Source organism: Perissodus microlepis, chromosome 1 (assembly GCF_051167445.1).
Source record: "Perissodus microlepis isolate ML-2025 ecotype Zambia chromosome 1, ASM5116744v1, whole genome shotgun sequence".
Lineage (NCBI taxonomy): Eukaryota > Metazoa > Chordata > Actinopteri > Cichliformes > Cichlidae > Perissodus > Perissodus microlepis.
Genome location: NC_140461.1, coordinates 31,390,911 through 31,453,453, shown reverse-complemented (window position 1 = coordinate 31,453,453; position 62,543 = coordinate 31,390,911). Strand labels below are relative to the sequence as shown.

The 62,543-nt window shown below is 39.8% G+C and overlaps 1 protein-coding gene across 2 annotated transcripts; it reads left to right on the top strand.

Annotated features, from left to right (window-relative positions):
- Positions 1 to 15,401: 15,401 nt before the first annotated feature.
- Positions 15,402 to 60,827, top strand: lrrc4cb (leucine rich repeat containing 4C, genome duplicate b). Of its 2 annotated transcripts, XM_084950585.1 has the most exons (3): positions 15,402 to 15,946; positions 16,155 to 16,583; positions 55,938 to 60,827. In XM_084950585.1, exon 3 carries the CDS (start codon positions 55,965 to 55,967, stop codon positions 57,849 to 57,851), a length of 1,887 nt encoding a protein of 628 aa, XP_084806711.1. In that variant the 5' UTR covers positions 15,402 to 15,946; positions 16,155 to 16,583; positions 55,938 to 55,964; the 3' UTR covers positions 57,852 to 60,827. The 2 variants fall into 2 exon arrangements, with proteins under 2 accessions (XP_084806711.1, XP_084806629.1); XM_084950503.1 differs by having other exon boundaries at positions 15,402 to 16,583.
- The last annotated feature ends 1,716 nt before the right edge of the window (positions 60,828 to 62,543 follow it).

Here is a 62,543-nt window from a genome sequence, read left to right as displayed (position 1 = left end):
AAAATAAAAACTTATTTATTGCCAGTTTCGAATGACTAATGCAATTTAATGAATAATGGATATCAATGGTTTTTTAAAATCAGTGTTGTCAAATGAATAAAACACAGGTTTGACTAAGACTGAGTGAAAAGAGACGTCTCCCTTCCAAGACAACATGTAAATACTGAACTGAGACCTCCAACGTGGCCGTGAAGAGACTTCTGAAGCTTTAAGTACTCAACTGTTTCCCCAGGTTTATGTGCTGCTGATTTTAAAATATCTGTGCTGATTATATCTGCTAGAAACGGGAACAGCGGGAGTAATGTGCTGTGACATGAATGAGGACTGTCAGGTGGTGCAGTTATGTAATGTTGACTCTTGGTTAATTCTTCAGGTATTCCAGTAAAGCTCCATGTGCCTATAAAAAAAACACCTTATTTACCAATGAGAGTCATTTCAGTCACATAATAACAACCGAGGCTTGAAAGGCTTCTATAAAAGCTCTGAAAATGTAAAGCGCTCTGCTCTGGCTAAAATATACTTTTATATACTCAAAATCTGTCAGTACACAGCAGTAACCGGACTGATTATTAAGTCCTCCCAATTCATGTGTGTACCCATTTTACCTCCTACCCTTAATGTGATGTCATAATTCCTTCCCATGCTTTCTAATAATCCATTGTGCATATTTTTGTTACCTCCTGAGTGAGTTAAGCTAATCCCCCAATTTTGCTTTATTAATTTGAAGCTGGAGGGTCGTGGTTATTTAATTTGAAGATCTGCCTTTCCCTTTCTCTCGTGTCAGGAATACACAGAGGTTAGCTCTAAAGACATCTGTGGTTCTAGTCTCTTTGTCTTGCACAACACAGACTCCCCTGGTTACATAATAATGCATAAAAAATGCAAAATCAGTCTTACAGGGATCAATTAAAATTCACCTGACCTCATTAATAACAATTTTTTTATGTTTATTTATTTGGCTTAGAAGGAATATAAAAAACATAAGATTTTAGCATTTTACTGTCATAGATTCGAGTAATTTCTGATACAATTTCTTGTTTTCTTAACTGCTGCCCCCCTGTTTATTCACATATTTACTTCTTTAATATTATTTATTTATTTGTTTTTGCTGATCCTGCTTCTATCGATTGGCTGCACTCTGTTGCGGCTGAAAAGGGATGGGTAGGTGTGCGTGGGCGTTTTATGATCCGTCCTCATCCTCTTTCCATCCTGCAAAGTGCTTAACAACAATCAATCTCAACTCCCCTCCTTAGGAGATAACGTCAACCATGAGGTTGGTATCGATTGGTGAAGAGGCCTCCAGGTGGTCTTTAGTCATTCCGTAAACCTCGCGTATCTGAGGACAGAGAAAAATACTGATTTAGAAGGAATCATTATTAGTGATGAATTGGGCACAGCAGTAACACAAGATCTGCAAAAAAACCCAAAACAGGAATGTATATCTGATAACCAAGGAGACGTAACTTTTATTAATTAAATGAGTTGGCTGCTGGAAAGAGCAGCTAGATTAGTTTGTTACATAATGAATTGTGTCGCCTGTCTAATTGTCACATAGATTTATGCCTCAGTCACCATTTGAAGGTGAGTATAGCCTTCTGCTTTGACATCTGAATAGGGCTGCTGTGTGGGTGCTCAGTCTGGATTATGCCACAAAAGACTGTAACACAAGATCCTGTGTAGTGATTAATACAACCACCTGATCATATCTGTCATCCGGCAGCGGTTTGATAGGATTTCAGGATAGAAAAAGTAACAAAAAAGGCCTTTTAAGGTGAAATTTTTATTGTTAAAACAGTTAAAGAATGCTCACGAGTTCCATATATCCATGCCCTCTAGGCATTGATTGTTCAATACAATTTTTTTTTATTCAGAGACATTTTTGCTAAGATATAAAATTCAGTACAGAGAGATCAATGATGCAGAAGACTTGCAAGGGCTTGCAAGAAGCAATCGCACAAATGGAAGGTCACTGCTTCAGTCCTTCACAGCACCCACTGTCCGTTCTGATTAAGAGAAGCATTGAACTGCTACAGCAGTAAGACAACCAGTATATCAACCTGCAGTTCCATCTACACTGATAACTAAAAACATCTGTGATTTCCTGATCATCAGAGGGTGAACAATTTTCCTATACTTTGGTGAATAGAATTTTCTAAATCTTGAATCTAAAGCAAACCCATCACATTAAAATATTATAACTTCCATCTGAAGGTTATCAAATCATAAAATCCATTATTCATCCGCGATTCTATTTCACTCCTAATGATTTTAACTCTTGAGAGCATTTCTCAGTATAGAGATGTTTTATGCATAGGACTGCAAACCTGCACATCACATATGACAACATGCGTATAATGAGCCGGTATTTTGATTTCTCATTGCTTCATGGGCTGCATATGCAGGAGAGCGTCATTATTCAAGGCACTGGTTTGCTTTATTGTGACACGGTATGATGTTTATGGCAAAAAAGAAGAGCACACTAAATTTCCCTTAACCACCATCTTTATGCGTTCCTGTGCAACGCGTAAAGCATTTGCATTAATCACCCTCCTCATGTGTTCAGCATTTTTCTTCTTTTGGATGATTTTGTTGTCTTTTTTTCCGAGCTGTAGCTCCGTGTGAGGTGGTAAAACTGTTGAAAGTTGCCAGATAAAAGATATAACACCTTGGCCAGTTTTAGAAGCCTTTCTCTGTCTTCACATTTATGCTAATAAGGCTCCTTATCATTCTTTATAGAAATCTGGGCACCGTACAGGAAGTCACATGACCAGGACTTTGTGCACTCTTTTGGAGGTCATTCAAATTCAATGGGGACCTGGTGTAATTAATCACAATAATGTATTCTGGAGAAACAAGGACTGTTGGACAGCGCTGTTCAGCAATGATGTGGGCACGTACCATTCGTGACTATATGCCAACACATTGCATTACTTTTTTTCCCCTCTCAGTTCTTAATATAAACTTGCTTGCAACCTATGAGAAGAGCTAATATATATATATATATTTATCCTTACCTTTTTCTTCTCTTATGCTCTCTTGCAACATGTGTCACAAAACTCCCTTTTATGATTGGCCTGTTGCTTCTTATAACACACTTTGAAAGACCTGTGGCTTCAGATATTTATGCATTTAAGTGCTAAGGTGTCTTAGAAAGAAATGACAAACTCAAATCTGATGGGACCGTATTTTTATTTTAAACTCTGGTTTTGATTCAGCTTTTCTTTAAATTTTTTAAATTTACAATTAAATTTTTAAAAATCGAATTAAAAACACTCAACACCAAAGGATCTAATTTAAAAAATTGGGTTTTTTGTGGCCCAGCATCCAAAGGTCAAAATGACCATTATACACACCATGTCCCATTTTCATGGGAAAAAAATTATAAATAAAATGTGAACAGGCTATTCTGTCTGACCTACATACTGATAATATTTTTTTTAAAACTTTTTCACTTGCATACTAGATACAATAACCATTGTCTTTATTGACTGGGCACTAACTTGAATCAACCTAATTTTGACATTGGTTTCCTCAAGATTGCTTGACCTTATATTAAAACTGGATGTACCTTTGTTGCCCCCAGGAGCTGCTGACGCTGGCAGCTTTCTATTCACTTTAGAGTACATTTACATTTACAGTCTGCACACTCATTTCACCAGCTGATTTTTTTTTTATTCTCCTTCCACAAAGGGGCTTTAGTGTAATATGCATACACAGAAATGCCACTTTAATTATCTGGAACTGCTGTAATGGTCCATTAAGGTTCATCCTCCTACACTGCTCACTGTGATCACTGAATACTAACAAAATAAAATGAAATAAATAAAGCAGAATGCCATGGAGGTTTTATTTCTGGGGAGTTTTTACTGAGTCGCATGACAAAAAAAGTCAAAGAAGAAAGGCAAGGCTCACCGCTGGACACCAGTCTTAACAACCTTAACCACTGCATTTATAATACAGGTAATATTATACTAAAACCAGAGAGTAAAACAAAAGTAAGTCTGCGTGTTCCTCAGGATCACACTGGCTGTTTCTGTTCATCCAAAGGACACATTTTTGTTGTGTTACAATTTCCTCAAAAGTAATTATGACATACATATAAAGTTGACCCCTGAAATTCGCAGCAAAAATTAAACAGCAAAAGATAACAAAATGAAAAACAAAGAAGGCTAGGTGAGATAGCTACACAGTTTGTAAACAGCAAAGAATGCTGGACTGCATCTGCTGGAGATCCAAGAAGGAAAGATGAATAATGTTCTCGGATTGGCTACTTTGAAACTTCCCGCCTTGAGTACAGGAGTATCACGTTTTCCTCCATGTTTGCTTTGTGTTCTCTCTACAGTGCTAAAAAATGTATACATATTATATTTTATATGGAATATTTCGCTGAATTTACATTAATATTTATTAAGTACATTTCAATTTGTAATTTATTTATGAATAATATTGTTCTTAATAATTTAGTGTTAAAATTCATGGAAATGTATATATTGCCACAAAAAAGCTATAAAATAATTACAGAGGATATTTGCAGTTTCCGCAAAGTTCCTGGGGCTACTCAGGAACAATTATTAGAACAATTATTAGTCTAGGTTCTAAAGAAAAATTCAAACTTTCAACTGCGACTTTGCGGGAGTGGAAAAAGTTTAATTAAACCATTAACCCCACCACAAAGAAGTAATGGTACTTAAATCGTTTTTAAACTACTGTTTGGTCAAATATTTGTAATTGACCTTGTTTGTGTTTTTGACATTTTTTTACCACTTTTGCAGGTTTGCAGCTTTTAAGACGACGAGGTGCTTACTTAGCATTTGTATGCCTTGTTCCTCCCTCACACAGTGTTGTGCATCTTGATTGGTGCTAGTATCCAAAAAAGCAACACTGCAGGTGACACACTTTTAACATCTGGCCTCCAGGAGGCTGCCACCATGGGTCATGTTTGCTGTGCCAAGAGATTTTGAGGCACTACAAAGTCACAAACTATGCAGATTTCTGAAAATATGATGGAAACAACAATGTAAAGGATTTATTAGGAAACAACTTAAAACTGGTTGATGTCATGAGACAGCAAGTCTCAGAGTTTTTCCTTTTTTCCCTTACTTTCAGGCTTATTGTAATACCTTCCTTAGTTTATTTGCTTTTAAATAAAATACCTGACATTTGTTCTTGGTAAACACTAAAATTACAGACTAGCCTAGTAACGTGTATCCCCAAATTGTTCTACAGGAAATTACTCTTTTTGACTTTTTGACAGAAAAAAACAAAAATTGCTCACCGCACTGAGAAAATGCTCATCACATCGATAAGGGCCATAATATTAGTATAATGAATACTTGTGCATTTTTTAAAATAATACATTTTGTTGTAATTTCCTTAAGAATTAGTATGCAAGACTTGAGTCATTGACTTTCTTTTCTTTTTAAAAGATGTGAGCTAGCATCGCTGCCATTCCTAAGGTGATTGGCTATTAACTGAGTGCCACAGTAGGTGCGTGGGTTTTCACCAGCTGCTCCTGTTTCCTCCCACAGTCTAAAGATGTGTTAGTTGAAATAGTGATTCTAAATTGCCCCCAGGTGTAGATGTGAATATGAATGGTTGCCTATAGCTCACAACCAGAGATTTGGACACCACAATATAACCCTGGATGGATGGATGGATGGATGGTCAGATGGTCACTTCATTCTTTCTCATGTGATGGTGTTTTTCACAACATATTCAGATGTGTGGTGTAATCAGAAAGCTCTACGACACCCCAAAAGGCAGATACCTCACTAAAACATGGCTGATTCTTTGTGTCAGTCTCCTTGTGCGCCTCGGGACCACTACAAAGGTTCTTACTACTCCCTGTTCAGATCATTTGCAAGTGTGCACAGCACCACCTCCATTGTGTCAAAACAGCCTTGCGATCCTTTAATGTGAACCTGTAGTTGTTGGGCACCAGGCCTGGCAGTTATGGAGAGCAGCAAGCTGTCTTTTTCAGGTTGGGGCTTTTTATCTGACATAACTTGATCTTATATTTGTTAGCAACCTTGGCTAAAATTAAAGTGAAATAAAGTTATTGTGCTGTCAACACTGAGTGTGAGGAGAATCTTTAGACTTTCCTGTTCATGTCACAAAGTCCCACCAGACTATTCTGACCGGGTCAACCCCTCAAAGAAAATACCAGGGACTTCAGTTAGCACGAATGAGCAGAGAGGGCTTTTCCTGTCTGTTGGGATACAGGTAGCATGCTCTACTTGATGCTAATAAGGCAGTCCCTGAGCCTGTCTTTAATAGAATTTAGGCTATACGTGACAAGAATTTGTTACTCTTCAAAGTCATGCATTTAGTTGCAAAGATAGTCTCCTGTTCATCAACTGCTATGGCAGAGATGCAAAAAAGTCAAGCACACTCAGCCTTTGCTCTCTGCGTGGGCTTCATCTTGTGGATATCTGTCTCTTTGGGGGCGGCCATTTTAATATTCAAACCAAGCAGAGAGAACAAGTGCAGAGGGACAGCGGCCATTTGAATAATTGAAGAGGCTCCGTAGAGCTAGAGGATCCTCTCTCTCTTTCTTTCTCTTTCTCTCACCATATTTCCCCTTCCGTGTTTTTTTTCTTCCAGCCCAGCTTCTTGAAGTTTGTCCCAGAAAGCAGTCTGGGACTTGTGCTACCACAGCAGCCGAGCCAACATCCCAATAGACTGATGGGAAAAGATAGAAAGGAAGGAAGATGAGGGAAAAAAAAGAGATGTCTCACAGAGGGAAAGAAATATAGAGGCCAAACTTGTTTTGACAGATAAGTGGCTATGGACCAAAATGAGGGATAAAAAGAATCAACTAAAGCCATCTCTGCCCATAATTTGTTAAACACTTTCACATAGCTTTTCCCATCTGTGTCCTTCAATTTGTCTGACAGACTTTAAAGCCAGTATCTCTAAATAAGCCAGTGAGCAGTATCCTCTTTCTCTTTCCCCAAAAAAGAAAGAAAGAAAAAGTCTCTGTGAAGCTCTACGAAGCACATTTAGATTCTTACTGTCCTTTATCGTTTCATCATATCTTAAGCAGAAACTCGGAAATTTCGTTCAACTAAATTGTTCTCTCAATTATGTGTTTGTAGCAAAAGGGCTGTCAGGATCACCTTCAGAAGCAATATTTATTTATTACTGGATGAAGCTCCACATTTAAAATACGTGTCACACATCTATTTCTGTGTTAGACAAGAGCTTTCCATGACTTTAACCAAGTGCTGTGACTGACTAAAAAGGTCCATAAAAAGGCACCGAAGGAAGATATACTGTATAATCAGATGTTTTAGCTGAAAGAAACTGCACATTATAACTTGTCAAATACCTGAATGTAAGTATTTAATGGGACTCTGTGCAATGCCTATTTATTCAAAAGCTTTTAGAACCACCTTTAGCACCAATCATTTTAAGCAATCATTTTCTGTATGATTTATTAGTCTCTCACATCAGTGTGGAGGAATTTTGGAGTCGTCTTCTTTACAATTTTGCTTCAGTCCATTTAGATTTCTATGCATTCATTCATACACAGTTCTCTTAAGGTTCTGCCATAGCCTGTCAACTGGGTTGAGGATTGGACTTTGACTGGTGCTATTGCAACAACTATATTCTTTAATTTTTCAGTACTGATTTGCTGTGCTTGATTATTGTCCTGCTGCATGGCACATTTTTGACCATGCTTCAGCTGTCAGATCCGTGGCTTCACATTAGAATACTTTGGAATACAGAGGGATTCATGGAAGACTGAAAACCATCCCAAAGCATTACCTCTCCACCACCATGGTTGACAGTTGCTATTTTTGCTGATAAACTTTGATTTTCATCAGATGTGACCCTATGCATTATGACCAAACATCTCCACTTTGATCTTATCGGTCTAAATGACATTGCTCCAGAAGTCTTGTGGTTTATTCTGATGCAACATTGCAATCCTACACTGTGCTGACATTTTCTCTTCAGAGAGAAACAAATCATACTTCAATTCATCTATTTTCTTCTTTCTGAAATCAGGGTTGTTAGCTGCCATAAGGTGAGAGGCAGATGAGAGCTTCTTTTTTCTAATTGGACTGTCATGACATTTAACATGCTAACTGAGGCTTATAAAGTGTGACTTGTAGCTTTTGGGTTTTTTACAGTTTCTCTGAGCACTGACGGTTCAACCTTGGTTTGAATTTGCTGGATCGTTAATTCCTGCCTGGAAAGATTATGGCACTGTGTCTGTGAAGGTTCTCAGTCATCCAGGTCATCGTAGTCAAAGGAGCTTGCAAAGAAAAGCGTCTGGACTTCTTTAAGTTTACTTGAAGACGTTTCACCTCTCATCCGAGAAGCTTCTTCAGTTCTAAGGTCAAATGGTGGAGAGTCCCAGATATAAACCTAGTGGGAGTATCCCCCCACAGAGGGACAAAAGGACCCCCTGATGATCTTCTAATCGCCTGAGCCAAGGTGTGAAACTGGGTGTGGGTCCCAATCAGCCAGAGTTTCGGGTGTGTTCATTGTGAAACCTGGCCCCACCTTATCATGCGAATTCCTGAGGTCAGATGGCCCAGGATGTGAGTGGGCGTTAAGGCGTCTGGGAAGGGATCTCAAAACTGGATTATAGATGGCAGAGAGTTGGTGTCGTAAACCCCCGCCTCTGTTCAAAGATGGTCGCTCACAGTGGACATAGATGGCTTCTTTCACTCCTCTTTCAAACCATCTGTCCTCTCTGTCCAAAATGTGAACATTGGCATCCTCGAAAGAGTGTCCTTTATCCTTAAGATGCAGATGGACTGCTGAGTCTTGTCCTGTGGAGGTGGCTCTTCTGTGTTGTGCCATGCGCTTGTGAAGTGGCTGTTTGGTCTCTCCAATGTAGAGGTCTGGGCATTCCTCGCTGCACTGTACAGCATACACCACATTGTTAAGTCTGTGTTTTGGCGTTTTGTCTTTCGGGTGAACCAGTTTTTGTCTGAGCGTGTTGCTGGGTCTGAAATGCACCGGGATGTCATGCTTGGAGAAAACTCTCCTAAGTTTTTCTGATACACCGGCTACATAGGGGATGACAATGTTGTTGCGTCTGTCCTTCTTATCCTCCCTCGTTGGTGTCTGGTCTTCTTTTCTGTGCCTCTTTGCTGACTTTAAGAACGCCCATTTAGGATAGCCGCACGTTTTGTGAAAGGATAAGACAGGTCCATTTCACCATAGATGCCCTCCAGATCAAGATCAGCCAGACCCTGCAGGAACTGGAAATCCTTCTACCCTCTCCAATCTTAGAAGAGGTTTACAAGTTTGTGGACAAGGCTCAGCGGGCCCAACACTCTAAAGGAAAAGAAAGACAACGCAGGAAATTTCACACCTTGCTTTCAAAAACACACACTCCTCATCCTGAACCTACACAACCCAGAGAAGAAAACACACCTGAAGTCAGTCAGGAGAAATGGGTTAAGAACTTTTCAGACAGGATTCTCACTGAACCTGAAAAGAGAGTATTAGCCAAAGGACTCAATTTTGCCATTTCTCCACAACAGTTGCCCATAGTGGACCTCATCACAGCCACAGAATCTGCCATACGGATTAATAAATTATCACAGACAGAAGCAGAGCAAATCAGGATGAAAGTCTCAGCCACGCTCTCCAGTGCCAAAGTCCCTCCATCCAACCTCACAATACAGGAAAAGAAGGCCGTCGCTTCCCTGAGCAAAGACCACAACATCACTGTTTTACCAGCTGATAAGGGAAGATGCACCGTGGTCCTAAACACTACAGATTACCATACAAAGATCACTACTCTCCTCAGTGACAACAATACCTACGAAGCCTTAAAGCGAGACCCCACAAGCAGCTACAAAAAGAAAGTTATAGTTTGCCTTCAAGAGTTTGAAAAGGACAAAATTATTGACCGCCTTACATATCACCGCCTTTACCCAGGGGATGCCATACCCTGCATCTACGGACTTCCTAAAATCCACAAGGAAGCTGTCCCACTCAGACCCATAGTCAGTAGCATAAACTCAGCCACTTATAACATTGCTAAACACCTTGCTACCATCCTTGCTCCACTTGTGGGGAACACCCCACACCACATCAAGAACTCCACCGACTTCACCGACAAGGTCCAGAAACTTACCCTGGATCCAGATGAAACCATGGTGTCCTTTGATGTAGTCTCTCTCTTCACTTGCATACCCACCACGGAGGCCGTGGAGACTGTCAGAAAACGACTACAAGAAGACAGCTCCTTGGAGGACAGGACCAACTTCACACCCGATCAGATTTGCACACTGTTAGACCTCTGCCTCACCACTACATATTTCAAATACAACGAAGGCTTTTACAGACAAAAACATGGCTGTGCCATGGGCTCCCCCGTGTCACCTATTGTAGCCAACCTTTACATGGAGGAAGTGGAAAGGAAGGCTCTTGGCTCTTTCAAAGGAAGAGTACCCAGCCACTGGTACAGATATGTGGACGACACCTGGGTCAAAATCAAGACACAAGAAGTGGAATCCTTCACTGCGCACATTAACGCTGTGGATAAAAACATCAAGTTCACCAGGGAAGACACAAAGGACAACTGTTTGCCTTTCCTGGACTGCGCTGTGCACATTGAAGAGAACGGCAAACTCAACATCGAAGTTTACCGGAAGCCCACACACACGGACCAGTACCTCCTCTTTGACTCCCATCACCCTTTGGAACACAAACTTGGAGTAATTAGGACCCTACACCACCGGGCAGAACATGTTCCCTCTAAGCCTGAAGGAAAAAAGAAGGAACACACACATGTAAAGGAAGCACTCAAAACGTGCGGCTATCCTAAATGGGCGTTCTTAAAGTCAGCAAAGAGGCACAGAAAAGAAGACCAGACACCAACGAGGGAGGATAAGAAGGACAGACGCAACAACATTGTCATCCCCTATGTAGCCGGTGTATCAGAAAAACTTAGGAGAGTTTTCTCCAAGCATGACATCCCGGTGCATTTCAGACCCAGCAACACGCTCAGACAAAAACTGGTTCACCCGAAAGACAAAACGCCAAAACACAGACTTAACAATGTGGTGTATGCTGTACAGTGCAGCGAGGAATGCCCAGACCTCTACATTGGAGAGACCAAACAGCCACTTCACAAGCGCATGGCACAACACAGAAGAGCCACCTCCACAGGACAAGACTCAGCAGTCCATCTGCATCTTAAGGATAAAGGACACTCTTTCGAGGATGCCAATGTTCACATTTTGGACAGAGAGGACAGATGGTTTGAAAGAGGAGTGAAAGAAGCCATCTATGTCCACTGTGAGCGACCATCTTTGAACAGAGGCGGGGGTTTACGACACCAACTCTCTGCCATCTATAATCCAGTTTTGAGATCCCTTCCCAGACGCCTTAACGCCCACTCACATCCTGGGCCATCTGACCTCAGGAATTCGCATGATAAGGTGGGGCCAGGTTTCACAATGAACACACCCGAAACTCTGGCTGATTGGGACCCACACCCAGTTTCACACCTTGGCTCAGGCGATTAGAAGATCATCAGGGGGTCCTTTTGTCCCTCTGTGGGGGGATACTCCCACTAGGTTTATATCTGGGACTCTCCACCATTTGACCTTAGAACTGAAGAAGCTTCTCGGATGAGAGGTGAAACGTCTTCAAGTAAACTTAAAGAAGTCCAGACGCTTTTCTTTGCAAGCTCCTTTGATTATGGCACTGTATTAACATATACCCGAATGCTCCAGACCAGAAAACTGCCAAAACTTCTGCTTTTTTAGTGGCGATCACACTAGCTGATGATCACTTAATCAAGAGCATTTGATTAGCAGCACTCGGTTGTACTTACCCTCTTAACTCTTATGGGAGCAGCTATGGTGTGTTTTTCATAGAACTGCAGAGAGTTGCATAAAGACTTTGTTTTTCATATGGCTGCAATTATCAAAGTGTCCAATACATAATTATGGAAAGTTTGATAATTATTTGGATAGAAATAATTAGATAATTAGCTGCAAAGAAGTTATATTTATATGAGAGACAGGGTTGTACTTTACATTAATACTGTTTCAAATGCCAGAAAAATGATACCTATTGTGATATTGTGTAAGTAAGAGCCCTTTTGGAATGAATATGTTACATTTTGAAAGCTACAGATTATAGAACGCTCAAATTACGTGTACTGACATATAGTATCCCAGCTGTTTTAGGCTGATTAGTTTGTCTGAAAAAAGGCTAAAAGAAGGATGACAGATTCACATTTCTTTAAATCCTTCAGAAAAATATAAAGGCATATACACCTGGTCTCAGAAGTCTCCAACCATGCCTTTTGCATGGAAAATAGAAGTAAGAGAAGCTGTCAAACTGTCAAATAGGCTTCTAACGCAGTATGTTGATTTACCACCCAGAAGCCATTTGTGGGCTGAAAGTTTTTGGCACTGACACTAAGTATTGCTGTTGTTCAGATTTAAATGAGACATACAGTATATTTATATTGTCCTTGTATGAAAAACATTCTAATGAGGGAGTACATAGTTAAGGCAGCATGTGGTTGACATTGATTTGATTGTACAGATCTGCTGAGGTTTTCTTTTTAGCAACAAAGGTTGTGCACCCCACCTCCCCACCCCAGTTCCCTCCACCTTTATTTTTAATTTTTTCTGCTCAAGAGAGCGCAAGGAATTAAAATTCATATTTCATCAAAGCGTGAACAAAATGCTGATAACAGAAAAATATTTCTGAATCCATCTTTAGTTAGAAGACTGAAAAGTCTCTGAGTTTTATGATTGTTGCCAGTTTGGCATTACTGCAGTGCTGTGTAGGAGAATTATACTAAAGTAAGTCGCAATTGTGGCTCAGTATATGTAATGGGAAACTAAAAGGTCCAGTTTTGTGCACCTGGATCTGACTTTACATGAGGCTATGAAAATGAACTAAGGTAAGAGTCCCGCTAATTTAGCTCCTCAGAACAGGATTATGTTTAATCAAAGTGATATTGGCATGTGTTCTAACAAGCTACCGTTTTAGTTATGCATGATGAGGCAAGTTCTGACTTTCACAGATGTGGAAACTAAAATGTTTTATGAGAGTGCTGAAAATGTTTCTGGTTCACCGACTAAAGTCAGATAGATGTTAACAGATTCAAAAATAGCACATATGGAACCAGTAATTTTATATTGTTTTCTAAATTAAGACTTACTGTGGCTAATTATGTCTGACACATTCATTCATGGTTACCGTGTATACTGATGGCTGCTAGATAACTGTTTCCAGCCCTTATCAGTTACATAAAAGATAAAAGATGTAGCATGATTTAGCTAACACAACTAGTACATGAGAAGTTAGCTAAATTACAAGATTCCAAAGGTTAAAAAATCATGGATCCAACAAGATGTATGAATAAGGTGCTGGGTACTATGATCCAGTGTTATGAAATGACTCGGTTATCACTGGCATAGACTGTAGAAGTAAAAAAAAAACAAAAAAAAAACAAAAACCAGAGAGAACAACATTTGTACAAAAGATATATTCCCTTGGGCAGAACTGGTTAAATATTTACTGGATTAATAGATTAATATCCTACTAGTGTAATATTTTATAGTGTAGTGGTTTACAAATTTGGCTTAAAAGTGCAGGTTCCCAGGCTCAATCCTAAGAGAAAACACAAATCCCTTTAGGGTTCCTTCAGGAAGGGCATGTAGTTAAAAATTTGCCAAATCAAATATGTGGTGCTATGTGCTATCACCTTGAGATCAAGGGGATAGGCAAACATAAGTCTTACTGGTGAAGCTCAAAGAATGGCAATATTGCTTGTTATGCTGGTTAGTCCAACATTTAGACTGAAACATCTTAACATTTAATGGACTGTCATGAATATTTTACAGATATTGAGGTTCCAAAGATGATAGATTGATCTGACTTTGGTGATTCACTGTCTTTTCCTTTAGCAGCACGCAGTGTTACAGTGCAGGATGGACTGCATCAGCAGTTGTTGGATGGATCGCCATATACTCTGGTGCAGAAATGTCCAATACCCCAATCTGATTATAGCGCCATTATCAGCTCAAACTTTTAATGTGTCTAATTTCTTGGTTCATCTAACAGTTTATTTTTCTTCACAAGCGCTAACACACCATCACAGAACCTTAATGACGATATTGCAGAAATGCAAGCAGTTCACCTGCTCTGACTGGATTTTTAAAAAATATTTTCAAGAATCTAAATCATTATGTTCAGGTTTGAACTGGACAAGTGGTTTGATTAATCAATAAAGAACTGAGTATTTATCAATAAGGAAGCTGAACTCATAGAGTGCAACTGTGACTTGTATAATAGCAGTTGAGAGCAATGCCTAAAATACCAGTCCAAAATCCCTTTTAGTTACTCTTTTGATGTGTTGACAGTGAAGACCGTAGCACACAATTCACCTCATTTTCATACCCATCAAGCCGTTCAGTTATGCTTTATGAAAGTGTCACTGTTTTGTGTTTCTTTAAAAATGCATCCATGTTTTTCCCCCACAACCACCACCACCACCTCTCTGTAGATAAGCTGTCACTATTTACTTTAAACATAGATTCTCCCACAGCTCTCATTCGATTTGTTGTGTGATCAAAACAACATGTAATACAATACCATTATGACTAATTTATATTCATCTTTGTTCTTTCTCCCCCCCTCTCTCTCTCTCCCTGTCTTTCTCAATCTCATAAAACAGCCTGGCTTCAGTGACCAGGAGCCGCTCTGTCACATAGCTGACTTGTGGTTCATTATGTCATCTAATGAGACAGGCGGTTCATCTCAGATCAAATGAAACCACACTCACTTCTGTCTATCTGTAGGCCTGAAAGTCACTAAAGCTCCTCGCCTACTATCCCAGCCTATATTTCATCTTATGACTATTGGCAGTTAGGACTCAGTAAATCAGTAAGAAGATGACATTGATGGGAATGATGAAAAGATATATATATATATGTGTGTGTGTGTGTGTGTGTGTGTGTGTGTACTGACTTTAACATGGTGGTCAATTCAGATTCTTTCTGCACTTTTTATGTGGAAGAAAGCTGGTAGGATGTGCACATGTTGAACGGTTAAATGTGGGTTTATTTGTGGATGCAGACCGTTTTGGATGACTGAATAGAGCATAACGCCTGTAGGTGGCAACCATAGGCTACCTCATCAACAACTGAATCACACGTGCGCGCGTACCGACGCGCACACACACGCAGAGACACACAAACACACAAACACACACACGTACACGGAGACATTAGACCTGGGCTTGCTTTAATGCTATTGATCCCTGATAATTAACGACCGCTGTGTGATTTAAATGGGCAGATGGACGCGCAGGCAAAGTGGTCAAAGTTAAAGTGGTCCCTAGGCAATTTTCGGGAACACGCTCTCGCCCACACGTGCCCGCACCTGCATACACTTAGTAGCCTAGCTACACGCACACACGTGATTCGCTCACACGCACGCGCGCGAGCCAGATCTGTGCCTGGAGACCGTGATCTCAACGTGCTCGCTATTCCAGTCATGGACTGCAGCGAGCGGGGGGACCATTAGGAGACGGTGGGCAAGAAAAAAAAAGGCGCTTTATTTGCAACACACGGAGGATGCTGGTGCTGTCTCACCACCCGGATCGGACACATGCTCCCTGACAAGCGGAATTATTACTAATAGCTGCGCTTATGTAATCAATGCGCCGGGTTGCTGTGTGTGTGTATGTGGGGAGGAGGAAATAGCACCCTGTAGAATCTTCCCATTTGACTTAATAGAGAATACTGTATGCCATATGCTCTTAGAGGAGCCTATGACAACCCATTTGTCCTGATGCGACGCGTGTGATGGTTGCAGTGGGACGGATATCCTTAATTTTATCCAATAGGCGTCCTCAGGTTTTCTTTTTTCTTTTTTTTTTTTTGTAGGACGGTTCTGCACCCGGTTCGTTCTGCGCTGACCTTATCAGCAACGCTTTAAATGGGTAATTGTTAACTGTCAGGTGTTTCCACTGGTTTTGTTCATCTTTAATAAAAAATTCACAGCCAAACAGGCATATCTGTAAGAATCAGTCCACTTTTTTTCTTTTTTTCTCTCTCTCTCTTTTTTTTGTGCTTTTTTCCCCCTTTCTCTCCCCCCCCCCCCCCTCTCTCTCTCTCTTTTGGTCGAATTTGGTTTGGCGATTTTCAAAGAGGAAACCACCGGTGGGAGTCAGTTTTGGACTGTGATTCGTCTGGAGAGGAAGAGGGGGCCTATTCGGACTTGACCATCTAAAACTCTGCAGGATTTCCTCCTCTCAAGTCCAGAGGAATACCTTCAAGTCCAGGGGGGCTACTGCTGGTCCTCTTGAGCGTTTTCCCCCGCTCTCTCATTGGCGCTCGTTGCATCCGAGGGAATGGTGGCCGCACCGCAGATCCACGCAACTCTTTCTGAATGTTTGGCATTTTTCGCTGGCGAACATTTTGACTTGTGATCGAGAAAAGACGCGGACTGCAGCAGCCTCTAATCCCTTTCACATGGAGATTTGTGCCTCGGTCGTACTGCAAATCTTGAAAACGGGGACCAGGGCCCTGCTGCTTTTTCATTCGATCAACCTCAATTTCTTTTATTCGAGAAAATGCGTAAGTATTTCACTGAATTCACTCCAATACAGCCCGTTTGGTGTGATGTGGTGCTGTGCATCCCCATGTAGACTAATCTCCCATCGCCATTTAACCCGCAATTTGGTTTGCTGGCAGACTTCAATGTAAGGAAAGCTACTTTTTAAATATTCTTTCATACGTCCTTCTTTTCTTTCTTTCTCTATGGGTTACGGTAGCTGTCGCATTCTCTTTCGGGTGTGAGCGATTGTGTGCGTTCTGGATTTGTGTGTGTGTCTGTGTGTGTGAGACATATGGGCTATATAGAGAGAGGGATAAAGATAGATAGGAAAGGGGGTTGAGGAGATGTGGGGGTAACTGATGCACCAAATCGTGTGTTTGAGCGCTCGGTAGACACCGTGAGTCTGTGTAGTCTCTGTTGCCAATAGGACATTAAAGCTAGAAAAAGGCCGACGTCATATGGTAATTCAAATTCAGTTCAGGTATTCTCAGCATACACGTTTGCAGCAAAAAGGGCGCCGGATTGGCCAGGTGGGCTGGCTGGTCCAGTGGAAGGGCGCTTTGAGTTGGAGGTTTGAGTCATGCTTTATTGTATAGAATATGCTCGTGTATGTTTTTTGTTCTTTTCCCTATGCTTATACTGGTGACCCAGTGTATCTCAAACCAAGCAACTCGTGAGTGATACAGCTCGAGCAGAAAATAGGTTTTGATTCTCCCCCTAACACAGCCTGAGCAGGTCAGAGAAAGTATAGGGCAGCATTTTAAAATCTAAGCTGTCAAATCTTGAAGGAGTTGTGGGGTTTAAGTAGCTTTAGTAATGCAGTCTTCAAAGAGAAAGCAAATTGAATAGGAGCTGTCCATCAGTGGGAGGTGCTGAAAATGCCCTGATGCTGAAAATACATGTGTGTTGGTTGAAATAGGCACATGGAGCTGGCATTGTTGGTGCAGGCATCAGCTAAAAGCAGTCCACTTAAACCTGAACCGGTTCCCTCTCAACTACACTCTTCCACATTCACTTCTGGCGATTTTACAGCATGCCTGTAAAATGAAGGACACGGGCTGAGTGTGAATGAGTCTGTGATTCAGGGTTGGTTAACACAAATTTGCATGCACATATAGGCAGAGCCTTCCCATTATACGATATCTCATATGTGCTGTTGTTTGATGTAACATTTTTCATGAGTAGACACTTAAATAGGCTTTTCTGGTAAGCACTGGTGCAGTTGTTCTTTATGATCAGTAGGTTGCTAAAGAGTCAGGTTGTTGCAAGTGTACTTCCCAGCATGTAGTTTATACAAACCTGCTTACCAGAAAGTTTACTCGGTGTTGAAGTATAAGCGAAAAGGAACACCTATACTTAGCATAAAGACAACATGTCATGTCTTGAAATCATTACAATGCAACTACCTCGTTGCAAGAAACGTGGGTCAGGTGAATGTTAATTATTTTTTTCTGTCACCCATTTTCTAACAGTTACTATAGTTTTGAAAGCAAAGTGTTTCTTTCTTTGTTGTATTTTTTCCATTTCATAATTTGTTAGTTGTTTTCAGTGAGCCACGGGAATGAAGTTAGCCCTGTTTAGCACCTGGAATACAGAGCTGTGCAACTATTACATTTGAAGAATGGGGTTTGACATTGTATTGCTGAATTAAGCAAGAACTGTCCTAGAAGGCATATGTTGCTCTAACACCTGTATGTATCATTCACCGCTAAAATGCATTCCCAGATGTGCACATTAACCATGCCATCACAACTTGATTGTGATGGTATTTGTTCATACAGTACAAGTTTTTTTTCTTTGTAAATTGCAGTTTTAACTTGGCGTTGTAGATGAAGCAACACCACATTCATCGACAGCATTTTTTTAAAAGCTGCAATTTGAAATCTCTCCTGCCATTTTTAATATTTCTCAGTTTCAATATTTCACATGTCAATGTTTTACTATTGCCAGTCAAATGGGGTTCAAATGATTTCCAAATCCCTCCTTTCTCTTCCCATCTGCTCTTCAAACAGCGTTCCCAACTATTTTGAAATCTGGGTTATTGTAGAGTATACAGTTTGCCCTCTGTCCATTAAATATATATATACTCCTTTCTAAGTGATTTGCAACAGTTGTTTTACAGCTTTAAAATTCAAGTGCCTCCGTGTGTAGTTCTGTTTGTGAAATCTGGAGATACCCTGTTATTGGAGTGTGCTGTAAGTGCTAAAATTAAGGCCACACATGAGTAAGTGTCTCAATAGGGCATTGGGCCACGTGAGGAGTAACAGTGAGCTCTTAGTGAAAAAAAAGGAAACCTGAAGCTCAGCTGGAGAGTTGTGAGTATTTCCCACCAGAAGTTCATATGAACCTTAAAGATGGTCACCATCATTTTTATTGGAAAAGCTGTAGTGCTGTGTTTGGTTTCAGTGCTCGAAAACAATGAATGGGGGGGCGGGGTCTTAGGTTGTCCTGCAGATTTGGGTTTATCACCTTGTGTATTCCTCGGTTATGAGGCCAGAAACACCCAAAGCACGAGAAATATGATCACCCCGACAAGCATTGTCAGTTCTGGCATTTACCTGCCTACTAAGGGACCAAATGGACGTAAAGCATGCCAAGACCAGTCACCAGAGCAGCCCTGACAGAAGCCTTCGCTGTAGGAAATAAGCACTTGGGTGAATAAATTTCTTTTCATGCATGCCACGCATGTAGTCAACCACTGGTTCAAAACAGGGTGAACGGTGACTCATCTAACCACCTCAGATCTTTTTTTTCTCTCCTCGTTAAAGCGATGCATTTGTTCTCGTCCAACCTGCTGTGTAAAAGAGCTCGTTTGTAATAAGGAGTTTACGTGATTCAGATTCACCGTCACTTCCCTCCTTAAATATCGTTTTGCTAAGCTGCCTCCTTACTCCCCCAACAAACATTTGCAGCAGGTTGAATCATGTTGCCTCGCCTGTGTGTTTTTTTTTTTTCTCTCCTTCCTTTTGGAAACGGTGGACACAGCGGAGGCACGCATGTCTCCGTTTTGCTCAGGCGCTTGTGTTGTTTCACAGTTTTCTCTTTGCATTTTCCAATTTTCAAACTTCATTAAGTCAACTAATGTACATCACAGAAACTCCACAATCTATCCACTGATTAAACTTTTTTTTTCTTTAAGCCACAGGAACCAAAATAATGAGCAACTGGGTCTGCCCATGGTTGCTACACGCAGCACTAAGCATGGTGGGATGTTAATCACGGAGTAATTTGAAGGACCAGTCGCACACACGCAAACACACACAAGCACGTGTGGAATAAATGTCTTCTTTTTTTTCTCCAGTCTTTTAGATGTTAAATGTCCAGTCATCCAAACTAGGATTCCTAATTAATTCCCCCAAATCCTCAGGTTATGGGTCAACCCCACAAAGTTCAATCTGATTTCAGCATGACATTTTCAAGACATTTTCAAGACTCTGAAGCTGAAGCTACTGCGGCAGATTAATGCCTGTTTTTAAAGCCTTTTGCTTTCAACCTGACAACGGCAAGAAAATAAAAATAAAAAATTGCTGATTCATTTTCAAATGACTATCTTCTCCATTACACTTAAGCTTCTGGCAACTGATGGAGTCAGTCAGTGTTTTTGAGGAATACGTTTTGTTGTTTCATCAATTTATATCGTCGCCTTGCCCGTCCGCATATATCTCTGCTTGATATGGGGATCATTTATGGCTGAGCTCCTGTCTGGGTAAAGTGAAAAAAACACACACACAGCACAGTCCGCCCCAGGGCTTTGTGTTATATCTTAAATAATACAGAAGGATTGTTTGCTTTTCTATATGTATATTTAAAGCACATATCCGTGTGACGTAAATATGTAAGTGGGTCGCGGCTGGAGATTAGAATGACTTCCAGCCGGCTCCATTTTGATAGATTGCACTCTGTATCTTTCCAGTAGTACCTCCACAAAACATGTGTTTGTGTCGAGTCAAGAGACAAGGCTGATCTGAGCGAGTTGGACTGCTCGGGTGTGAAAGAGTCCAACGCATGCCAGGCTGGAGAGAGACTTAGTATTCACTGTAGCAGCTTAAGTTATGCCTTTGTGCACCAGAAAGGGGATTATTCAGCGAATCCTGCTCTGTGTCATTCACGAGTCTGCATTTCTAAATCAACAAATATTAGTGTGGTGATGTATGAAGACGCTGCATCTGCGTGTGTGCCTGTAGAACTAACTGCCTGCTTATTACGGCTGCTTGTGGCTTATGTAGAACGGCGGCGTTGAGGCCTGCAAAAAATAAAAAAATAAAAAATCATAACTTATGGCACAAATGTTGTAATTGTTTTGACTGTGGCTGTCGGTGCCTTATTTCACCATCTGTGTTGTGTGCCATGTGTCTGCAGTGGCCTGCAGCAGGAGCCAGCCATCAACTCCATTGAGAGCCTCTGATAGAAAGAGTATGTTCGGGCTACGGGTACCATGTTTCTGCCTGCTAGCAGCAATGAGCCGCTTTCTCGAAATGACATAATGACCTTTACAGATTCTGCTACAGATTTCTAACGATCTACATATATACAGGTAAAGCTTAAGTCAACATTGTTTTCTGTGATATGAGACGCAGCTGAATTCCACCTCCTGCCCATGAAGAATACATAATCACCGTAAATAATGCCCTAAAGGCAATTATGGCTTTTATTCAGCTACTTTACTGCTTTATTTATTTATTCATTTTTAAAAAATGTTTCATAAGTATATGTAATACTGTACAAATCAAGTAAAGGCACATCACAGCAGCCTACAAGAAAGCACAGAACTCTGGAAGTCATTGGAGATGTTTATGGGAATTTGCAGCGATGTTCTCATTAGTGTGTTTATTTCACATCTAGTCCCAAGATGATGAAATTAACCAGTTAGTCAAATTCAGTTATTTTTAATACCCTGTATTTTATTACACTACCAGTTAGCATAGCGTAAAACGTTTTATTGTTCAACCAGCTCTCTTTCAGCACACAGTAGGTAACTTTAAGACCAACCGTAGTCATTAAAATTTGAAAGAGAACCATACATCTAAGAAAATCCAGCTACATTTGGGCCAGTTTTGTTCAAGATATCTGGGCCTCTACAGACTTGAAAACTGCTGAATGAATACTTCATGTTATTTGTCTGGAAAACCTTGAGACTGTTGGAGTGTGATTTTATGTGTGTGTTTATGCCTCATAGTAAAGGTAACTTTATTTTACCTTTTTATTGCTGAAATTGAAACCAGTTATTAGATGTGATAATAGATTTAAAATAGTAATGAACTGCAAGAGTATTCAGAGGACACACCCTCTTCTAAAAATTACAACGTTTTTGGCAATTTTAAGGAAAGTGATTAGATTTAGCACCAAATTCTAATGGGTGCTATTAAGGATGACCAAACTAAATCCAATCCAGAGAGCGTATGTTCCCAGCTTGTTTGTTAAGTAAAAACATGTGCTAGAGTCTGTTTCTATGATGCTGATGCAATATTCAGTGTCGATCTTTTTAAAAATTAAATTAAAAAATGTAAACCTTCTAATAGTCTATACTCATTCCAAATGGACTAAAATATTTCATTCTCATTTCAGTTTTACTTTTGATGATAAGGGCTACTAAAAATCAAAAATCCTCTATCTGAAATTATTAGAATATTTCCTAAAATCAACCACAGAAGGACTTACAAAACAGATATGTCCACCTTGTAGAAAGTATGCTCATTTATACTTGGTTGGGGTTCCTTTACCATGAGTTACTGCATCAGTGAGATGCAGCATTGAGGCAATCAGCTTGTGGCACTGCTGTGGCTCTACTGAAGCCCACTAGGCTGGCAAATCAAGCGCAATAATAACATGGTCAGCAAAACATTTTCGGCCCCGTGGGCAGCAGCAGAGTCCTGCAGGAAAAGGGAATCAGGCATCTCCATGAAGTTTATCAGCAAATGGAAGCATGAAGTGCTGCGTTGACTTTGGACTTGAGAAAACACAGTGAACAACCACCACCAACACCAGCAGATGACATCGCGCCCCAACTCATCACAGACTGCGGAAACCTCCCACTGGACTTGAGACGCCTTGGATTCGGTTCCTCTCCGCTCTTCCTACAGAATCCTAGGCCCTTCATTTCCAAATGAGACACAAAATTTACTTTTCATCTGACAAGAGGACTTCCTTTCTGTAACTATTTAACCCACTTCTGATGTTGTCTCTTGTTTAGGAGTGGTACAGCAATCAGACTTTTGTCTCTGGAAGATACCAGTGCGTGGTGACTTTCAATGAACTGAACCACCGTCAGTCCACTCGTCGTGACTCTCTCCCAGGTTCTTGAATTGACTTTTGTGACTGCGGTCACACCTCTTGTTTGTGCACGTTTTCCCACCACATTCAACTTTCCATTACTATGCTTTGATGCAGCGCTCGCTGAACAGTCAACCTTTTCAGCCATGACTTTCTGTGACTTAACCTCCTTGTGGAGGGTGTTGGCGATCAGGACAACTCCCACATGAGTGTGGTTGCATGTATTGAAGTAGACAAATATTTTCAGAGAGGGAATTTTTGATTTTCTTGCGCTATGAGACACACTCATCAAAATTAAAATAAAAGCCTTTTTAGGGCTTAAATATGATGTGCAACCCAACATAACTCGGGAAACCTGGCCACCCCACTGCTGTTTCCTCCACCAAGTTTCATTCATTTCAGCCAAGTAGTTTGCAAATAATCTTGCAGCCAGATGGAAAATCATCACATAATAAAATATAATACAGTATTCAGAAAGAGAACAACTCATTTGTTAATGTGATTGAGGTGATGTAGTGTTGTAATCTGTTTAAATTGCTAGTGCTAATCTATAAAGAATTCATTAAATTATATCTTTTTAAGATCACTCCTTTATCTTTTGAAGCTTTATTGGAAACGGTTGAGCAAAAAAAATAAATAAATAAGGAGAAACACATCAGGACACCAGCTGAAAATTAAATCAGGGACTCTATGTTTTTGCTTATTTGACATGTGCCCTAAGGAGTTAACTGTTAGGTCAACCTAAAACCTATGTTCTGAATATTAAACACTATTCTAGGATGTGTTTGAAGGTAAGGCTTAGTGGAAGACAGCAGCTGTAATTTGAAAAACTAGAGTCATGGGAGGGGGGAAAAGTGTGGAAATATTTAGAATCTTGTAAATTTTGGCCATATTTTTGGCAGTAAATGATGCTAAGACGAGTCTGGAACATAGTGAGAATATGAAGTGCATGCAAAGCTGTTGTTTCTGAAAAGGAGTAAGGCATAGTAGTGTAGCTGAAGAAATCTGGCAGAGGTTATATGACACTGGTGCATTCCTATTTCTGGCCTGAAGTGAAGCAGAAGCTTTTTCTATTACTACATGGTATCTATGAATACATGAAGTATGACTACATGAAGTATTGCACCAGTGAAGAACTTTGCCTCGCTATCAGTCATTTTTCTCCCCAGTGTTAGGATCTTTCATCACACTGCAATCTGTATGTCAACACATTGTACAAAAAGCCAAACAATCACATATGTTGGTCCTAAAGGAAAAGTCTGAGTTTATTATGATTGAACCACTGGAGATTATTAATGGCTATTCATCCTGATAGTTGCCAGGATATTTCAGTCTCATGCCAAAGTGATGCAGCCCAAAAAAATCTTGTGGTTTGGCTCATAGTGCTAATTAGACTGAAAATCACAGAGGTCAGAGAAGACAGACTCAAGTCCCACGCACAAGTTTGTACCTGGATCCATGCTTCAAAACACAGCTAGACAGCAGAAGCCAAAGTAGACCAAAGCGAGCCTTTGGAGTATTCTGCCATTTGATGTATCAAGTTTAGACCTAGTGGAGGTGAAAGCAAGCCCTTGGAAGGGCTTTGCCTCAAAGTGCGGGCTAATCTCATTGTCTGCTTATCAGCCTCAAATTTACTCCGCCTTACTGAGATATTGCCTTGGAGAATTAGGGATAATAGCTGAAGTGATGACTGTCATGATGAGTCTCTATCTCTCTCATGTCTAATACACCCTCGTCTTTCCGGCTCCGTCTTTCAAACTTTCCCTTATTTATCTAATTCCCCACATATTAATATACATTTTATCTCCTGCCAGTTCTTTTGGCTCAGATGTACTTGATGAAAATAGCTGAGCGTTACTTAGTTCATGCGTGCCTGGGTTTTCATGTTACAACTCACAAGGAGCAGACAGTGATTCATGATACAATAAGGGGGTGTAAGAATTAAATCAATATCTAGTTCATTAATGCTTTGGCAAAAGGCTCAGATTGTAGTTGCTGGAATACACTAGATTGGCTTAATTGGCAAAAATGAAACCCCAGTAACTGGCGCCAAGTCAAACACTACTAAACTGAGAAGGGAATCTTGTAGGGATGACAAGATTGCCTGTTTAGTGTGTCGCTTGGAGTTGCCTCTCCAACCCCTCCCCACCCCTCCCACCACTTTTTTTTTTTTACGACAACACTACTTTTCACCAACACGGTTTTCCAGGGTTGAACAAAGCTGGGAGAGCATCATGTTCCCTTGTTGCCTCGCACTAATGCATTATTGGTGAACCTCATTGTTTGCGACAAGAGCATTTTGTCCTTCACATTCAAAGGAAAGGAAAGAGAAAAGCCTCTCATGTTGCTTTTCTTTGTGTCTTGTATCCTCAATTATAACACAAAGTCTCTTTCATTTGTTATGAAATGTATTAAGACTTGGCTAAGTATCCAAAGGATACTTAGGATAAAGGATAGTTGTAAAACAATTTGATCTTTTCCTCGTTCCATGTGTCCTGTAATCTTTTTACATCAGTACAGATGGGGACATCCCAGTCATTTTTCTTGCAGTTTTTATTCCAATAGTGTGTTTCCAGTGTTCCTTTGACATTCAGTACAAGTGCTTGCATAGCTCATATCAGCTCATATCGCTGCGCAATTGGTCAAATTTGTCATTAAATGTAGTAAATCTGCTTATTGTAACTATGCAATTAGTAAATATCTTTCATTTTCAACAAAAAAAACAAGTATTCTACAAATGTTTTGTATCACTTTCAGTGGAAAGAGAACTGACAGTCTGACCTTGACGTGGTTTAGAATTAAGCCCCTCCTTAGCTCCGGTTTGATTAAAATTTCCTCAGCACCAGCAGCAAGTAGCACCACTCTTGGTGACCACCTATAAATCACGGTGAAATATAGCACTGAGCAGTAAATGTATGCGCCAAAACCATAGCACAGGTGCTCTCAGAAATAATGTCACCGGCAGCTTCGGTTACTCCCTTAATCCAAATGAGTATTTTGTGTGAGCTGCTTCAGAAGGTGGTTGTCAGGCAGGTTGTTACGAGCAACTTTCCACGGTTCCTGTGTAGTGTTGGGCATGTCAGTTGTGTTTGCCTCTTCATGTAATCTCAAACTGACTCCATGTTGAGAGCGGGGCTCTGTGGGGGTAGTGCCATCTGTTGCAGGACTCCTTGGTCTTGTCAGTGAATGTTTAAAATTTGTATTTTTTTTAACATTATGGCTTTAATTTGGAGTCACCAGGACACCAAAATAAATTGGGACCTCACTGTATTCCTCCAATAAAAGAGGACGTGTGTTGAGTCATTAAAAAAATCTCTGAAATATAATCATTGCTGACCGCTCTGAAAATACTGAGATTAGTGAAGGACATTTTGACAGCAACAGTACGTGTGTGCTCCTACATGAGAGTCTACCTTAATTTTCTGCCTGTGTGTGGATGTAAAAGAGCAAAAACCAAAATGCATGACAGATAAAATTAAAACTATCCACTCTCTATTTGTCAGGGCGTTCACAGAGATCTCAAACACTGGCATCTTGTCAGCATTTAGGCGATATACAAAACGATGTGCATGGGTTATTAATACTTGGGTTAAGCGAAAACAGTATTCTTCATGTGAACCTTTTGGATACATTGCCAAGAATCTACTTCTAAGTGCTTCTCAGCTGCTTCTGTCGCTGCAAATGTGTGTTACACAGTTGAAGTAAAAACACTGCAAGCTCGCCCAACCAGCTCCCACTGTACGGACTTTAATTATCCGTGCTGGAAAAATAGTGACACGAGCTGAGGTGGAGACCCAAGTCTTTATCGTTTTCACACCTCGGTTATGAATATGATCAACAACACGAGCCAATTAATTTTGTAAAGGAAGAAGGCACTGCTTGACTACAGTACCTACCACATGTTTTGCAGTTATTTTACTTAACAAGTCCTCTTAGCCCCTGTGATATAAAGACTGGGATCGGCTCCAAGTCCCCCTCCTCATGACCCTGAGCTGGATAAGCGGTTAAGAAAAATGGTGGAAGGATGGAAGTCCTCTAATCTGATTGGGTAAAAATGCTTCTTTGTGCCAAGATAGCCAGATACACACACAGTTTGTGTTTCTCATCAGGCTTCAGAATTAGTATCTTATTTATTTCTCTATCCTCAGTGAGAGCAAACAAAGAGGGCCGGGCATGTCAGGCACAAAGACATAACTTTCTCTTAAGAATACAACAAGATTATGCGCAGTGGTAAAAAGATTGCATCTCTTACTTTTCGTGTCAGAACAATGTCTGTTCTGACATGAAAAGTAAGCAGAGTAAACAACTAGATCATCAAGTCAGGTCTGAAAATATCTGATCATGTTTTCTTGTAAATCAAAATCAAAAGGAATGCAAAGGTTGTGTAGGTTGGTTCACGCCATTAACTGAGCGAACAGTTTCTGTGATAAATGCCAAAGGAGACTGAATTTCAGTTTCATGCGTTTCTTTGGGAACATATGGTAGTAAATTGAATGTTTTTCAGATAAAATAAGCAAATGGGCAAAGAAAAAGACAAAGCTCTAGTCTCTTAAATTTGCATTTGGTAATTTCCACAATCCCATATTGCTATAGGTTTATCTCACAGACAACTCGTATAATGACATATAATGACAGAAATGCACCAAGACTAAAACTAGGATGCAATTTACTTCACGGTAACTGTTGCTATGAGTCAGGCAAACTCTACCAGTATCCCCCATTCCTGTTTCTCATTCTTGTGTAGTGAGGATATGTAGACTATGTATCATGAGTCATTTAATATAGCGTAGAGCAGCTAGGCTAAGGGGCATATGGCCATGTTGGAGCACAGCCATCCGGCTTAAGGCGGGGTAAACGGATGGGCAGGGATTGCTGGTGCATTAGCATTTCAGCTCTGCATCGTGTTTCAGTGTTGTTTCTCCAGTGAGCTTGCTGTTTATCCAACAGCAGTAAATAAAACATTGCAATCATATTTTTGCTCTGTGATCGTCAAAGTTGGTGGTAAGGAATTGGGACTGTCACACACTGTAAAAGCCACTTGTCTGTGACTGCAGAGGAGACAGACAGAAAGGAGAGACAAATGGAGTGGGGAGAGTGCTTGCGTTCCTCTAAAATATCCCTGGTCGACAACGGATGCTGTGTTCACGCGTTATTCGTGGACAGTTTGTACCAGCACTAACATTCTGCTGAAGCTGTGATTGGCCACGATTGGCTAAACGCGGTGGAGAAAATGCTTCCGCAGAGCTCAAGAGCCGACGACGGACTATGTGTGTGTCGACTGTTGATTATGGGGAGAGCCTGTGGTTCCATCTATTTCATATTCATGAGCCAAATGGTGCGCGTTGTAATATTCATGGACAAATTAGACGTTCAAAACACCAGTGTGAGCGAGGCCGTATGCAGAATGCTCTCACTTGAACTTCTTCCACCTTATCCTGACCTATCGATTTCCATTTCGCTCCTTTCCATCACCGATCCTGGTGCTGGGTGCTGGGTTCCTCTCAGGAACGTGCTCAACATATTCCATAGATTATTTTTATTGTAGTACAAAATTCCAGGCCGTTGTCTTCACAGAGATTTCCATTGTCTACTAGCACTGGCGAAGCAAAACCACTCTTTTTCTTTTAAGGAATAATATATCCTGTTTACTGTACGATAGGTTGAGAGCGGACTGGCTTGTAAGAGACCAGCTTTGTTCTGCCTCTCTGATCAGCTGGCTTGCTAGCAGTTGGGAGGGAGCAACAGAAGTGTGTCCAATCAAGCTGAGCCCTGTTTTAAAAGGCCCTGCAGTCCTTCGGCAGAGGCCGCATTTATGACCCAAAATCGAGGAGACGAGCCTGGCCCTCTTCCAAGCCCCTCGAGCTCGTGTATATTGTTTGAGCATATCCAGAGGAAAGTGCAGCACTGCAAGGAGGCCTCATGAGACACCTGTGCATGTGTAACTGGCTGTGGCTATGTGTGTGTGTGTGCGTGTGTGGATAACGAATCTCAGTCTCAAACCTTATAACGATAGCAATCACATCGCTAAAGTCTAATGATAAAAGCGGGTGAAGAGTGCAAATAGTACCAGGGTTCATTTTTTACCAAGAGCTATTTTACAAGGTCAAGAGAAAGGAAAAAAGTGCACATCCAAAGTGACAAGAAAAAAAAAACACTATTGCCATTCCCTAATAAATACAGTCTGCTCACTGTTGATAGAAATTGCATTTGACTTGACAATCAAATTAAAAAGCCACTCATTTGCATCAGCTAAATGGGAACCTACAGTCATTTTGTGATTACAGTCCAGTTAGTCTATTACTGTAATGGTGCGGATTTATAGCAGATTTTGCCCATTAGGTGATCAGAGTGTTTCACACCATGGTGGGTCTCATCTAATTTAGGGCAGATCCCTAAACTGAAGGTCAAGATCACAACTCAGTTGCTTTGTGTGCCTGAAATCTATTTTCACTGACCTGTCTGTCAGTGAAATAGATTAGGTCAGTAGTGATTATAAACTTAACCATACTAATGGAGACCAGAAATAATACCTGAAGAGCACTTAGTGTCCTTAAAGTTCAAAATTTTTGATGTGAAGCAGAAGAATTTCTGCTTCACATCATTCCTCAAGATTCACCTTTTTAAACACGATACAAGAAATGCGGCTGCCAAAAGAGCACAGATTTACCTAAAGTGTTTTTGTGTGTGTCTGTGTGTGTGTTGTTGTACTGTAATAGTTTGTTTTCCTTAGGGTGGATTCATGCCAACGTGCCCCACAATTTTATCTTGCTCATGGTGATCAATAGGCATTAGCTTGAGACAAGTGTTTTCTCAAGCAGGTTGTTCACTGAGTGATTGGCATGTCTCTGCTCCTTCACCTACACATCATCATGAACCCTTCTACATCTGACTGAGCAAACACACTTCTCAACCTGAATGAATGAGCGTAACACTCACCGAGCTGTCAGTGCACTTTGCTTCTGGAGTTTAGACTCAAAAATCATTGCAGCTGTTCCGGAGCTTGAAAATTATCCATCAAGGTCTGCTTCTGGATCGGTCTGAGGTGGACTAAAAAGCCCCACTGTTACCTCGCAGGCACAAAGTCCTGGGATCAGTACTCCTAAATAGCAGAGATTAATCAAAGGTAGACTCACGCCCTCCAGAGATAAAGTTTCTGTAATGTGGTACTGCAGCAGCTCACAAAGTTTGGAATTTTCCAGAGTAGGATCAGGCTGTGATCAATTTTATCCAATCCATACCAGCAACATATATTTGATAGCCTACGTTTTTGCACTCTATTTTTCTGGAGCTGCTTTATCTTTACAGACACATCATGGTCTGATTCATAAATGTGAGTTTATTAGCTCAACCTGTCAGTGTGACGTTCATAAAAGAAACTATAGCAGGCAACAAAGAAACAGTTGCTGTAATTGTACTGTATTAACCTGAGAGAAGGTATTAAATATTTTTGCTAATAAAAAGAGCTGAGAAAAAGAGCTACTTGAAATCCTAAGCTAACAGCACAGTTATATCAACAATCAGTTACCACAAACAATCTGTGGTTCTAACCCAGCCCAGTTTTGACATGCCTTGACTCACACCATTATGTAAACAGAATTTTGCAGCATATCTGATGTTTGACACGATAATCTGCTCATTGCATTCATCACTTTTGACGTGTTTTATAGAAATCCATTACCATTGCTCCATTATAGTCTGTGTGCTCCAGTCTTTTCTCTCTTCTCAATTGCCTGCCTTATCTTGGTTGGGCTGAGTTAGGTGTTTTTCAGTCTTAAATCTTTTAGCAAAAACTAGGACTGCAAGATAGAATCTGGCTTTGTGGAGCTAGATCAAATACTAGCTCGGGTGCTCTCAGTAACAAAGGTGTTTTTTGTCATTCCAAATACAGTATATGATGCAAATGCAGCTCTATTTGAAATGATATTCTTTCATGCCTCTTTTGCCGTTTTCTTTTTGCAATGACATGTAATAAGTCTCAAACCAATTTGCACCCGTCTTTATCCTTAAGTCTCAAGCTACAGACTTTAATTAAACAAGCATATGCTGCCTATGCGGTTGCCTTTGCTGCATCAGATAGTAGAATAATTCAGTGATTCCCAACAAGGGGTACAAGGATCCCAAGAGCTACTGCTTCAGTAGCTGGGGAATACGTGGAAAGATAATTAATGATCTGAACAAGTTTGAGTGGAAAAGTTAACAATTAACAGAGAACCAAAAGGAAAGAAATGGCATTATTAGCTCCTAATACTGCTTGTTATTGTCAGATCATAGGATAGAGAATACATAATTTGTTGAATAAGCATAATATTTAATTGCTGAAATGCAGTATCTAGCTAAAATTCTGAATTTGCTACTTTGCTGGGGTTTATTTTTTGCTGGGGTTTTGTCAAAAATATGACCAACAGCTGAATTGTTAGCTAACAATGCAAATTGTTAGCTAAATGTTAAATGGGTTCGCCAGTTTAAGTGTCTTGAAATAAGAAGCTGTTAAGAGCCTTGTAAAAACACTACGGCTGTAGAATGAGTAACCTGAAATCAGTGCAGATCCAGGATGAAAATGTATTCGGTTGAAACACGTGAACACGAAAGATAGCGGGAACATGAAAGATAGTTTGGGTGCGTTACATGAAATAAGGTTCGGAACCAATTTCACAATGGAAAACAACTCACTTAATGCATCCAATTTATTAAATTATAGAGTAGCGGCATTTTCATATGCATCTTTGAATGGACACAGTCTCTGAATTGCAAGATAGAGATGTTGTAAGATACAGCGAATTGGATTTTACACAACAAAGACCTAATCTATCATAGGCAGAGGATGTGGCAGTGGACTAAAAGATGTGCAACAGGAGGGATAATTCAATTATTGAAAATCTTGTGGGCTCTTCCCTCTGCTTTTCCCCACGGTGTTCAAGGTTAATTGTCATAAGTTCAGGCCGGTCTTCCACCAAAGCACGAGGGAGGGGACCAGAGGACAGACAGTAGACCAAAATTCAATTTTATTAGGACGATTGCGCATTCAAGCAATATTTTCCATTAGGCATTGATTGTTCAGTGCAGACTACCTCTAGGCAGCTTCAAAGAGTTTCTCCAATTTTCTACATAAGTTACTGCTTGTTCTCTCGTCTCGCTGACATCACAACTAATAGGAAAACCAATGTGACACATTTACTGAAGAACTAAGCGTTAGTAAAAGGTTATATGAAATGTCTTCTGAACCTCAGCTTAGGCTTTTGGCTGTGAGATTAACAAAGGTGTTTGGCATTGCAAAGGCACTGTAGATAGATAAAGGCCATTTCAGACACCAGCACGTTAGCTTGTCTCAGTCATTTAGAGGATTGCTTGTGTAATGCCATCTGTATTCTGGGGATGAACATCCACTTTTACACTACGACGGGGAGAGGAGCAATATCGACTTCAGCCAACATCTTTTGCTTTCCCTTTATCTTACAGTCACTCACCCGCTAGTTAGTTCAAATTATGACGGAAGTCTGGGTACATTCATTGTAGAAACAGCGGACATACAGTATAACAACATTAAGCATTTGTGAATGCAGAATGTGAACTGCTATAAAGCAGACAATAGCAGGCCGCAAACACTTTGTTTTTTCTCAGTTATGGACTGAGGTGTACAATTAAAGAAAAAAGAAGACAAATAAAAATAAATCCAAAATGCGTCAATGCAATGTGTCAGGCAGAAACAGTACTTTAATTATTACATAACCCTAAAGCTGCTTTCACACAGGGTGTGGCATGCATTGCTCTGCTTTTGCTTGGTTCAGTGAGGAAGGCAATCAGAACCGTGCAAAATAAGCAGCGTTTGCAAAACTTTCAGTGGGCTGTCATTCTGCTTTTTGTGCCTCTTTCCCTCAGTACTTTCAGAGCTTTAATATACAGGGAGTGCAGAATTATTAGGCAAGTTGTATTTTTGAGGAATAATTTTATTATTGAACAACAACCATGTTCTCAATGAACCCAAAAAACTCATTAATATCAAAGCTGAATGTTTTTGGAAGTAGTTTTTAGTTTGTTTTTAGTTTTAGCTATTTTAGGGGGATATCTGTGTGTGCAGGTGACTATTACTGTGCATAATTATTAGGCAACTTAACAACAAACAAATATATACCCATTTCAATTATTTATTTTTACCAGTGAAACCAATATAACATCTCCACATTCACAAATATACATTTCTGACATTCAAAAACAAAACAAAAACAAATCAGCGACCAATATAGCCACCTTTCTTTGCAAGGACACTCAAAAGCCTGCCATCCATGGATTCTGTCAGTGTTTTGATCTGTTCACCATCAACATTGCGTGCAGCAGCAACCACAGCCTCCCAGACACTGTTCAGAGAGGTGTACTGTTTTCCCTCCTTGTAAATCTCACATTTGATGATGGACCACAGGTTCTCAATGGGGTTCAGATCAGGTGAACAAGGAGGCCATGTCATTAGTTTTTCTTCTTTTATACCCTTTCTTGCCAGCCACGCTGTGGAGTACTTGGACGCGTGTGATGGAGCATTGTCCTGCATGAAAATCATGTTTTTCTTGAAGGATGCAGACTTCTTCCTGTACCACTGCTTGAAGAAGGTGTCTTCCAGAAACTGGCAGTAGGACTGGGAGTTGAGCTTGACTCTATCCTCAACCCGAAAAGGCCCCACAAGCTCATCTTTGATGATACCAGCCCAAACCAGTACTCCACCTCCACCTTGCTGGCGTCTGAGTCGGACTGGAGCTCTCTGCCCTTTACCAATCCAGCCACGGGCCCATCCATCTGGCCCATCAAGACTCACTCTCATTTCATCAGTCCATAAAACCTTAGAAAAACCAGTCTTGAGATATTTCTTGGCCCAGTCTTGACGTTTCAGCTTGTGTGTCTTGTTCAGTGGTGGTCGTCTTTCAGCCTTTCTTACCTTGGCCATGTCTCTGAGTATTGCACACCTCGTGCTTTTGGGCACTCCAGTGATGTTGCAGCTCTGAAATATGGCCAAACTGGTGGCAAGTGGCATCTTGGCAGCTGCACGCTTGACTTTTCTCAGTTCATGGGCAGTTATTTTGCGCCTTGGTTTTTCCACACGCTTCTTGCGACCCTGTTGACTATTTTGAATGAAACGCTTGATTGTTCGATGATCACACTTCAGAAGCTTTGCGATTTTGAGACTGCTGCATCCCTCTGCAAGATATCTCACTATTTTTGACTTTTCTGAGCCTGTCAAGTCCTTCTTTTGACCCATTTTGCCAAAGGAAAGGAAGTTGCCTAATAATTATGCACACCTGATATAGGGTGTTGATGTCATTAGACCACACCCCTTCTCATTACAGAGATGCACATCACCTAATATGCTTAATTGGTAGTAGGCTTTCGAGCCTATATAGCTTGGAGTAAGACAACATGCATGAAGAGGATGATGTGGACAAAATACTCATTTGCCTAATAATTCTGCACCCCCTGTAGAGGAAGGTACTGTAAAGAACACATAACAAATCTAAGCTGCATTTATACAAACCGTCTGCTTTCAGCAAGTGATACGAGTGGCAAAACACCTGAAGTGTCTACATGGATGGAAACCTATTTCCAAGAAAGGTTTTTCCTTCTGAAGTCTTGATAGAAATTCAGGCTTATTTTGTTTATTACAGTAACTTGCGACAGATGAAATTATCCTTTGTTTTATATTTTTGCTCCATTTTGCATTTTCTTCCTGCTGGAGTTTTGATGCTACCTTCTCTTGTCTGTGCATGCAGTCAAAACGACGGGCAGCAGTCCAGTACAGCTGTGTTGAGCTTTAGCAGTATAGCCCAAGAGCTGCTGAACTCTTGGAATACAAAAAGGTGAATTTTCTTCCTGAAACATTTTCTTAATCTAGTATGTTTTTTTTTTTTCTTAGACTTCAGACACACAGACACAGAGACTGACTGGTTGGCAATCATCTACCAGTCACTATCACAAGGAAAAATTGTATATTCTTTGACTGACTGGCGAATGGTTATTGGGGATTGCTTGATTGTAATAGGTAAAATTAATTGCAAAGACGTATATCGTGCAACACTAAATCCTCCTTGCAGTTGCTTCAGTCACTAGCAAAATGCCACAGTCTCCTGTAGTTTTCATGGAAGATGCCAACTATTCTCCCAGCAGTCTGACACCAACCAAAAGCTGAAAGGAGTTAGCAAGTATTTTCAGGCAAGTAGTTGTCTTCCACACAAACTACGGGCAACTGCAGCAACCTGGTAGTGACCAAAGCAATCATACCGAGGTGTTCGGTGCCCCACTTTCTTTGAGACTAGTTGCACTTAGCAACTGCCTGCAACCTCCAGCAAAACATCTTTCTAGGTCTTCCTACTGGTCCCTTGCCCTTAGATATGCATAAATTTAAACAACTGTGGGCAGCTGTTTTGATAAAACAAAACAAAAAATATGATCTATAAATAATAGTGCTGTCAGCGGTAATCTCGTTAAAATGAGGTTAATGAGCTAACCATGCTAACGCGTTGACGCCATGCAGCCCCACGCATGGGGCAATCCGCACTAACTCGCTTAATGCTGACAGCACTAATAAATAAACATTAAAAAATCTGCAGATTAATTGATAATTACATTTGAAAATTATGGGGAATCGTGCACATCATGATGTTTTACCTGTTTTTCTGTGGTAACATATTTGTGTACCGTAAGACACAACCAGCCGTTTCCATCCAAGCTTTGAAACTACACAATTCCCCAGTCTATTATTGCTATTAGTGGCTACTGATGATGTACAATATGACCTATTATCTGCATATATTAACTAACAAATAAAAGATTTCACATGTTCAGAAAACGCATGTTTGCTAACATTTTCTGCATTCAGTAGGGTTCACAGCGACCAGCACAAACCTGTTTCCAAAAATATACAAATAGAAACCAGACAGCCTTTTAAAATCCCACGAAAGGTTCATAAAAGGAAAAAAAAAACAGGTTTGCAAATTTTGCACAGCGTAATTTTCTGCTTTGAGCAGTCAAAGCAGTTTCTCTGTGCTTTTTGTTAGCCACAGCCACTTTTTGTTAGTAGAACTTGGGATTGCCATCAAGCTCCGTATTAGGCTTTTTTCCCATTTAGCCAGTCTTAAAAATACATTTACAGCTAAACAAAAGCAATTGTATTGTTTGTTTTATCGACAGCATACTGGAAATGCTGTATCACATCGCTAAAAGGCTCTGACCATTAGATTTGTACGGATCCTGACTTTTTTGTGATTTCATCTTGACCTTCTCTATTATCATGTCATCAGATACACGACGAAGACATTCCGCGTGGCAGTCATATCCTCACTCCAGAACAATTTGTAAAGAGCAGAATTGAGCAGTTTGTAAAAGTGCGTTAACAAGCACACACACATGCACAGCACAAACAAACAAAGGTCTGCTGTGTCTCTGCTGCCTGTCAGGTCGAGTGGTGGTGGTGATGACACTAATGACAGCGGTGAAGGTTGGAGGCTGCTCAGGATTTAAGATGTGACACCTGTCATCACTGTAATGATGAAGTAGTACGGTCCATGATACAGATCTATGATGCCTCCATGTACAAACTGCTGTTATTGATGCTAAATTGTTTCTGAAACACTTTATGTGTCTAAATGTCATGACTTTTTTTGGGGGGGGGTTTCCTTCCATTTTATTTTGGCAGCAGCTTTGGCGGTGATAAATGATCATGGCTTTGTCCAAAAAAACAAAAGGGACTAGCCTTGTTTGTTCCTCAATGTCCTGTCTCATCCTCAAGTGCTTTTCATCTACGAAACTCAATGCGAGTCCTCCACTTTTGGATTCCACACAGTCATTTCCATGTTTAGCAACTCATGTATCTCCATCATTATCCTTTGTAACGTTGCCGCAGGTGCTCGGTCTTTCTGCCTGTTCCAAACTAGCTGCTGCGTCTGGTCTGAGGGAAGCATAAGCTTGTAATTTTTATAATTTGTGTTTTGTTTTTTTGGTTTTTTTACATGAATTATGGCTCAATAGACACTTTTTCTTCCACCAATCTGATTTATTATTTCAGGTGACCGGTTTACCTGGGATATGATTAACTGTTGTCTGGTGTTTACATGGATGGATAGACATGCACTACAGCGGAAAGGTGCGATGTGCGGAAAAGTGATGAATATGTTCTGATTCATTTTCATCTTCTTATCGCTGTCTGGTCAGCTCCCTAAAGATATCTATCGCCCCTTGAGTGCAGTCGTTGTCGCTCTCGTGTCACTTTTAATTTGATGACAGTTTGTATTTAAAACTCAACAGAGGAGCAGTTTAGATAAGAAGCTACTACTTTTGAGCAAAGGGCAGAAGCATGCATCCCTGTAGCATGTACAACAAGGCAGCAAGGATGTACATTTGAGCCTAAACTGTCCCTATTCTGACTGAGGTTTTTCTTTTGGGGCACTTTTATTGTGTTTGGGCTTTTAACGTGATTAGAAACAAATTATTAGGACCTATAGCGAATCACTACTAAGTGCTTTTAACACCAAATGTTAATGTTTTCATGACCCGGATATATAGTGAATCACTAATGTATGCATAAGGTGTCAGTAGAAAACAGCACATACTGAAATGACTTTAAATTCTGTTATCTTTTAACAAGTGCTGGGGTTCAAAGAAATATTGCATTACACACATTACTTATTTTTTACTTTTTTTTACTAACAAAAGTAATTTATTACACTAGTTATATTACTTTTGCATTACTTAGCATCTTCATTTCTGTGATTGCCAATTAACAGTGTAACAATGTGCTTTTCATATGCCCACATATCTGCATAAATCCCTCTTCTCATAAGGAAAACATTCAAAAGATAGTTCTTTTAGTAGCCTGTTCAAGTACTAACATAAAGCTGACAGCAAAGACAGTGGTAAACAGCCAGTAGGGCACTTCACAGGAAAAAAAGTGGGTCTGCAGCAAGGGTGAGTATGGGCTGTCTTCTCTGCAGTAGTGACCTGTTACACATCAGGACTAATCTGCTTGCTTTGTTGGCAGGTTGGGCAGCAGACCATATGAACTAAACAGATAACCAAACAGGGCATTCAGCTCAAGTTACTTTGCTATTCCCAAAAAATAAAATAAATAAAACACTTACACTTGTACACGCTATGCGAAATTACAACCATGCACTCATAGTGCACTCCCCAATAAATCTAGGCAGAGTTATAAAAGTGCATAAATATCTTCCTTAGATTACAGAGGCAAAGCAGGAAGCAAACAGAAGAGAGATTTTCTCTAAGTGCAGAAGTGGAATAACCACACACTACTGCAGTTGACTGTGAGTGCATGATATCCTCAATACATTTTTGTTATGCAGTGTTCCAGCAGGGTCATTTTTAAAACTAGCTGCACAAGCTGATGAATGACCTCCTTTTAGTTTCAGAGAGACATGAGGGGTACTTCCCAAAATCTGACCTGCACAGGCCCATCTGCTAAGTGTCCTCATCAGTCATGCTGGTTACCACAATGGCTGCAGAAGCGCTAAACTACTGTGTGCTGATTAATTAAATTGAGCATGTACTACAGTAACTTACAGGTGATATGGATGTTCAAGTTTTTTAATAGCAAATTGTATCAATCAGTGTAACTTACAGTTAAGGTATATCAGTTAGATGTCCGCTGAGGGGGCACAGTAATGCTGTTGGTTGGGCCCAGCTTGAGCATTACTGTCATGGTGCCATGGTGTCTCACTGCTAGCTTTGCAACAGAGTGTATAAAAGAAATTACAATGTTGCTTTTTACAGACCATATTTTCATAGCACATAATTGTTGATTGTTTCTGGACTGAGCCTCACAGTTTGGTCTTCACCGACAGAATCTTGTCCCTTCATGCAATGAATTAGAATTAACGCCGTAACGCTGTCACTCCTTCGCAGTTGTAGATCGCTCGGTCAAGCAAATGATCTGCAAGTGGGCATAAACAGGCATGTGAGGCATTTCTATCCCGCATCATAGAGATAACTGAAGAACTTATCTAGTTCAAGTAGCAACATATTTGTGGTTGGAGCATTAAATGACTGCATTTCTAACAAATGTAACGTGATTACAGAAATGCATCACTTTGGAATGTAATACACGCAAAAGTTGCTGAGCAGTCAGAGATTGTTGATCACTTTCATTTAGAATGGATTTGTGGTACGTTATTATCAATTTCTGTCATTATTACTGATTTACAAACACACATACTGTGTGTTTGTAAATCAGTAATAATGATATAGATACACAGACTTTAGCAATGGTATGGGGCTTGCGTATTAATATTCTGATAAGACTCTGCATCGATTGTCACAGTCGATCAGTCTGGTCTCATAATTGAGGAGTTTGAGGAATGCACACGCATACACTTGCACGAGCTACCCACAGCAAGGTTTTTAAATGTAGTCAACAGCTAATAATAAGAAAAAAGAAGCTTGAGGTCATGCCTGCTGATCTTAAACACCTGCCAGAGAGACAATTAGTCTTAAGCCTGGAATAAACAGGCACTTCACAGACCCACACGTACTGTAGAATTATTTTGACATCAACCTTTACCACTGCTGTCAGAACGAGGCCAAAACAAGCAACTTTGTTGTTCAAATATAGCTCAAACTTTTTTTTCTTTTTCCACTCCCACGCAGACTGAGCTGGGGAATGATCAGCATGCCCTATTTCAGTCTGCTATTAATTGACATGACATTATTTTGATCTTGTAGCGCTTTCAACGTCCAAAAAACACAAAAAAAGAAAAAAGAAAAGTTGTTTTTTTAATGGAGTTTTTAATGTGTTTTCTATCGAGTCTTGAGAAATGTTGAATTTATAACTCAAACGCAGTAAATAATCGTCTGTTCATATATAAACATTTTTTTTCTGGGTATCTTATGCAACACATTTACATATTTCTATTTTGGATGCATTCTCACCTCAGACAGATGTCACCCTGTGTCCTTAAATGCACCAAGAGAGACCTGACACCTAGTCGCAGCCTGCACCTAAGCATGATTTATAAAAGCCTGAAGCCCCCAGTACTAAAAAACAGCGCTCTTAAATATTGTACATAGAAAACCAGTCTATCATGGTTCTTTCCATTTTGGAGCGGGCTCTGATTTTAATTACTATACATGGTGAATTAGCTAATGAATAATGAATGGATTCCTCACACTAAGTGCTCTGACTGCTAATGCACTTGCGGTTCGCTCACTCTACAACCCCCTCACACACTGCCAATGTTGCTTTCTGATTCTGTCTCTCTCTTTTTTCTTTCCTTTTTTTTTCTACCCCCTTCTCCCAAGTCTGATTCACACACACACAATTTCTTCCCATCTCTGCTTTTCTCACTCTCACTGAGATTTGATTAGATTTCCTTCTGTAAGGAATTATTTAGTGATGAGAGTAGAGAATGAGAAGGAGACAGAGAAATGCTTCAGGATAGAGGGAGGCAGATAGTGGTTCTCAGGGGAGTGTGGGAGAAGGAGAAAGGTGCTTCGAGGAAAGAGAGTGAAAAAACACTAGGATTAAGGTGCACTGGAGCTGCAGATATGCAGACAGAGACCAAGAAAGACAATGTCCTCCATGTGCTCTTACGGTAAGAAGAAAAAAACACAAATATGTGTCTTAAATAGTAGGAAAATGGATGTAACACTGAGTCATACAAGCTGAGGATTACTGTGTGCTATTTTTACACTGATGGTGATAATACATAAACTGCATTTTTGTGTGTTTTCCACATGTCTGCATGAGCTTCTTCCATGTGCTTCAGTTTCCGCATGCAGTCCAAAGGCGTTAGGTCATGTTAGGTGCCCTAGAGACTCCAAAGTGCCTGTAGGTGCGAATGTGTTTCACTGTCTATATGTGTTAGCACTGTGATAGACTGGCAGCCTGTCCATCATGGTTCTCACCCATGCATGATGGGACACACTTCAACTCCCTTAGGCACTTAATGCAACAAGTGTACAGAAAATGGCGTCATCTGTTTCATGGTTTTGTCCTTTTTCCCCCCTGCATAACAAAATATTCCCAAGTACTTTTAGTTATAAAAAGTTTCTGACGCTGTTTCGAAAGACTGGGCGCAATGGAAACACACAAAAAGGGGAAAAAAAGAGTCAATAGTTTTAGTAACACATGGTTTTGTCCTTACAGCTTCATCTAGTGCCTGTTGTTGGTTACGGTGTTGCTGACTGATATCAGAATTAATTCTCTGAGTTTTGATTTTCCATCTCGAAGATAGTTTTGAATCACAGCTGGCATCTGTTTTAGACACACACACAAAATCAAACAATAACACTGACCTACCAAGTACAACAAAAACAAGTAATGAATTTTAGCTGCTATGTGGACATAAAAGCTAAAAGGAAAAACATTATATGCAGGAAACCAAAAGCAACAGCAGATAACCAGAAACACAACCACACAGAATGCTCAAGTTGCTCCAAATCTGCTAAATAAATAAGCTAGTGTTGGTTTTCAAGCAAATTTATCATTACCATTTATCAAAAAAGAGTGGGAGTTTATGGTTAGATTATTATTGATCTCCTGTATCGGTCTATCATAAAAGTGGCACCATCTAAACACAATGCATGTTCAAGCATTTGGAGATGTACTGATTCCTCATAGACCAACGTATTACTTGTTCTCAGGAAATCTGGTGACAATTAGGATTCAATTATTTAGTTTTGTAATTACGCCAATCCAGTGACAAATCATTTTAGAGCTTTAGAGATTAAGGTGGTCAACCTGTAGCTGTCATGTTCTTGTCAGCTAGCAGCAAATGCATTTCTAAAGTCAGTGGGGAATTTGCTGTGTCTCCAGCATAATATTATACTGTGTAGGGCAACTGTAAGCCTACAGCTGACTGACATAAACTGCAGTCATAAAATTCATCCATATATTTTTCTAGCATCATGAATAATTAAGAGGACAAAGTAGACATTTGTTAACAAATGCAAAGACAAATAGTGTGTCAAGTGGCTACATGGCTGATTCAAACAATCTCACATCAAAGGGTTGAATAACAAGCTACTCAGATGAGTAATAATCAGCATCACAGTGGCTGGACAGCTTTGCCTCAGGGTGACCAGGATTTAATATAAATAATATCAAACACGTAAAGATAACCCAAGGCCATTTCAACTTTGTAATGCCAATGGCCCATCACTGGTTAATGCGTGTCGGTTAACAACTGTTGCACTTTTCAGGTTAACTTAATGTCCAAGATAGAGTGCCATAATTTCATATGCTTCTTAACTTAATGTAAATGTTATTGTTATCACTATAGTGACATAAGGCCAAGCATTAGGTATATTAAATATGTTATATCACAAAAAGCCATGAAAAGAAAGCAATACAATCAGTAGTAAAAGTTTTGTCTCCCCATTAAATGTCTCCTGTGTCAGTTTGTGTATTACATTCATAACTTTGTTCATTTTCATCTGTAGATACTTTTTTTTTTCTTTAAAGATAAAATTGGAATAAAACTGAATAGAATTTCAAATGAGCAGATATCACATTTGTTTGTGGTTGTGGCGTTGTGTCGGCACCAAAGATACAAAAGAGGAAACAGATAGCGAGGACAAACAAGGACAAACTCATTCGGAAACATGTTTTTGAGGAGATACTAATTTCTGACACAGCACCAATTTGTAACAGCTTATTAGCATACCAGCTGAAACTTCTCACCACGAACAAATAATGAAAGAAAAACATGATGGACTGCCATCTGCATCCTGTCAACACCGGCTACACGCAATCAGTCAGCCATCAGAAAGTGCTAACACAGTCCTTTACCTAACACAACCACAACTAGTCTGTTCAGCAAAAGGCTGGATATATGAAATAAGTTAACATGTCCTCAACCACCTTAAAAAAGGAGGCAGCGATCTTTAGAATCCAGCAAATCCTAATCCAACATGGTAAATCCCAAGTGACCATATAATATATGGCTCATGAGTATTTGTCATCCTATTGGTACATCTGGGCCTTTGTGCAACACTTTGTGCACAGTGTAGATCCACTTTTTACAGAATAGCTGACTGCCACTTGAATAACAGCATTTTCCCCGCTTTGATTTCTGCCTGACTGTAAGACGGTCTCCCACCAAGCGCAATGCATTCACTGCTGAATTATCAAAGCAGATTAACATAGAGGGAAGAAAAGAGAAGGCAGAAGAGGGGAGGAAAAAAAATCTAAATCATTCCACTGAGAAAATGTCTGCTCTTCAGCTTTCATTTATTGAGTCCAAATATATTGGATGGCGGTTATTTTTAAACAGACCTTAATCCTCTGCTCACCCTTCACTGTGAGGTAGATAATTATAGTAATCTGGTCGAAGGGAATTTAATTTCCAAGCTGAAGATCGTTGCAGTGGGATGGACTAGCTGCTTTATGAAAGGAATTTAGTGTTCTATAATATCAACAGCTACACATATGCAAAACGGAGCATTGTTCAGGGTCTATTTTTGCAATTATGATATATTAATTAGCACTAATGGTGGCAGGTACCCATATGTGACCACAAGGCACATGGCAGGTATATACTTTGAGAGAAATCACTGAAAATTACTCATTGTTCTTTCTGTTCTGTATAGAGGACTAGATTGCCTTTAAACTAAGACAACCGCATAGCGCTCTCCTAATATTCACTTTAAAGGAAAATCAAACCTCCACTAAGCTTCTCTCATGTTGAAAATTTCTTTGAAGATATTCCAAGTAGAAGAGATTTGAGATGGCCCTTCCACTGTAACCACACAGGGAAGTGCTTGTATTGCACATGTACTTGTCCTGCCCTTGAGCAAGTCAGTGATTCCCCACAGACTTGCTGCCAGCTCCAGGGGCGCTTTCTGTGAAGATGACCCTACGCTCCGACCTCCCTGGGGGGAGCAAAGTGAAAAGAGAGCTTCACTGCAGGGATCAATAGAAGTATCACGCTGTTGTCACTTTATTCAAGTCAGTTAAGCAATTTGGGAAAGAAGGGCTTAGCTTGCGCTTAATCCTTGACCAAGATATGCACACATGATTTTTTCTGTAACTAGTACGGGATTTAGTGCGAAAACAGTAAACGTGATTTACATTTGCCATGTTCTCTTCTCACAAAGTTGTGATATTTTGTTTCATGCCTGCATTCTTCTCTTTGCTGAAATATTTAATTGTGTAATGTTGTATAAACAGCTGACTTACAGTCTCGCAGGTGCACATTGCATGCATCTTCATGGAAGCATGTAGATAATTGGATGCGTGTCCACTTTAGAATATTCAGATGATGAAGCCCATTAAATATACAGTACATATGTTTCCTTGTAGCTTTCATCTTGGACATTTTCTAAGAGTCCAAACATGATAATGAGTGCCTGGGTCTGCCCCCAGAGTGCATGCAGATCTGAGCCCAACCAAAGTCTCACACGGAAGTAATTCACCACTCTTGAATCAAAGCCGTTAAATCCTCTTTAAATTTTTTAACAAAGTTCTGTTCAAAATTATATATTAATGCTAGTCAGGAGTTGTGTGTCAGCTAAGGCATGTCAAGAGGAGCAATTTATTTCTGTTTGTTTCTATGATTTCTTTATTCTTCTCTCTGAATGAAAGCTTACTGTGTGACGGTTTGATGAGTGAAAATGAAAACACTGCAGCCATAAAGATGCGAATGTAGTTTAAAATTTGATCCATAGCTGATGCATGTTATTGTATTTAAATGCTATGTAGGTATAATAACAGACATTAAAAACTAGAGAGAGAGAGAGAACCACTATTAGAGAACTTCTTCAAAAATCAGAGTGCTTTCTTTTTAAAACCACCAAAACATTAAACCTCATCCAGTTGTTTAGCAGGCATATCGCTATTGTAGTGAACATGTGTCAAAATTCCAAAAGAGGTTGACATTTGAAAATCTTTCATATAATCTCCCATACTGTATGCAAACCCATATTTTATTTGCAATAGAACACAGAAAATGTATCAAATTTAAACTGAGAAAATTCACCATTTTCAGAGAAATATTTGCTCATTTTGATTTTGATGGCACAAATACAAGACCAGTTTCTGGACTGGGGAGAGGAACATTGTCCCTTTCTTGTCTGATATTCTGACTCCTCAGCAGTCCTGGGTCTTCTTTGTTACATTTTTTGTTTTATGATGAGCCAAATGTTTTCAGTAGGTAAAAGGTAGGCACTGCAAGAAGGGCCGTTCAACACCCAGGCTCTTCAGTTTTGAAGCCCTGTTGTTGTAATAGCTGCAGTATTTAATGTACAATTCCATTTCCTGAAAAATATGTTTATGTGAAATCTGTGAATACCTTTCAGCATTGATGGTGCCTTTCCAAATGTGCCAGGTGCCAAGCTAATAGAGACAAATGCACCCATATACCATCAGAGATGTGGGCTTTTGAACTGAGCACTGATAACAAGCCGGATGGTCCCTCTCCTCTATAGCTCAGAAAGCAGTGCCCACGTTTTGTTCTGTAAGTGTTCCTGAGCCCATGTAGTGATTTTCATGACAGAATCATGACTGTTTTAATGCAGTTCTGCCTGAGGGCTCAAAGATCACGGACATCCAATATCGATTTTCAGCCTTGTCTCTTACACATAAAGATTTGTTCAGATTCTCTGAATATTTTGATATTATTTACTGTAGCTAATTCTTCACAACTTTATGGAATATTATTAAGAATGTGTTCACAATTTGTAGATGCAGTTTTCTGTCCACCTTTACTTCTGAGAAATTACCTATCAAAGATGCTCTTTTTATACCCAGTCATGTTACTGACTTGTTGCCAACTAACCTGATTAGCTGCAAAATGTAAAATTCCTCCAGCTGTCTTTCTAGTACCTTACATGTCCTTACATGTCCAGCCTTTTCTTGCCCCGTATGAACTTTTTTGAGATGTTGCACTGTCATTAAATTCAAAATGAGCTAAAATATTTTATAAAATAAGTTGTATTGTGAATATTGGAAGGGTATATTTGGCGAGTGAGACGTGTTAGGTTTGTGTGCTAGGCATGCTTTGCTCCATTTGTGGCTTTTGACCCATTCATTTCAAAAGAAGGTTGGTTTTGTTGGCTCAGAATAACTGCCCAGAGGCTTTCCCAAGATCGATGGCAAGACTTGCTTATAGAATGGCTTGGATAATAATCTCTAGTAGGGAGTAAAAAAAGAGGCATATATTCAGTGGCATCTTTTCAGTCCTGCTATTGCTGTTTTGACATAGTGGTTTTAGGCGTTTGTGGGTCTGTGAGCAGTTACTTTTTTGTAATATTGACATTTTATTTCATCAATTAAAACAAAAATAACTATATCAAATCTGGGCGTCTTTTTTAAGAGTGGTGTTTCTATGAAAATATCTTTAAATCTAACAGAATAGCTGTGATTCTACACAAAGCCATAGATTTTAAAGACTATTCTACAATTATACACTATTAAAGTAAACTAAATAGTAATTGTGTGAACACATATATTCTAACTAGCATTTTCTGCTAAAAAAAAGAACAAAAAAACGTGAGACTGTAATAAGACCAATCTCAATACCAACTGTGCCTCAGGATAGGGACCTGTGACCACATAATGGTCTCGGCTTTTCGCTTATTAGAGATGTGTGAATGACTCCTCACATACCCACAGACAAAGGCCAGAATCCATGGAAGGGATTTCGAATGAAAGACAGTAGCACACTGATGGGCAGCAATCTTAAACAAAAGAACAAAAGACTGGCCCACGTATAGTGTCATCTGTTGTCACTATCCTTTTGCCCCAGTGTGAACACAAAAGCTCCCGAGAGAACTGCCTCCAACTTCTGCTATTCAGTCAATTTGCAAACTAGAATGGCCGGAATTCATTGGCAAAGAGCTGTGACTGAACAGAAGACACTTCAATGAACTAATCCCTTCAAGCACTCTGCATTTTGGAGGGAGTGGCAACCTGCCAAGAGTGGCCAATGAAGCTACATCGCTATTGTGTCATTTTTAATGCAACACTGTTGTCTTTCTTAATACTAACAATGAATGACAGCATTTTAGAGGCATTAGAATACCACTATATTAGTGATTTCCCACTGTGAGGTAGAAATCTCAAGGATTCTGGTAAATTGCAAACTTTATCCATGTCTGTGAATATTCGTAATTTACAGCGTTACATAATTAAAACACAGTTTCCTGGCCCTCTGCCTTGAGCCTACAAACCTAAAAGAAATTGCGTTCACTTAAAACATTTGGAAATGCATACAGTGTAACGAGCATCACTGTAATGTGAAACCTTTTTAATGGTTCATCTTTTAAATGAAGAAACAAAATCATTCTGTATTCTTTTGCTGGTAGCACAACTTCTCTCCTTACTACATCACTGCTCACACAAAGAAATCTTATGTCATACTGTACTAATAAAGGAATATATGAGGTTTGTGCAGATCCTTATTCAGTCACCAATGCTGGCTGTGTGTAGTCAGCCAACCTAGCACAGACTGCTACCTTCCTTTATGCACAGCATGTGGAGAGAATCTGCTTCTTCACAGTTTTCTGGTTACCAAATCTATTTTTTCCACTGAGAATGTTAATCCATATGTGTGCAACCAAGTATCAAGACTGACACCACTGCTTGAGTCATACTAACATACTGCACTGTGCCATGTTTTCATTTAGTTTAATCATCCCCGACTCTGCCCCGATGCCCTTCCACCTACAGTTGGCCAGTCCTGCAGATCTCTCTTTAGAAGCGCAGTCATGGGAGCAGATTGGTGGGTTAGACAAGTGACACGAATACTAAGAGCGCCCTCATATTCAGTCAGTCTGCCACCTAGGGCATCCTGTCTTAATCCCTTTGCAGAGACCAGACAGAGCCTTGGCAGAGTGCATTTGAACATGGAGGTCCCTGCAGATTATTTAGCTCATGTAATTATTATAATGGAGGCAGCATAAGGTAATACGTGAATAGGAATTTAATTATCACTTGAAAGGTGTTTCTTTACCCTCTTGCTTGGCACATGTTAGCAATCTTCCTCTAGTTACCTGAAACTGTCCCTTTCTGCAGAAGGGATAGGGACAGAGCCGTGACCCAACCAAGGTTCATGTTTTTGAACCGATTGTGGCTCAAGAGTTGGGAGTTCGTCTTGTAATTGGAAGGTTGCCGGTTCGAGCCCCGCCTCCGACAGTCTCGGTTGTTGTGTCCTTGGGCAAGACACTTCACCCGTTGCCTACTGGTGGTGGTCAGAGGGCCCGGTGGCACCAGTGTCCGATGTGAAAGTCTGAAAGATACAAATGAAAATGTTTTCATAATAGAAGTGAATCAAACCATTGTTCTTTTTGACCTGCACCAAGATTGCTCCCTTTAGTTAGCACGATGTTTCCCATTTGGCCCTGACCACAGTACTTAGAAAATTCTGTGCCTGTAATTTTGGTTCAGAAAAAAATGAAAAGCACTTAAGTCAACAGAGTCAGAAGTAAAGTATCCTAAGGCACATACAAAACTCTATATAACAGGACACTGTTTAACAACCACAACAGGCAGTGTGGTTACATGAATAACTGCTGCAGTTAACAACAGTCACAGAAGCAAGCTTTCTTAAGGCCTTTACACACTGGACGCGGACTGTTCTTAATGCAGTCATTCGCTCTGACTGATTTCACTGGACCAATTTGCGCCATTTATTTTTTTCCGCCCAAGCTGGATTTGTCAGTTCCAAATAAACTCATATAACCAATCATACCACTGCATTTGGCAACAAGTGCGCGCTTAGCTCAAAACACGCACCATTACTGAAGACACAAATACCTCAGACACACAGCTAGATATTGCTCCGGGTCATTTGGGTCTCTGAAATAATTTCTCTGCCTCTTTAGATGCGGTCCCAACTCTGCCATCAAGTTCAAACTGCCCCAGTGACATCCTGAAATATGTGCGTCTGTGATCCTGGATCAGACCGTGAAATTCTCCCTGCTGCTTTTGAGAACTGGATGAATGCAGAATTTCTATTTCTTCTGTTTCTTGTTTAGAAACATGTATTGATAACATATGCTTAGAATAATGTTTATCATTATTGCTGTGAATGAGCTAATGAGTTGCAAGACTTTTAATTTTTTATCTTAAATCTTTGTGTAACTTTGATACACAGAGGTTTTACATTTCAAAACTCCTCTTATACAACATGTAACAAATTTATTAGACCACCACCCAGTTTTAGGTTTATACCGCAGCTGTCCTAAATTAACAATATTGGTTATTATTAAAATCCTTTTTTATGATTCTGTAATGATGAATCCACCGATATACTCAACTGAAAATAATATGTTTAATGCTAAAACGTAATTACAGTTGTTATTCATGAAGTTTCAAATTTACTGTTTTACAAAAAAGCATTAAGCATCTTAATAATATATATTATATTATATTATATTATATTATATTATATTATATTATATTATATTATATTATATTATATTATATTATATTATTAAGATGCTTAATTACAGTTATTTACTTGCATTCCTGAACAGAAAATTTTGTTTTAATGGTTGCATGTTATACTTGATTAATTTCTGAGTACTCAGAGGAGCCCAGTGTACCGGCTCCAAATTGAGTATAAAACTGTGAACTGAGTTCAGGGAGTTTAGTTATTTTTAATTTTAAAAACATTTTTGACAGATTTTTAAAATGTTTGTGTTTTCTTGTTTTTATAACAGGTAAATTTGACACGCAATACAACATTTCATCATATCAGTTATTTTACGGCACTTTCAGAACTGCAGTTGCAAAGTGAATTATGCTAATGCAAACAAATTGTGGTCAGACCAGAACTCATACACCAATCATCAGTCTATAGGGAAAAAAGGGCTGGTTTCCTGATAACTGTTATCACATTCCTCACAAGAAACAACAGATTAATTAAAATTGTCTTTTGTTCTGTTTTCAGAAATAATATCACCACACATTGCCTGATGGCAAAGGAAAGCGTCCCTATAAGTTTCTGTCCCCACAGTGATTGTCTGTCTAACTATAATTTCAATTCAATTCAATTCAATTTTATTTATATAGTGCCAAATCACAACAAAAGTCGCCTCAAGGCGCTTCATAGATGGCAGATGGCAGTTTGATTGGTTTCAATTCTGCCTTTCTTTTAATTTAATCTCTTCTATCACAGACTGGAGAAAATGAGCCTGGTCATCAAAATACGTGATGATTTTCAATAATATGATGCCATCTGGGAGCACCGCTCCCCCTGAAGGGATGGCAGAGGTTAAGCTTTGGGTCAGAGGGTCAGCTGTACCACCTTTGCTCTCGTGAGACTGAGATTATTGTCCGTTTCCATTTTGTGCACGGAGCAATCAAAGTTTGCTTAGATGGTTATAGATTAGATTTTACCTACATTCACCAAAATACTGGTGACATTTATGCAAGGGTAGAATAGAATAGAATAGAATAGAATAGAATAGAATAAAAAAGCCCTTTATTGTTACTGTACATGTACAACAACATTGTGGATTATTATAATTGTGGTTATTATTGTTGACTAAAACAGGTTGTGAAAAATATGTATAAAAAAGTATAAAAATTAACACAAATAAAGACTTAAACTAAATCTTAACACTTTCAGATAATGAACCAAAAAAACCAAAGAGAAATAAAACTAATGATAAAATGCAGTCGTACTACAACTTTGTATCTGCGTTAATGAATTACTATATTTGTAGTGCCCTCGTGACCTTGAACGTCAGTAGATGGATAGGTTAATAGATTCCTCGGGTTTATGTGTTAAGTCAATGTGTTTGCAAGGTTGTTTTTGATTTTTCTTCTCCTTAGAGGCCAAAACCAATCAATCAATGCTGCTTTAGGATGAAAAAGGGGTCAGTGTGAACACTTTTAACTTTAATAAGTCTAGAGTGCTCCTGCAGTCGTCAAAACATCCTTTACCCTATGGCTATATAGAGCCATTCCATCTAACGCCCTGTGCTCGTATCTCCACATAAGACTAGGAAGAAAATCAAAGCTTAACCTTCTACTACTACTTTTTTTTTTCATGTCTAAAGCCAAATCTGCAACTAAATGTCCTTCTAACACAATGTGAATGATGTGAATTACATCTCCCATGCAATCAGAAACACATTACCTCAAACCTACTTTAAAATGTTATTTTGTGGCTTCATATCGTCAAGGAGTGCAGTTTTTTTTTCCGGGATGTTTCTTCTATCACGTGCCCGTTCCACCAAATATATTTACATTTTGCTTAACTCAGATGTGTGTCTGCCCTGTTCTGTTCTGGCCATTTTACTCATGATCTTGAAGGTAATCCAGAATAAAGGGTGTAAAGAAATAATCAACATCAAAATGTGGTCTTTCTGTTTTCATGACTCTGACTTCACTGTATTGGGAGGAGTGGATTGGAAGTCAGAGCAAAGAGCTGCTTGGTCAACAACTGACCCAGCCAGGCAAATACAGGCAATTAAAAACAAGTGGAGTAAATGACAGATGTGGTGCTAAGCAATACATGCAACATCTTCAGCGAGGCCATATCCTAGATCCAAGGTTTAAAAATCGCTACATCAAGCAAGCTAGAAATTATACCAAAAAACATATTGGATCAAATCAAACCAATAGAGTGAAAAATGTTCAAGAAAACATTTCTCTTTCAGTGCTGAGACACAACCAGCCGTCATTTCCGTTCCTCTTGTAAGAACAGCATATGACTGATAAGTCAGCAGCACCTGGCAGCATGTGTAGATTTATTTCCCTAACACCAGCACTGAGAGCACCGAGGCCAAAATGGAGGAAGGCGAATTGCCTTTCTTTCAGGTTAAGCGAAAACTGGAGAGTGAAGCACTTCCAGTCTGCATGTCAGTGATGGCCGCTGGTTATGATGGCCTTCAGTGCCAGATTTTAAAACTGCCCCCCTCCTCCCCTCCTTATACCCTCTGGGACAAAAAATGCATGCCAGCGTGCACACGCACTGCAGCAAAGAGAGAAATGTTTTATTATGTTGGATTTAAAAGTCTAGTAGTCTTCCTACTGACAATATGTAGTGGCACAAACACAGTCACGCTTGCAAAAATCTAATTACTAACTCAACATAACAAGTAATTATTTTCAGGATGTTTACATATACATATAGGCTACTAATGTTTATGTCTGATCAGCATAAGAACACTTCAGGCACAACACTGGATGCCTCACTGGATATTAGCACACATTTCACACTGTATTCCAGTCGTTTATCAAATGGGTCATTGTTTTAATTATTATTTAAGCTAAATATCACTTTTTTCAGTTCACAGTTTTATTTATGACATGTTAGAAAGTAAAGAACATTGTCCAGACCCAAATGTGCTGTGGTCAGCTTGTTTTAGATGTTAGTATTGTTTTAAATGATCAAGTATTCATTAATCAGTAGTCATTCAAAATATTTTGGATGACTACTGAAGAAAATTTGACATGTTTAATTTATTAGATAATTTGCAGGAAGAACATAAATCATAACAGATTACAATTCTGCAAATAATTCATATACATGTAGAGAAAACAGTCACAGTAGGTATTGTCATTGTAGTTTTAACAGTCCACTCTTGATCACTGTTTGAGTAAGGTTTGCAAATCAAAGAAATGTTTCTGTATGTGCAAATCGTGAAAACTTTAAACAGTAAAATTTTACAGATATATCATTACTCGTCCTTGGAATGTGTGGAAGATATTTTTGAAAATGTAAATTTCTAAATCCATATCATCCTTGTTTAGCATACTGATGTGTGTTATGTTGCTTATGGGGTGCAGGTTGTTGTATACGTATGCTAATATAACACTTTAATAATATGGCACTTTCAAAATGTGTGAGACTTTCAAACACTGTTTGTTTTGTCCAAATCTAAGGCACATTGTCTATGCTCAGGTCTTCTAAGACCCAGATGGCCTGTGAGGTTACACAGCAGCACAAACGATGTTAAAAGCAAGAGATGCAACAAACGTATGCAAATACAATGAATCACTAATGCATTGAATGAATTAAGAAGATGATATTCAGTTCATCAGACAGCCCTGTCCGTGGCCACAGGCCTCTTTTATCCAGCACGATGAGAGACTTGCCACATTTCATATCACTCCATATTTTATCCACTCTATCAATTTCATATAGACCAGATCAACTGCAAATGGCTGATTAGTAATTGTCTAATGAACAATGTGATTTTGTTTTTGGTTTGACTCACTCTTCCCTAATGCTGTAAGTTAATAATGCAATAATATAGAAGACAGTTTTTTTCTTTTTATTGTTCTTTCAGCTGGCTTTAGTTATTGTACCATTACATTTAATAAAGACAGACTGAAAGTGTAAATAACACACAGAGTGAAATCAGCTGTGGGAAATCAGTGTGATGATCTTAAGACAAACATGAGATCGACACAGCGCTTAATGAATGTGAGCTTTTATTTTTTAATTTTTTTTGTGGAAAAGTGGAAATGCAAATGTGCACAACACAATTCAAAGTTCCCCCTTACAACTCAGAGGGGAACAGCTGCCAACAAATGCAAATGATCCGTAATGAAACGTTTCTTGTTGCATTTCATCCTCAAAGATTCCCGTCAGTTTGATTTGTGCTGAGAAGTTTTAACATATTTATTCTCATATTCACTAATTTAGACTACAAAAGAGATAATTTTTTCCAAGTAGTACTAAATTTCTTGACTGGAAAGCATTCAGTGTCTAGACATCTGTGCCAAGCTTGCTTCCCCAGCATGTGGAAATGTCCGCGATAACACATTTTCCTAGTCAGAGTAAAATGTTGTTGTTTCAAGTGTGCAACACTGACAGACTCTAATCATCTGACATTGTAATTTAAATGCTCTCCTCGCTGTGTACACCTTGATTGAGACATATGTTACCCTAGCACTTTTCCAACAAACTCATTATAACAAATGCATTTGGCAAATCACTGTGGTGTCACACACAATGCCAGTGGCGGCTGGTGCAGAAGCAGTAAAGTAAGGGTGGGTGTGTTTTTATGTTGCTGGCAGGATTTTAGATGTAAGCAGCCACTGCTTTCAGTGAGTCTGAATACATGTTGAGCGAGCCTAGATGAAATTAATCCATGCAGTGTTGCAGCAACAAAGGCAGGAAGGATGTTGGTAGTGTTTTCCTTTCCTTATGCAATATATGTCCCATCTCTTCATGGAATGAGACATCCTGTGCTGATAAAACTGGTTTTAGATCAAGTGCTTTATGAATAAGGCATGTGACCGAAAGGTACAATCACTTCAGGAGTGGCAATGACATGCTCTTTTCTTTAAGCATTCAAGTGGAAGTGCAAACTGTGATGTTTTATTGACAGCAAATAATCAGTATTAGTGTGTTTGCCATGTCTGACATTTTCTTCTCTTAGGTGGCAGTGCAGGGTTGTTGTAATTCCAGCCGAACAAAATGAGCTCCTGCCAGTGGGAGGCCTTATTCGATCTGATTCCCCAGCAGAGGCACGTCTCTCCACAGCCTCACTACATCACAGCTATCATGACAGACTGGCTGGTGCAAAACCAAGCCACATGTAGACTCATTGCTACTGATTAAGTCAGCCACTCATCCTCACCGGAGAACATTTCCGCCTCAGTTAACAATTTTTTACAGTTTAGAAAACACCTGTCATAATATACTTGTTTCTCCGTGCTCGTGGGTTGATGGAAAGAGATGATTAACAGATAACTTCACTTGGAAGAGCCAGGAAGAGACAAGGAGAATACTTAAATCTAAGGAACCAGTAGGCAAGGTTAATGTTTTTTGCAAAAGTCAAGAGTGCTTTGCTGTTGGTGAACCCATTAAGTGCAGTTAAGGATGACGTGTGTATCACTTAACAGCAGAGGTTGACACAATGTTGCCAAACCTATACTTTCTCCACATGTCGGGTAGGTTTGTTATACTGCATGTACGACTTTATTGTAGGGTACCATCTTTGGGGGGGCAGAAAAAATGAGTGGCAATAACATCATATCCACACTGCAGTGTAAAAGTGGGAGGTACGGGCTGTGCTTTACTGTATGTGTATGAATCTTGTGGTCTATTTTTATCTTCAGCATGTTCAGGCATATTCTTAAAGTAGATCTGTTGGGTGACTGGATTAATATAATCCAATTTAATCTAATCAAAGATAGCAGAGTAACGAGTTTCTTGTTAGTCACTTGATTTTGGATATAAGAAATTTTGCTATAGTTATTTAATGACAGTATAAGACCTCTTCACACTCTTGAGCCATAAATTGGATCATAATAAAATGTAAACAGGGCTGGGACGCTGTTTTAAATAAGGAAAAAGTAGTAATTGTGTAACACTTTTTTAAAGCCTTACTTAAAGATCATTTTCAAGCTTTGGAGTAAAAACAAAATTAAATTAAATGAAACCTGCTGCGTATCATATAACCTATAGCACAGTTTTAACCAAGAAGAAATTGATTTTTTTTACATACCTTTTTTTAGTAGTGTTTTGGACAGAAAGTAATTTTAACTGTCGTTCATATAGTGTGTTTGACAGTGCCGTGCCATATTCACTGAGCACAATGCCTTGGTGTTACTGACATGTCTTCCACTGAAAAAAAAAATGACTCCAGTGGATTGCAATTCTTTTGAAATTTTTATGACTAAGGCTTTTTATTCTATTAAATAATTTCTGTCTTATGGTGTCAATGAGAAGGGGGCTTACAAGAAATTTGCAGGTCGGGCTCTGATGGGATGCAGATACTAAGTTCTCATTTTCCATTTTCAGTCTCCAGTGTAGATGTGTCGGCTTCTGTGAAGCTTGAAAATCTGGGACAGTCCAGAGTTAAGGAGCTAAAAAAATACTTGTGTTTCAATACACAAATGAGTAATACTGACAATTAATTTAGGCTTTGAATTCTTGATCTTGTTGTTTCATTATTCTCTGCACAATGTACTGTATAAATTTATTCAACAATTCAGTCGAAATGCCAATAAAGAATGAAAAACAAATGCCTATTACAATTTCTCAGAGCTTGAAGTTCCACCTTTGTGCCATTTGTTTCATGTGACCAAACAGTCTAAATATACAAAGATATTCAGTTTGCCTTCATACATGATAACAACATGTGCAATGTATTGCCGGCTACTTTTTCTGGTACTTAATGTTATTCTTTTTTGCTTCTTCTCGTTACAGAGAACACAAACAGCGGATGAACTATGAATGCTGAACACAATGATCTCTTCCCTCCAGCGCCAGACAATGAGAGGTCGTAGGCTGAAGGGGGCACTATCCAACCCCCTCTTTGTGCTGCTTTTGGCCCTTCAGATCCTGGTGGTGGCTGGGCTGGTTCGTGCTCAGACCTGTCCTTCCGTCTGCTCATGCAGTAACCAGTTCAGCAAAGTCATATGCACGCGCCGCAGTCTAAGGGATGTTCCAGATGGCATTTCTACCAACACTCGCTACCTGAACCTCCAGGATAACCTCATTCAGGTAATCAAGGTGGACAGTTTTAAACATCTGCGCCATCTGGAGATCCTACAACTGAGCAAGAACCACATCCGCAGCATTGAAATTGGCGCCTTCAATGGGCTGGCCAGTCTCAACACCTTGGAGCTCTTTGATAATCGGCTCACGACAATCCCCAATGGAGCATTCGAGTACTTGTCCAAGCTGAAAGAATTGTGGCTAAGAAACAACCCGATCGAAAGTATACCATCTTATGCCTTCAACCGGGTCCCCTCGCTTCGAAGGCTGGATCTAGGTGAGCTCAAACGTCTCTCCTATATTTCTGACGGGGCTTTCAAGGACCTGAGCAATCTCCGCTACCTGAACCTGGGAATGTGCAATCTCAAAGAGATCCCCAATATCTTACCTTTGGTAAGGCTTGAAGAGCTAGAAATGTCAGGTAACCAGCTCTCTGTTATAAAGCCCAGTTCATTTACAGGGCTAGTGAACCTCCAGAAGCTGTGGATGATGCATGCCCAGATTCAAACTATTGAGAGGAATTCCTTTGACGACCTTCAGTCACTGGTAGAGCTCAACCTGGCTCATAACAATCTTACATTTCTACCCCATGACCTCTTCACACCGTTACATCGCTTAGAGCGGGTCCACCTCCATCACAATCCTTGGAATTGCAACTGTGATATTCTGTGGCTCAGCTGGTGGCTGAAGGAAACTGTACCAGCCAATACCAGCTGCTGTGCACGTTGCCATACTCCCTCAGCGTTGAAAGGTCGCTACATTGGAGAACTGGACCACAGCTACTTTCAGTGTGATGTCCCTGTTATTGTGGAGCCACCCAGTGACTTGAATGTGACCGAAGGCATGGGTGCAGAGCTTAAATGTCGTACAAGCTCGGTGACCTCCATCAGCTGGCTCACACCAAACGGCTCACTGGTGACTCACGGGGCCTACAAAGTGCGTTTGTCTGTCCTCAATGATGGGACGCTGAACTTTACTAGCGTCACAATGCAGGACACTGGGACTTACACCTGTATGGTTAGCAACACAGCAGGCAACATTTCTGCCTCCGCTGTGCTTAATGTCACTTCTTTGGACAGCAGTGGAGTGACCTATTTTACCACAGTCACAGTTGAGACCACTGACATGATGGGGGAGGATAGCCAAACACCACTTCCCCCATTTGGCTGGGTGTCTTCCTCAACAACAAAAGGTACTCCTGTTTCTACAAGGACCACAGAGCGGACTTACACCATTCCAGTTCTTGATCCGGAGGGAGAGGGATCCCTGGATGAGGTGATGAAAACCACTAAGATTATCATTGGCTGCTTCGTGGCCATCACACTCATGGCTGCTGTTCTGCTGGTTATTTTCTACAAGATGAGGAAGCAACACAACCAGCAGGATCCCGATGGCCCTGCTTCCTCCATGGAGGTCATTACCGTTGAAGAAGAGCTGGCAGGTGTTGCTGCCATGGAGAGACACCTATCGCTGCCCCCTCTGGAGCACTACAACCACTACAACACCTACAAGAGCTCTTATCACCATCCTCCTATGCTCAGTACCATACACAGCTCAGCCACACAGGAACCTTTACTGATTCAAGCTTGCTCAAAAGACAATGTACAAGAGACCCAAATCTGATTTTAAATTTGACTAAATGTCCAGCATCAGCCGTTACACACTTGGAGTACAATGGACCAAAATGCAAAGATAAAAGAAATTGAATGCCATTGACTCCACAGAGTTGATGTCAATTATGGCGATTAGTCAGCATTTGGCAAAGGGACGACATATGAAACTTTAAAAAGTGTCTTTACAAAAACAAAGATTATTTATTAAAAATATGTCTAGTGGCTAAATGAAGAAAAACAATTTGTGATAGCTTTTTAGCTCACTTTATTTCTCTCTCTCTCTCTCTCTCTCTCTCTCTCTCTCTCTCTCTGTGTAATACCGCACAAGGGAAAGAATGGTTTGCTAAAACGGAAACTGAAAGGTATCAAATGCAGCATTCACTATTTCCATTGGCCTTAAACTCTAATGAATGCAATGCTCTTCATTCACTACTTACATTTTATCTGATAACACGGTTTATTGAAGGACAATGCCCAAGTATTTACAAGCATTTATTTAGTAGTGCAGCACACCAGTTCCAATTTGAAGGAAGTTTATGAAACGTGAAAACATAAAATGACTTTTTCTTTTCCTCGCCATGCTATTCTAGCTGTCACTCAACACAAAATTAGATCTTTTAATGGCACGGCTCTGGATGATATCACAGCGAAGCCAGCGTGCCTGAGGAGCAAAGCTGCCAAATGAGTAAATGTGCATTTCCCCTGTGGCTTCTAAACAACAGCCATATATCCTTCACTTTAATTAAGATTAAGGTCTTGCTCCCACTCCTCCTCCTACTTTTTCTTTACACTCTTGATGCTTTACCTTGACTGTCTTTTTTTTCCGCCTTCACCTCCCCCTCCCTCTTCATACCCCCATGAATTCTCCATGTTGTTGTTTTACCCTCTGTCTTCTTTCTCCTCACTTTCTTCTCCTCCATGTCCTCTTGCTTCTTTGTCTTGCTGTCACGTAGCTCGGGCATGTTCCTCACCCCTCGCCATGTCTCATTTGTCTCGCTTTATCTGCCGGCATGTGCCGCACGATGGCAGAATATTGCTTAGGAAAATGACGGGAAGCATAAGGCTGTGGTCTGTAGCCTCCCTGTTAACCCAGTAATGATCTACGTCCACTCAGTGTCGCATTACCTTGCCATCACCCCAGGGTCACACAAGCTCAGGCGCTGATAGTCCATCTGTTAGAACAGATAAAGAGGCAAATGAGGCTGCTTTGTAATGTAGTGTGACCCTGTCAGACTAAAGCAGACGGAGCTAACATAGTCAGTGAAGCAGCTAGGAACCTGCAACAAAATAAGGGAAGATGGGTTATAGCTCATTAATCTGTATCAGCAGTTCATTTGCAGGCTAACAGAGGAAAGCTGATAAGGAAACAGCACGAGACTTTTTCACTTTCCCTTTACCCAACATCTAACAGGGGGTAGAGGCCTTTGATATTGAAGCGACCCCCACTCGGCTTTTTTTCTTCGAGGAAAACAAACACACACACTCTCTTTGATGATGCATCATTTATAGACCATCAAAACATTGTCTCTCCTGTAGTCTGTTTACGCTCCATTTTTTCATTTAGTCTTTTAACGGAGAAGGCTTAAGGAAAGGGGAAAGTAGAATTGAAAAGTGAAGAACAGCAGTTGGGTAGAGGGAGTCAGACCTATAATGGTCACGAGGGGTCTTCAAACAGATATTGCAGATATGAAGAGAGAGGAGTGAAAAAATAGATAAGAAATAAGGAGGAAAAACTAGCCATCAGCCTGTCGCCATGGAAACAGTGACCTTGTACAGAAAGTAAGAGGAGGTAGATATGCCTTTCGCTTTGGTGTCTGTGCAACAAGCATATTTTAATGTGTCCCACTGGCCACTTCACAAATACATCTAATCATCGACAGAACTGGCAAAATGAAATGTAGTCTTATATTTACAGATGGCTCTGGACGGGATATGACCCACACATGATGTCTCTGCGTTTGAGTTATTTAGTGTAAATTGTCACATGATGTAACCAAAAAAAAAAAAAAAAACAGTTGACAATATAGCTGTCCAGGCAGTTCCACTTGCATTTTTAGCTTTCATCTCTGTGAGGTCTGCTAGAAGTATGAGGGGAACGGAGTGCTGAATATTTAGAAACCTCTCCCGCTCTCTCTAAATGAATTCTTTTGTTTTCTACAATAGCAGTTAGATGGCGAATAACAAACATGACGGAAAATATGCATTTAAAGACTTGGTTATGAGAGAGAAACAGTAACTTCTTCCCCGTCAGGGTTGGAATTTATTGATTGGTAATGCCAGTGAGTGAACCATTCTTTCCCTTTCCACCGTTTCATTTTTTTTCAGTGCTAAATTCCTTTTCAACGCTTTTGGTGGCTTAATGATTCAATGTTGACGCTGGCTACAGTGAAAAAAACAAGGTTCAGATTTTTTTTTATATATATACTTGGGTCGAGGGTTGTGAGTTATTCAGAATGAATGGAATGTCTCTGTATTGGTATTTACTTTAGTTGGACAGTGTAAGATTGAAGATCCTTGAAAGCCAGAATGGATTTAGGACTGAATGCAGAATGTTGGACTTGAAATACCAGCAGAGTGAGCTTGATTTTTGTGCAAAATCCTTAGCCAAGGTGATTCCAATTCTTGTGTGTTATTCTGCCAACTGTCCATGTATGGGGAGGGATACTTATATGTTGGGGACATTCTCTCTCATTTTCAGAGAGAGTATTCATCACACGGTTAAATTTCTACAAAAGGAAAAAAAAAATATTTTCAAAAACACATTGCAAAAAAGAAAAAAAAAATCAGATCATAATTTTACATGTGCTTCGATTGTTTAAAAAAAATGACAAAAAAGAAAAAACAAAAAAGAAAAAAATAACAAGAGACTGTGCTTGTAAGGAGTCCAACTAATTTCCCTGAGGATGATGTTCAATTATTGATACATGAGATTGTAGTTCATACTGTACATGAATACAAATAAAAATTGCAATTCTTTTTTTTTCAATAGATTCCATGGATATATTATTACCAGACATCTTGTCACCATTTTTGCTGTCTTTGTCCCATTTGCACATGAACACATGTAAAGAAAGACTCGAACAAAAGTGATTGCTAAGCAGCTCAAAGAAGTCTGAACTGACAAGAATGCGCTGGAGAAAAAAAAAACCCAAAAACTAAAAAGTACTGTAGCTTATTTTATGAGGTCAGAGGATGGAAGGGGATCTGTTTAAAAGGAAGTGCTTTTTCTGCATTATACATAGCCTTTTGGATTCTTTTATCTAATATGAATCATCCCATCTGTCTGACAGAATCATTTGATTCACGCAAATCTGAGAATTCCTTAACCAATAGCTCAATAGGCTATTCCTGCTCTCTCTGCTGACTCAATATGGTGAATAAAGGATCTCACAGAACCTTAGAGAGTCAGAAGAATACGCTAACAATAGCCTGCGCTACTCTCACTGGCACTTTAAAATGTATTTAATGTCGAATCCGTTAAACCAAATCTCCACCAGAAACAATCGTGGTTGGTGTGAAAAATTACAACAATTCAGTGAAGAGACCGCTTGTCATTATGACACCCACAAATAGCACAAAATGGCTTACAGTCACAACTGCCTTTGGGATTGCTCCATTTTATTCACAAAGTGCTTCTGAGATGGCTGCTCACGTTGTGGTGCAGGAGTCATTCAGACAGGCTTGTACGATTCATCTCGAACGCTAGAATGCCTTTTCTGAGATTATAATTGATTCATTCACCTAATGATTAATTTATTGAGGTGAAACACTCAGATACAGTGAAATGATTTCAAATCCAGTTCTGAAACTGAAAAGTGACCCCATTAATTTCCAGGTTATGTATACTGTATGAAGGCCATTACTTTTTCTTTTTTTTTCAAAAACAGTGAAACAGATGATCATTAATTGAAGTGTGGTTTAAAAAACAGAATACACATGCTGTGAAAACAGGGCTTTATTTTTCACCACACTTGGCTGAGCTCTTTGTCCAAAAATAGGGGAGATTCAGTACGTTGAGCTTAACGAGGAGGACTGCTCCCCTCTTGCTGGTGATGTGTGTGTGGTGCATTCACGGTCTTCTAAAATTGACAGTCTGTTGAAGAGCATTTACAAAAACACTTTGAGTGAAAGAAAATCCTGGAAAACCTCACTATGCTTTCAAGGATAGCCTTTGGTTTTATTTGATTTGGTTTTTTTAAGAACCTTCTGTTTTGTAGTCAATAGTCACAGGTGTCCCATGGGACACAGGTAAATAAGTTAATTAAATATGAGACACCAAGGCCCCTCTAGGTTCATTAAGCACCAACATACTCCTTGGTGGTTAATTAATCCAGGCATGTCTTGAGGAGCCACATTATAATCGATCCTTAATGGTCACTTTAATCTTTCTTTCAGTGCTTGATAAATATCATAAGAAATGTTTTTCTTCTTCAAGGTGATATTGACATATTAGGATAGCCAATTATAAAAATCCCACATCTTTGACACCTGCTGTCAGAGGATCTAGTGGCTTTGTTATCCTGCAAGGACGCATTTTGATTTGGTTACTGGGACAACTTGTCCACCTTAGGCTTCATAGAGACCTAGAAACCATTTAGTGACTTGTGTATGTGTACTCCCTGTTGGGTTGGTGAGTAGTTTTTCCACCTTTGCAATGGGAAATTGGTTGCAAATAAGGTACTGCACCAAAATTCTCTTTGCA

Coding starts and splice junctions, on each gene's coding strand:
- lrrc4cb (XM_084950585.1), top strand. CDS start 55,965: ATGCTGAACACAATGATCTCTTCCCTCCAGCGCCAGACAATGAGAGGT.